The sequence below is a fragment of the Sphaerodactylus townsendi genome, linkage group LG15 (genome assembly GCF_021028975.2).
Source record: "Sphaerodactylus townsendi isolate TG3544 linkage group LG15, MPM_Stown_v2.3, whole genome shotgun sequence".
NCBI lineage: Eukaryota > Metazoa > Chordata > Lepidosauria > Squamata > Sphaerodactylidae > Sphaerodactylus > Sphaerodactylus townsendi.
The window spans coordinates 25,452,176-25,522,833 of NC_059439.1; the positions used below are offsets into that span (position 1 = coordinate 25,452,176).

General features: G+C 47.7%; 3 protein-coding genes across 3 annotated transcripts in view; 2 read left to right on the plus strand and 1 right to left on the minus strand.

Annotated features, from left to right (window-relative positions):
* The window catches only part of LOC125444270 (serine protease 27-like), an 18,536-nt gene extending 4,141 nt beyond the window's left edge, over positions 1–14,395 (plus strand). The window contains exons 3-6 of the mRNA XM_048516698.1: positions 2,924–3,101; positions 6,209–6,471; positions 11,579–11,748; positions 14,072–14,395. Of these exons, the coding sequence (XP_048372655.1) occupies positions 2,924–3,101; positions 6,209–6,471; positions 11,579–11,748; positions 14,072–14,395 (935 nt within the window). The remainder of the gene's footprint in view (positions 1–2,923; positions 3,102–6,208; positions 6,472–11,578; positions 11,749–14,071) is intronic.
* Positions 14,396–18,658: 4,263 nt separating this feature from the next.
* LOC125444885 (serine protease 33-like) lies at positions 18,659–30,243 on the minus strand. Its single transcript, XM_048517635.1, has 6 exons — positions 30,053–30,243; positions 27,158–27,184; positions 23,555–23,720; positions 21,169–21,446; positions 20,337–20,518; positions 18,659–19,262 (listed from the first exon to the last, which is right to left on the minus strand). Exons 1-6 carry the CDS (start codon positions 30,102–30,104, stop codon positions 19,005–19,007), a joined length of 963 nt encoding a protein of 320 aa, XP_048373592.1. The 5' UTR covers positions 30,105–30,243; the 3' UTR covers positions 18,659–19,004.
* An 11,401-nt stretch (positions 30,244–41,644) lies between these two features.
* Positions 41,645–49,819, plus strand: ELOB (elongin B). Its single transcript, XM_048517644.1, has 4 exons — positions 41,645–41,800; positions 45,707–45,841; positions 48,157–48,265; positions 49,480–49,819. The coding sequence occupies exons 1-4, from the start codon at positions 41,798–41,800 to the stop codon at positions 49,590–49,592; spliced, it is 360 nt and encodes a 119-aa protein (XP_048373601.1). The 5' UTR covers positions 41,645–41,797; the 3' UTR covers positions 49,593–49,819.
* Positions 49,820–70,658: the final 20,839 nt, after the last annotated feature.

Genomic DNA, 70,658 nt, shown 5'->3' on the forward strand with positions numbered 1-70,658 from the left:
ACACATTCAAGGGGAGGGTATATGCGACACTCGGGCTTTCCCCACTTACCATTTGCTGCGCGCTACTCCGGGAAAGTAGCGCGGGGTCCAGTGGCGCTCCCCACTTGCAAGGGTGGCAACCACGCAGCCGCCCCGACGCTGCCGCTCTCCCGCCCCTTCAGCGCGCGTCATTTTTGGCGCTGAAGGAACGGCACCTTCTGACTGCCCCGCGCGTGGGAAAAGCAACCCCGCAGCAGAAATCACTCATGCCGGGAGCGCGCTGGGAGTAGCGCGCCGCAAATGGTAAGTGGGGAAAGCCCCCCTGGGCTCATTCTGAACATGACATGAGTTTCTGAGGGCTTTCTTGTTAGGTGTAAATATATTCAAATAGAGATATTTAATACAGAGATGCGGAAGTGGAAAAATTAAGATAGCCAGAGACACTTTTGAGTTGCTTTTCTGTAAAAATAGTTTTACTAGTTGAAAAGAGGGAAGGATTACATGGAATAAAACAACAAATGCTCTACTGCTTTTGTTACATATTTACAGTGGTTAAAATCTAGACCACGTCTTGTAGCTATTTGCTGTCTAGCCTCGTGACTCTGAACATGTGGTCTTCCCTTGTGCGCTAGAACAAAGAAAACAGGTTAACTTTTATAACTTTATTACTTTATACTTTTAGATCTGTGTGCTTGCTGGCACTTATGCAATGGTGGTCAAGCTGACCAATAGCTAATCAACAGGGCAGGTCATAAAACAGCGACCTCAGCATCTTGTTCACATATAGACAGTTAACCCTTTAGGAACTGAATTGTGACAGACACTTGCAAAAATACCAACATCCCTCCTATGCTAGATGTTAAATAAAATCCTAATGGGAATTTCCACAGGGACTGTGGGGAATTTCTGTCATCACTGTGGGAAAGGGGAGGGACTGAGCTTTGCTTTCAAAATGGTGTGGGGTATTCTGCTGCCATTCCCCAGCACTCCCTTTCGTCCTTTAAAGGGTCCCCTTCTTTTCCTTGCTAAGTCCTACTACAGCATTACAACATGGCAATTGAGAGAACTGGAAGGCTAAGCCTGAGAGAGAGGGTTTGGGATCAGAGGGACCTCATCAGGATATAATAAGCAGCCATTTTCTCTCTCTGATCATCAGAACAGTTAGATTTGACTCCAGTAGTACGTCAGAGATAAACTAAATTGTCAAGGTGTAACCTTTCAAGACTCAAAGCTCCCTTCATCAGATACAGAACAGTTGTACTTCTGGGAGGTTTCCAGCCCCCACCTGGAAGCTAATAACCCTTATGGAGACCATTCTTTCCTATGACTGTACATGGTCCAATTTCACATCCTTCTGTGGGTGCAGCTGAAGTGAGGACAGGGCTGGTCTAAACCTGGATGGGAGACATCTGGGGAGTCTGACTTTGCATGCCACAAAAAGGCAGCATGATGCTATTAAAACATTGTGAAGTGAATTCTTGATTGTGGGTCATGAGAAAAAAGCATGGAGCCCAAAGGGAGGGGTTGTCTTCAGGTAAAGAAAGGTGAATTTTGGCATGGGATGTTCTAAATGGATTGGGGGGGGGACTGTTTCGGGTGGTGATTGAGAAATGCCTTTGAAATACGTAAACAGCTTACAGAGAGTAATCTTCTATATATTTTTGCCCTTGTTTGCCAGTCCATCTCTCCTTTTTCTAGGAAGAGCAGTAAGCTATTTCAGAACTGGTTTGGGGATCAGACTTGGGAGATTTCCTCACTGGTGATTAATCCTGGGATAGTCACCCAAAATATCCAGGTTCCCTCAATATTTCCTCACAGTTGAACCGTGGAACACAGATCAGTCCCGATTCTTCACCTCCCCCTCCCCCCTTATCATGGGATTTCCTGGACCTGCTTGTATATGCACCTTTTTGGAAAAAAACACTCCAATGGGAGCTAATAGGAGATGGGGGCTACACATTCGAGGGTCCATGAATCAAACTTCACCAAACCCATGAACCAAACCTGTGTGGTATCATCAGGAGGGTCTCCTAAAGATATTCTGAAATTTTGGTGCTACTAGCTCAGGGGTAGGGAACCTGCGGCTCTCCAGATGTTCAGGAACTAAACTTCCCATCAGCCTCTGTCAGCATGGCCAATTGGCCATGCTGGTAGGGGCTGATGGGAATTGTAGTTCCTGAACATCTGGAGAGCCACAGGTTCCCTACCCCTGTACTAGCTTAACAATTGCACCCCTGACAGCAGGCATCCCCCCAAGGGGCAGGTCTAGATGTCTTCACTAGAAACATGCTGCCGTGAGGAGGTTGGAACCTGGATGAAAAGGTGCCGATTCTTTTGAAACTTGGTTGTATCTAGATTAAATTTTCAGTGGGAATTCAGCCTTGGAGAGTGGGGCAGAGCTGTTCATTTGCTGTCTGATTCCTTTTGTAGTGAAAGGTGCAGGGTTGGAAGTCTCCGTAGGTACTACAGTTGGCTGCTTTACCAAAGAAAGTAATCGTCCCTGTTGAGAATTCATTATTCTGCATGTGCAGAAGGGACCTCAGCCCGACAGCTACCCCAACAGAATTTCCTTCTGCAACCTCCTGGCCTAACCTATTTCCAAAATCGCCACATGCAATGGGAAGTGACACCCATTTCTTTGGGCATGCATCCCACTCGGATGGCTTTAAAAACACTTTCTGTGGCTTCCCTTGAGGAACCTTATTCTTCAAAAAAGATGCTGGGTATCCATCTTCCCTCAAGATTTCTCAGGCAGGGAACCAGAATATAAAGGGAAGTATTAGCAAGTCAGACAGCAAAATTTCTGCTGGAATGAATTATGTTTTTCTCCCAAATGGCACAGGGCTCCAGTTTGATATTACTATTCGGCTGGCAGCCATTTTGCAAGACTTGCTGCCTGCCCTGCTCCATCCTTTTCTCACCCCACCGTCTCTTTGCTTTTCAGTCTGCGGGCAGAAAGGGCACTCCTCAAGTTCGACGCGCATCGTTGGGGGGCAACCAGCCGATAAGGGAGAGTGGCCCTGGCAGGCCAGCATCCAGATCAGAGGCCAGCACATTTGTGGAGGCTCCCTCATCACTGACCAATGGGTGCTGACAGCCGCTCACTGCATGACCATAGGGTGGTATGGCGCTTTTCCTCATTGAACTTTGGTTAACTGGGGGGTTCCTGGCAGCCTTCAATTTGCCTTTTAGGGTGACCAACCTCTAAGTAGTGGCTGGAGATCTCCCACTATTGCAATTAATCTTCAGGTGACCGAGATCAGTTCACACAGAGAAAATGGTTGCTTTGGGTGTGGATCTCCATGGCCTTATACCACACTGAAGTCCTGCCCCTTCCCAAGCCCTGCCCTCCTCAGGTTCCACAAGCAACATCTCCAGGGGTTTCCCAATCTGGAGCTGGCAGCCTGTCAGGTCTTAAGACTGAAGTCAATAAGCAGACTCTAGATGCCGGATCAGAAGTCTTTATGGATCACAGCTAGTACCTGGCTTTCAGAAAACCAGTTCTGCCCGGCTATCAAAATACAGTTGTCTTTATCCCCTCAGAGTTCCTGCCATAAACCCCCCCTCCCTATTTCCCATGGAATGTGAGAATAACACAATGGAAAGAAGGATGTTTGGCAATTGAGCATCTGAAGGCCAGCGCAGTGATAGTTCTCTGCAGTGCTGGGATCCAAAAATTTTAGTAACAGGTTCCCATGGTGATGGGATTCAAACTGTGGCGTAGCGCCAATGGGGCTGGGCGGGGCACGACGGGGGCATGGGCGGGCATTCTGGGGGTGGGCCATTAATAATTTCTCTGTTACTGTAAAAAACTCTTACTGTAAAAAAAAGTTCCTAATTTCCAGCTGGTATCTTTCTGTCCATAATTTAAACTCATTATAGCAAGTCCTATCGTCTACTGCCAACAGAAACAACTACTCCTCCTCTAATTGACTGCCTGTCAAATACTTAATACTTTCAAATCCTTAATTTTGTTTCTAGAAATTAAAAGAAGGATACTTTCCTTAAACATGTTTTTAAAACAGCCCAACAGGGAGAATCATCCCGTTTTCTACCTTCGCTAACCAGCCACATAGGAAACAACAGGACTTTATGATTTTTGGACCTAATGGAATTTCTAACAGAAAATTAGTAACCCCCTCTCGGCACACACAAATAATTAGTAACCCACTCTCGGGAACTGGTGAGAACCTGCTGGATCCCACCTCTGGTTCTCTGCCACCTGCCACCCCCTCCCTCTGGGAAGGCACCATGTTTGTTTCTAGTTAGCTACAGTTACCAGCATCAAAGGAAAGCAAAAGAAAAGGGAAAGATCCATTAACATACCATGTTTCTCCAAAAATAAGACAGTGTCTTATATTAATTTTTGCTTCCAAAGATCCACTATGTCTTATTTTCAGGGGATGTCTTATTTTTCTGCTCCACAGCTGTGTGCTCTGGTGTTCTGTTTGACGGGCATGCTTCCAAACAATAACTTTGCTACGTCTTACTTTCAGGGGATGTTTTATATTTAGCACTTCAGCAAACCTCTACTACGTCTTGTTCTCAGGGGATGTCTTATTTTCGGAGAAACAGGGTATTAGAAGGTGAAGACAGCTTCCCTTCCACAAAGCCAGGTGTGATTCCTTGCACCTATGTCCAGCTCTTTGATGGCAGGTGAGGGCACCTCCTGACACAACCCTAAACTAAACATTATACTGTCCAGGGTTAGACTTCCAGACAGTGTTACCATTTTTGAGATGGCGCTCATTTTCTCTGCTATGCCACTCCAAGTGCCAGAAAAGGACTATATGTGTGGGAGGAAGCAAGACCATCTGGTCCCACTGCACTATGAGACCAGTCACGACCAGGACTTTGCAGAAATTTTAAATGGCCTAAGTTCAGTTCTAAAACGGCAGCAGTGTCCACAGGTTGCACCCATGGATGCAACAATGTCTGGTTTGGCTCTTAGCAATTCTAGGGCTTTGCACAAAAGTCTAGGATGAGACCTAGAATCATGGTCCCACCCCATGAACCTGACAACTAGCAGAAAAATGAAGTTGGCTCTTTCTCTATGTCACTTCTTGGGAAAACCTAGAAATGATATGTTGGAGATTTTCCCAGGAAGGAGCCTCTCTCTCTCTCTCTCTCTCTCTCTCTCTCTCTCTCTCTCTCTCTCTCTCTCTCTCTCTCTCTCTCTCTCTCTCTGTGTGTGTGTGTGTGTGTGTGTGTGTGTGTGTAAGAGAGAGAGAGAGAGAGAGAAGTGCCATCAGTGCTGCTTTAAACAAAAATATCAGTTCTCCTGACACTACACCATGGTGGAAAGCCTGAGGGACTTGGGGATGTTCAGTCTGGAGAAGATGAGGTTGGGCAGGGGGCTGTTCCTGTTGGCAGCAGAGGAGCGGACTCACAATAATGGGTTTCAATTAAATTAAAGATACCAGCTAGGTATTAAGGGGGATTATAATAAGAATAGCTCACCAGTGGAATTGGCTGCCTAGGAAGATAGTGACCTCCCCTTCACAGGAAGACTTGAAGCATGAACACTAGTCAGGGATGTTCTAGGCCAGGGGTGTCAAACTCGCGGCCCTCCAGATGTTCATGAACTGCAATTCCCATCAGTCCCTCCCAACATGAGCATTGGCTATACTGGCAAGGGCTGATGGGAACTGTAGTTCATGAACATCTGGAGGGCCGCAAGTTTGACACCTGTGTTCTAGGCTAATCCTGCATTGAACAGGGGCAGTGGTGGGATCCAAAAATTTTAGTAACAGGTTCCCATGGTGGTGGGATTCGAACTGTGGCGTAGCACCAATGGGGCTGGGCGGGGCACGATGGTGTGGCCAGGCATTCTGGGGGCGGGGCATTCCTGGGCAGGGCTGTGGCAAGGACAAAGCCGCTGCACCGGTCCTTGGGTGGGAAACGAATGCACGCCGGTGCACTTCCTGCTAGACTGATTCAAGTTCTGCACGCTGCTGCTGAGAGGAGGGGTGTAACTAAGGCAAAAATCACGTGGCAAAATCACCAATTAGTAACCCCCTCTCAGCACACACAAATAATTAGTAACCTACTCTCGGGAACCTGTGAGAACCTGCTGGATCCCACCTCTGAACAGGGGGTTGGACTAGATGGCCCTCTGGCCCCTTCCAATTCTATGATCTAAGGTCTCACAGCAACACAACGCACAGTTTGGCAAGCGTACTTCTTCTGTTATGTTTCACTTGTGTTTCCACACCTCCAGGCCCACGAGCGCCTATGAAGTGGAATTGGGGGTCTATCAACTTCAAAATCATTCTGAGGAAGAGCGACAGTTATTCAGCCTAAAGCAGACTATCGTCCACCATGACTACGAATACACTGACGCCTCCCCGGGAGATGTTGCTCTGGTGGAACTGACATCGCCTGTAAATTTCACCAGCAGCATCCTTCCCATCTGCTTGCCCAATTCTTCTGTTTGGTTCCCAAGTGGAAAAAAATGCTGGGTCACTGGATGGGGAGACATTGGCTCAAACAGTAAGAAAACTTTGGCTGACTGCATCATTCGTGGTGTTCCCTCAGACGGTTACGTGCCTGTCTTATTGCCTGTGAATGTGCCGCTGTTTTCTCTACCTTGTAGCTGTACAGCACAAGGCTAGTTTTAATATTTTGCCATTGAACAGGGTTTTCCAAGTGAGAGCTTGTGGGGTATAGAAAACTTTGGCGGACTGCATCATTCGTGGTGTTCGCTCAGACAGTTACATGGCTGTTGTATATCCTGTGGACATGCCACTGTACAGCACAAGGCAAATCATAATATTCAGACGTTGTATAGGGCTTTCGGTTGTTCCAAGTGAGAGCCTGTGTGATATAGCGGTTAAGAGCAGGTAGACTCAGGTAAGAAAACAGTGGCGGACTGCATCATTCGTGGTGTTCCCTCAGACGGTTACGTGCCTGTCTTATTGCCTGTGGACATGCCGCTGTTTTCTCTACCTTCTGGCTGTACAACACAAGGCTAGTTTTAATATTTTGCCATTGAACAGGGTTTTCCAAGTGAGAGCTTGTGGGGTATAGAAAACTTTGGCGGACTGCATCATTCGTGGTGTTCGCTCAGACAGTTACATGGCTGTTGTATATCCTGTGGACATGCCACTGTACAGCACAAGGCAAATCATAATATTCAGACGTTGTATAGGGCTTTCGGTTGTTCCAAGTGAGAGCCTGTGTGATATAGCGGTTAAGAGCAGGTAGACTCAGGTAGAGAAAACAGTGGCGGACTGCATCATTCGTGGTGTTCCCTCAGACGGTTACGTGCCTGTCTTATTGCCTGTGGACATGCCGCTGTTTTCTCTACCTTCTGGCTGTACAACACAAGGCTAGTTTTAATATTTTGCCATTGAACAGGGTTTTCCAAGTGAGAGCTTGTGTGGTATAGAAAACTTTGGTGGACTGCATCATTCGTGGTGTTCGCTCAGACAGTCACCTGGCAGCTGTTGTATATCCTGTGGACATGCCACTGTACAGCACAAGGCAAATCATAATATTCAGCCATTGTATAGGGCTTTCGGTTGTTCCAAGCGAGAGCCTGTGTGATATAGCGGTTAAGAGCAGGTAGACTCAGGTAAGAAAACAGTGGTGGACTGCATCGTTCTTGGTGTTCCCTCAGACGGTTACGTGCCTGTCTTATTGCCTGTGGACATGCCGCTGTTTTCTCTACCTTCTGGCTGTACAACACAAGGCTAGTTTTAATATTTTGCCATTGAACAGGGTTTTCCAAGTGAGAGCTTGTGGGGTATAGAAAACTTTGGCGGACTGCATCATTCGTGGTGTTCGCTCAGACAGTTACATGGCTGTTGTATATCCTGTGGACATGCCACTGTACAGCACAAGGCAAATCATAATATTCAGACGTTGTATAGGGCTTTCGGTTGTTCCAAGTGAGAGCCTGTGTGATATAGCGGTTAAGAGCAGGTAGACTCAGGTAAGAAAACAGTGGCGGACTGCATCATTCGTGGTGTTCCCTCAGACGGTTACGTGCCTGTCTTATTGCCTGTGGACATGCCGCTGTTTTCTCTACCTTCTGGCTGTACAACACAAGGCTAGTTTTAATATTTTGCCATTGAACAGGGTTTTCCAAGTGAGAGCTTGTGGGGTATAGAAAACTTTGGCGGACTGCATCATTCGTGGTGTTCGCTCAGACAGTTACATGGCTGTTGTATATCCTGTGGACATGCCACTGTACAGCACAAGGCAAATCATAATATTCAGACGTTGTATAGGGCTTTCGGTTGTTCCAAGTGAGAGCCTGTGTGATATAGCGGTTAAGAGCAGGTAGACTCAGGTAAGAAAACAGTGGCGGACTGCATCATTCGTGGTGTTCCCTCAGACGGTTACGTGCCTTTTCTTATTGCCTGTGGACATGCCGCTGTTTTCTCTACCTTCTGGCTGTACAACACAAGGCTAGTTTTAATATTTTGCCATTGAACAGGGTTTTCCAAGTGAGAGCTTGTGGGGTATAGAAAACTTTGGCGGACTGCATCATTCGTGGTGTTCGCTCAGACAGTTACATGGCTGTTGTATATCCTGTGGACATGCCACTGTACAGCACAAGGCAAATCATTAAATATCTCCAGACATTGTATAGGGCTTTCAGGTTTGTTCCAAGTGAGAGCCTGTGTGGATATAGTGGTTAAGAGCAGGTAGACTCAGGTAAAGAAAACAGTGGCGGACTGCACTCATCTCGACCATTGGTGTTCCCCTCAGACGGTTACGCCATTGCCTGTCTTATTGCCTGTGGATACATGCCGCTGTTTTCTCACCTTCTGGCTGTACAACACTGGAAGGCTAGTTTAATATTTTGCCATTGAACAGGGTTTTCCAAGTGAGAGCTTGTGGGGTATAGGAAAACTTTGGCATGGACTGCATCAATTCCGTGGTAGTTCTCAAGCATTCAGACAGTTACGTAATGGCTGTTGTATATCCTGTGGACATGCCACTGTACAGCACAAGGCAAATCATAATATTCCAGACGTTGTATAGGGCTTTCGGTTGTTCCAAGCGAGAGCCTGTGTGATATGCAGCCGTTAAAGAGCAGGTAGACTCCATAGGTAAAGAAAACAGTGTAGTGGACTGCATACGTTCTTGAGTGTTCCCTCAGACGGTTACGATGTCTGTCTTATTGCCTGTGGACATGCCGCTGTTTTCTCTACCTTCTGGCTGTAACAAACACAAGGAGCTAGTTTTAATATTTTGCCATTGGAACAGGGTTTTCCAAGTGAGGAGCTTGTGGGGTATAGAAACTTTACGGACTGCATCATTCGTGGTGTTCGCCCCAGAGACAGTTACATGGCTGTTGTATATCCTGGTGGACATGCCACTGTACAAGCACAAGGCAAATCATAATATTCAGACCGCTGTATAGGGCTTTTCCGGTTGTTCCAAGCGAGGAGCCTGTGTGATAATAGCGGTTAAGCAGCAGGTAGACTCAGTGTAAGAAACAGGTGAAATTGGACTGCATCGCTCTTGGTGTTCCCTCAGACGATTACGATGCCTGTCTTATTGCCTGTGGACATGCCAGCTGTTTTCTCTACCTTCTGGCTGTACAATACAACACAAGGCTAGTTTCTTAATATTTTGCCATTGGAACAGGGTTTTCCAAGTGAGGAGCTTGTGTGGGGTATAGGAAAACTTTGGCATGGACTGCATCATCTGCGGTGAGGTGTTCGCTTCAGACAGTTACATGGCTGTTGTATATCCTGTGGACATGCCACTGTACAGCACAAAGGCAAATCATTATAAATATTCCAGTGATCGTTAGTATAGGAGCTTCGGTTTATTTCCAAAGCGAGAGCCTGTTAGCTGATAAGCAAGCGGTTAAGAGCAGGTAGACTCAGGTAAAGAAAACAGTGGTGGACTGCATACGTTCTTGGTGTTCCCACCTCAGACGGTGTTTCACGCTGCGTCATTCGGTCTTATTGCCTGTGGACATGCTGCTGTTTTCTCTACCTTCTGGGCTGTACAACACAAGGCTAGTTTTTAATTATTTTGCCATTGAGACAGTGGTTTTCCAAGTGAGAGCTTGTGGGTATAGAAAACTTTGGCATGGACTGCACTCATTACGTGGTGTTCGCTCAGACAGTTACATGGCTGTTGTATATCCTGTGGACATGCCACTGTACAGCACAAGGCAAATCATAATATTCAGACGTTGTATAGGGCTTTCAGTTGTTCCAAGTGAGAGCCTGTGTGATATAGCGGTTAAGAGCAGGTAGACTCAGGTAAGAAAACAGTGGCGGACTGCATCATTCGTGGTGTTCCCTCAGACGGTTACGTGCCTGTCTTATTGCCTGTGGACATGCCGCTGTTTTCTCTACCTTCTGGCTGTACAACACAAGGCTAATTTTAATATTTTGCAATTGTGTAGAGCTTTCCAAGTGAGAGCCTGTGTGGTATGGTGGTTAAGAGCAGGTAGACTCTAATCGGAAGGACTCAGTTTGATTCCTCACTCTTCCACATGAGCAATGGACTCTAACCTGGGTCGAATCCGCACTACCGTCTTAGCCAGGTTTTAGAACACCAACGACCTCAACCCTGGTTAGTTTGTGTTCTGAAACCTGGCTAAGACGGTAGTGGGGATTCGACCGGGGATGTCGTCCCTCAAACCTGGTTAGTTTGTGTTCTGAAACCTGGCTAAGACGGTAGTGGGGATTTGACCCTGGTGAACCTGCAGGGTGGTCTTGGGCTAGTCACAGAACTCTCTCAGCCCCACCTACCTCACAGGGTATCTGTTGTGAGGAGAGGAAGAGAAGGGGTTTGTCAGCCGCTTGGAGACACCTCCTCTTTGAGAAAAGCAGGGTATAAATCCAAACTCTTCTTCTTCTTCTTCTTCTTCTTCTTCTTCTTCTTCTTCTTCTTCTTCTTCTTCTTCTTCTTCTTCTTCTTCTTCTTCTTCTTCTTCTTCTTCTTCTTCTTTTTCTTTTTCTTCTTCTTCTTCTTCTTCTTCTTCTTCTGAGTTTGATCTTGCTGTCATCTTTATAAGAACCCTGCACAGAGGGCCATATTGTCTTGCAGGTGGGACATGCTAAGTGCCACTGGGTGACTCATGGCCCAGGCAGGAGTTAAACCAGGGACTTTGTGGTTTATAGATCAGTTTTTTAGCTGCTATGCTTGACTAGCTGATGGGTGGGAAGATACGTTGGTGCTCCAAGGAGCTTATAGTCTAAAGTTTGCCGTTAGGGTACAGCAGCACAGCAGGAGAAACAAAGGTTGCTAACGATGAAGGGGAGAAGGTTCAGTTTCAAATGCTTGGGAAGCTGGGTTGGAGCCAACCAAATTTTCTGCTGCTTGAAAAAGGAAGGAGGGTCTCCATCCAAAAAGGCTATACTCACTGATCATCATAGGACCTGCATGAACAAAAGCCACGTGGGATGGGGGCTATAACAAAAGGGAAAGGGAGAGCGGAATGGTTTGGCTGAGACCAACCAACTGTTTTCTATACCAAATCCCAGGTTGAGGCAATTGAAGTGTCCCCTGGTTGTCCATGAGGATGACAGGAACTAGGAAGTCATCGCCCCTTTGAAAACCAGCCAAAGTCTCCATCCCTTTGCTTTTTGAATGCAAGATCTTCTGTGTCTTTTCCCTACAGAGCCCTTGGACTCCCCACAAACTCTTCAGGAAGTGGAGGTGCCAATCGTAGACAGAGACACTTGCAATCAACTCTTCAACACTCATGCACAGAACATTGGTGTGACTAGTCCAGTCAAGGAAGATATGATTTGTGCTGGTTATAAAGAAGGTGGAAAGGATTCCTGCCAGGTAGGACACTCCATAACTTGCTGGGTCCTTGCCTGGGAGGTGGTAAGGTTGCCAGGCAACACCAGCAACTTGCCAGCAGAGTACTGGGGTCAGGGAGAACTCTGGATTAGAAACGATAGAGTTTGGGGTGATGTCCTTTCTAGTTTTTCACCTGTCAAGGAGCCTACTTCATTTTCCCTCTTTTAAGTGGTGGGGAAACAACTAGGAGGTCACCCTGGAGATGGGAGCAGAGTGGGGCTGCTATGTCCCCTTTCCCTCAAATTCTGGGTGCCTCATCTGCTATTTTTTTTGCTAATTATGGCGCTGTTCTTGCTTGCATTGTCTTCCAGCTACTTTGTGTCTGCTTTGTGTCTGCTTCTCGCAATTTTATCCAAGAATTGGAGATAGGGTCTGGAAATGGGAACCGGACATCTCCTGGCATTACAGCTGATCTCCAGACTACAGAGACAAAATGGCTGCTTTGGAGGGTAGACTCAACGACAGTATAGCCCAGGCTCCGGCCGCAAATATCTAGGAATTCCTCAGTGTCTGAAGAAGACAACCCTAGTTGAGAAGTTATAAGAGGAAATGCCTTTTCACCTGACCTTTCCTGCTTTCTCCTCTGCCAATAACAACCTTTGCCTGGCAGATAGGTAGCAAGGCTGTCATCAGTCATCATAGCTGTATCTTCCCTAGATAGAAGTCTCCAGACTACGGTTATCCCTTCCACATTGCTAAGGTTAAGGGCATCCACCAGTGGTGGGATCCAAAAATTTTAGTATCAGCTTCCCATGGTGGTGGGATTCAAGCTGTGCTGTAGCACCAACGGGGCTGGGTGGGGCACGACGGGGGCATGGTCGGGCATTCCGGGGGCGGGGCATTCCTGGGCTGGGCTGTGGCAAGGATGCAGCCGGTGCGCTGGTCATTGGGCAGGAAACGAATGCACGCAGGCGCAGGCTGCCACGCACGCCGGTGCACCTCCTGCTGGACTGCTTCAAGTTCTGCGCGCTACTGCTGAGAGGAGGGGCATAACTAAGGCAAAAATCACGTGGCAAAATCACCAATTAGTAACCCCCTCTCGGCACACACAAATGATTAGTAACCTACTCTCGGGAACCTGTGAGAACCTGCTGGATCCCACCTCTGGCATCCACCCTGTGCCCCTCGCCATCTGGAAATCCACATAAACTTTGTTGACCCCCGCATTGTTCCAGGAAATAAGTCTGATTTTTTTTCCCTTTTTTATTTTTTAAAAAGAAACTGTGTATATTTGTGGTATTAAAAGACAAAATGTCTTGATATTACACAACACTATACATATATTTTATGAATTTCTGAGTTTCTAACCTTCTTCTGTGCCATCGGCTGGCCTTCGCATGTCGTCTGCAGCTTCCACAAAACTCTTCCAAAAATTCCAGTCTAATCTCTTATGCTGACCTGCAGTGTATTGAAACCATGATGGAGAAAGACGGGATGTGGAAGGGATAACTGTATGCGCCCCACCCCCCACCCAATGATCATGGACTCATCAGCCCCTGTCAGCAAGGCCTGCTGGCAGAGCTGATGGGAATTGTAGTCCATGAATACTTGGAGGGCCATAGTTTGGAGACCCCTGGGCTAGAACAATGGAAGGGTGGGAGGAGGTTTGTTTCTCTCTAAACAACTGAGCAGAATGCTTGTGCGTTGCCTCACATCTTTGGGTCAAGAGTTAAAATAAAACAGCTTTCACCCAACAACTAAGAAACATAAAAAGCCAGATGAGCATGTGGGGGTCAGTATACCAGAGGCATATGAGGGGGGGAAATGGGCTCGGGGATAAAATCTCCTCCGTTCCCCCCCCCTCAGGTCACAGAGCCCCGTCCCACCCCACCCATGTCATCATGATGTGGGCGGGCCTGAGGGAGGTCCAAGTCAGACCAGGCATGCCTCATCTGATTTGGGCTTCCCTCAGCCCCGCCCATGTCATCATCATCAACATGGGTGGGGCCAAGGGAGCCGGAAAACGATGAGGCATCTTCACAGCAGAAGGCATCTGGTCACGTGGGGGCCGGTTTTGCACCCCCACGTGACCAGATTAGTTGTGCCTGGGGACATAGGTTACCCCATGATCCCCAGGCAGATACGCCCCTGCAGTATACTCTGCAGTGTTCAAAGCAATTGGTATAAATGCTCCTCACAACTTTGTCAGGTACACCAGGCTTATCATCCCAATATACCAAAATGGAGGTCTGAAGGTAAGAGAATAACTTGGTTGAAGTGAAGTGAACACGTAAAACGCTAATTCCAATAGGTATTCTGTATCTGATTTCAGTGTTTTCCACAAAGTGCTTTCTTTTCTCCACAGGGTGACTCTGGAGGCCCCTTGGTTTGCCAGTGTGATGAAGCCTGGGTCTTGGCTGGGGTTGTAAGTTGGGGATATGGCTGTGCTTTACCCAACTTCCTTGGCGTCTATGCCTCCGTGCCTTACTATGCTGACTGGATCTTGCAACATATACCCAGCATGACTTTTGTGACATGCACAAATGGCCAAGATTCTGGTGATGATGGTGGACCACCAAATAATGGTGAGGATGCCGGGAATGATGGTGGACTACCAAATTACGGTGGACTACCAAAGACCTTCATTCTGCTGCTGTCCCTTGGGCATCTCACATTTGCTCTCCTGTGAGATACTCATATCACTTCCTTCAGCCTGACAGCTCACCCAACAGAATTTCCTTCTGCAACATCCTGGCATAACCCGTTTCCAAAATCACCACATGCAACAGGAAGTGACGCCCATTTCTTTGGGCATGACTCCCATTCCAATTGCTTTAAAAACATTTTTCTGTGACTTACCTTGAATAGTCTAATCCAGGGGTCCCCAAACTACGGCCCGGGGGCCAAATGTGGCCCCCTGAAGGCATTTTTCCGGCCCGCCAGGCATGGCGGCGATGGCTCCATTCATGTGCAGTGGGGGCTCGAGGGAGAGGAGGAACCGGCCCCAACGGCTGTTGATTGCAGTTACATGATGGCACCCCCAAATCTCCATGAATTTTCTGACCCAGAGTTGGAAACCTTACACGTGGCAACTCCTGCTCCGCCCTTCCCTCTCAGCTACTCCATGTGTAGCTCTCATGCTTTCTGTTCCACCTCACTCCCATTGGCATCAGCCAGGCTGGTGAATCGCTCGCTGGCTGCTAGGGAGGAAGAACCCAGGAAGATACCTGATCCTGGGTTAGATGGAATGCTTCATTGGGAAAGTTCTGCTTTTTTTTTTTTACAGGGGAAGGTATTCCACAGCCTCCCAACAATATTTGGACCCTGTACTTGACATACTTTGATCACTGTTCTAAAAATAGACCATGACAGAAAGGCTGAAAGGTGAAATCAAACATTTTACAATCATTTGTGCATAGGAATTTGTTCATAGTTTTTTTTAGTCCGGCCCTCCAACAGTCTGATGGACAGTGAACTGGCCCCCTGTTTAAAAAGTTTGGGGACCCCTGGTCTAATCCTTGAAAAAGGATGAGGGGTGTCCATCTTCCTTCAAGATTTCTCAGGCAGGGAACCAGAAATATTCGCAGGTCGCACAACAAATGATATAACCGGAGCACTGGTCTGAAGCAACATGGCTTTTCTTTTAGGGATGGATTTACAAAATAATATTGATGTACTTTTTCCTATTGGATGTGCAGTAGGGCTTTAAAGAAAACTAACCCTTGCTTATAGTCACTGGGTTCTAAACATGCCAATTACCTGCCTCAGGCAGGCATTTGTCCGCTGCTGTCCCCACACCTCTGCAGCCGGTGGGATAACTGTGGGGGCCAGAAACAACATTGGGCTGTATATCAATTGTCTGTGACATTACTGCTTCCGATGACACTCTAGACACTCTATGGTATCGCCATAGAGTTCCTACAGCATCAACTGCTATCATGCCTAGATTTTCATCCAAATGTGACGTCAATGAATAGCCCAGTGTCTCATCTGACTCTTGCCTCACCCTCCCAAAAAACTCCTGGGGGTGCCAGTGGCAGTCTGATATCCTTGCTGGATTACAGCCTTAAATGTTGAAGAGGACATGTGTGGTGTACACATACATCTTACACACACACCCCCAAAAAAAAAAGATAAAGAGAGGAAGACCATATCTCTCCAGCAGAGGGCGCTGCAGAAAAACGCATAGTTAAACTTTAAGCCTTGGGATCCATCAGCCTAAAACAGTGGTGGCGAACCTATGGCACGGGTGCCAGAGGTGGCACTCAGAGCCCTCTCTGTGGGCATGCGCAGAGTCCCCCACACACACATCTAGGCTAGCCTGGGCTCAATTATTAGCATTAAACCTAAGACCTACTTTTGGGGAAGCAGTGTAGGTAACCCTGTTAAATGCTGTTAAACCCCACTGATTTCATGCAAAGAACTAAAGCGCGATCCTTTACCTGGAAGTAAGCTTGGTTGCTGGCAATGGGGCTTGCTTCTGAGTAAACCCTCCTAAGGTCGTGATTCACCCGTTGGAAGAGTTGCACGGTTGCTTCAAAGCAAAGCCACCGACTACCACCAAGCTTACTCCCAAGTAACGCGCGCCTCAGAGCCAACCGTTTTTTCTAAACTAAAACCTTCGTATTCAGGTTAAATTGCCGTGTTGGCACTTTGCGATAAATAAGCGGGTTTTGGGTTGCCATTTGGGCACTCGGTCTCGAAAAGGTTCGCCATCACTGGCCTGAAAGGTAAACTGGCCACATCAAACTCTTGCAGAAGAGGGATTTAGCCTTTTGCCCTCCGTTCATTTCCACAACTGAATTCCTTAAGCAATCATTAGTATTTCAAAAAGGGAGGAAAGATGGGAGCTTTAAACACCTGTGTGTGCTCTAGGATTTTCAGGGATGGGGAATACATCTGTAGGCTGAAACCGTTCATTGCCTCTGAGAAAAAGCCTAATAAAATTCATGTGACTGTTGTTCAGAGTTCACACAGGGATTCAAGAGTTGTGTTTCATTCCCATCAGTTGTATCTACAAAAATCTGCCATGTTCAAAAGGAGTTTGCCTTTTTTTCCCCTGACACGCTTGCTTTCTACATGCAGGAAAGTATATCTTCATAAGACACCATTCCAAAATGCAATCTTTACACTGTAACTGGACGCATACGGAAAAGCCCATCGCATGATTCTGCCAGAGTCTCTTAACGTACTCCAAGGCGGATTCCGCATGGGCCAAAAACAGCGGCGTGAAAATGGTGTAAAATGGTTTAAAAGGGTGTAAAGGGGTTTACACCATTTTCACACCACTGTTTTTGGCCCATGCAGAATCCGCTCTAGTCTCAACAGCCTGCTAAGAGCTGTGCGTAATAACAAGGATTTAGGCTCCTGGATACAAGTATACTTTCACATAAGTAAATATGCCTATCAATGCATACCTAATACTTTTCAAAAAGATGAATTACAAGATCTATGACCTTTTGTACAATTAACCGATTGCGGTGCAGCTGTTTGCTTTGCACCATGAGTTTCCCACAGTTTTTTGTTTTTCAGGGGAATTCTCTTGCTACAAAGCACCCCCAGCTGCAACAATCACCCATATTGTCTGCCCACCACCTTCCTCTTGTTTTTTTACCTTTTTGTGGGGGGGGGACTATCAATAATGCAATAGACCATGTCAATGTCAGGGATCCATTGTATTATCAATAGACCTGCAGTGCAAAAAATTTTAAAAACAGCCCTTTCGATCCTGGCCAGAAGAGCTCTTATGTGGGTGGGAGAAGGTGGGGAAAAGATGGAAAATCCAAAGAAAGCATAACGCATCCTATTTCCCTTCATAAGAACGAGCCAGCTGAATCAGACCAGAGTCCATCTAGTCCAGCTCTCTGCTACTCGCAGTGGTCCACCAGGTGCCTTTGGGAGCTCACATGCAGGATGTGAAAGCAATGGCCTTCTGCGGCTGTTGCTCCCGAGCACCTGGACTGTTAAGGCATTTGCAATCTCAGATCAAAGAGGATCAAGATTGGTAGCCATAAATCGACTTCTCCTCCATAAATCTGTCCAAGCCCCTTTTAAAGCTATCCAGGTTAGTGGCCATCACCACCTCCTGTGGCAGCATATTCCAAACACCAATCACACCCGTTGTGTGAAGAAGAGTTTCCTTTTATTAGTCCTAATTCTTCCCCCCAGCATTTTCAATGTATGCCCCCTGGTTCTAGTATTGTGAGAAAGAGAGAAAATTTTCTCTCTGTCAACATTTTCTACCCCATGCATAATTTTATAGACTTCAATCATATCCCCCCTCAGACATCTCCTCTCCAAACTAAAGAGTCCCAAACGCTGCAGCCTCTTCCTGCAAAGGGAAGGGAAAGTCACGCTTTCCCTAGCTGTGGAAACATGGAGTTTCTCTGATCTGAGATTGCTGTGACTTCCAAAGAAGCCAAAACGAGGGCATAATCAAGAATCTAACCCAAAGGGAATGCGCTCTTAATGCGAGGCAAACCACAAGTGTATAAAAGGCCTGTGGCTTCGTCAACCAGTTCTCCTAAAATCTTCCTTTGATAGCGCTGGGCACAATCCATGTAGGTGTTTCCCAACATAAGGCTAGTGATATGGCTCTTAGGCACAGAATGTAGTAATGTATATGCTCTACATGAAGTTCCAAAGTTCCACCCCCAGGACCTCCAGTTAAAGGGCTGGAAAGCCATCTGATGATGGCCTCAGAGAACACCATCACCACCAGTTAAAGCTGACAACTGGCACCACAATTGTAACATAGTTGTGTGGTAGAGCATCTAATCTGTACACTGGAGGTCCCATATTCAACCCCGGCACCTCCAGTTGAGGCAGCGAGTGATCGAAAAGACAGGAGAACCAATCAGAGTAGACAATATTGCCCTGAGGACACCCTTGTCCCAACTCAGTAGAAGGTAATTTTCTATATGCACACCACAGCTGATTTACAGAGAATTACTTGTCTTGGTCGGGTTTTTAATTATTATTCTGTATTTTGGCTTTGTCTTATTCCAGATGGTTTCTTCTCCGACGTGTCAATTGTGTTTCATTTTCCACAACCCCAGTTCCTCCTTCTGTTTCTGTTTCCACGCATTCCTTTTCTATTAGAACTCATGGCTGCTGGTCTATTAAGTAAGCAGGCAAGAAACAGCAGGGGACAGATCTTTCCAATGGCGGCAGAGCTCTTATGAACACACTTCAAAGCACAACCCACACAGGGTCCCTCCATTGCAGGCTCTCAGTCTGGTCTCGCCTAATGAAGCACGGCAGCCATTTTGAAGTGTCATGGGCAGACATAAAGCAGTTCATGAAACGCTATTGGTCAAGGCCATGAGAAAGAGGAGGAGAAACAAGAAGAGGACAGAATTGGCTCTTGGGAGATGGGCTCCACTAACAGTCTTTGAGTTCTGGGCCATAGCTTCTTGAATCCAGTCTATGTAGGAGGTGATCCGGGTGTAGACGCCAGGCCGGTTAGCCTCTGAACAGCTAAAGCCAAAGCTCACCACTCCAGCCAGGAACCAAGTGCCATTCAGCTTGCAAGCCAGGGGTCCCCCAGAGTCACCCTGGAAAGAAGGAAACATGGGACACAGTTGCATTTGTGTCAAAAGACAGGAAAGAGCTCACCGCCCATTAAAGGAAATGTTTTCCCCCTAAGGTTAGACATGAGGGCAGGAAATCTGATTGCAGTCTATCAGTTATGGGGGGCACAGTCTTAGCATGCTCAGAGGCACTTCCTTCTTTCACCAGAGAGGATGCTAAACTGCTTATCTCTTTAGAGCTAAACTAGGCATGATTGGGGCTACCATACACATATCCACTTCATGAATACATCACTGTAACTCAACACTGGCAGAATTCAAGAAGGCAAGTCTCTGCCCCATGATGCTTACAGGGAAGGTAACTGTCAGCAGTCATCCCAGTTGTAGAGACAGAGGATGAGTTTCAGTAGAAGGGGGGATCTGCATCAAAAACTTTACAGAAAAAGTAGTTGCTGAGGAGGAATAGGAAGGAAGGAAGGAAGGAAGGAAGGAAGGAAGGAAGGAAGGAAGGAAGGAAGGAAGGAAGGAAGGAAGGAAGGAAGGAAGGAAGGAAGGAAGGAAGGAAGGAAGGAAGGAAGGAAGGAAGGAAGGAAGGAAGGAAGGAAGGAAGGAGGGAGGGAGGGAGGGAGGGAGGGAGGGAGGGAGGGAGGCATTACAGAAGGATTCTGGGAGACAGTTTTCATATACCAGGCAGCGGGGCGGGGGCAAAATCATTTAAGGAAGCAGGAGTCAGGTGGAAGAGGCTGGGGCAGCAGGAAGATCATTGGTTACAAGACGTCATCCACGGCTGAAGCGCACGGACTTGTTGTTCTGTCAAATACTGATGCTGCACCTTAAAGGATTTGCATTTCTAATGTCCTTTCTGTTGAGATGTGCTTTAAGGAATTCGGGGCCTTCTACCTCAGCCACATGCAACACATCAACATTTGTATCAGAGTTGAGAGCCAGGGTGGTGAAGTGGTTAACAGCAGTGGATTATAATCTGGAGAACCGGGTTTGATTCCCCACTCCTCCACATGAGCAGAGGAGCCTTATCTGGTGAGCTGGATTTGTTTCCCCGCTCTTACACCAGAAGCCTGGCTGAGACAGAGATCTTACCTGGCACGAATCCTTCTTTCCTTCTGGGTATCCAGCACAGATCATATCTTTGTGGATCAGCCTGTAGCCTTCCGGCACATCCTCCGAGTCGGAGAAGGTGTTGTTGTGGTACATGCGGTCACAGTCCTCCACGCCCAGGATGGGCACTTTCAATTCCTGCAGGGTCCGAGTAACAAAGGGGGCTGGGAAAGAGGGAGAAGGCTGAGACTGGGCTCAAACTGGAGAGACAGATTCCGTGTTTCTTCTCACGCTAACTGCCAGCAGAACTTTGGCTGTGCGATCCTAAGCAGAGTGATGCTCTTCTAGGTCAACTGAAATCAGTGGTCTTACAAAGATGTAAATCTGCTTAGGACTGCATTATAGAGCTAAGAAAAAGGCACATCTTCACAAGGGGCAGGACTAGACTTACTAACTTAAAATAAAGTTGGCAATTCAGAAAGCTCGCTGCAACTATTTTTACAACGGCATCCAAATATAACTGATGGAGCGAGCAACTCCGCATGCCTGGACACTAGGGGGCGCAACATCTCTCTAAGTATATAAGTATTATATATTATCTCCTTGAATCACGATGTCCCTCTCTTTGGCCTATTATGCATGCTGTGGTTACCCCGCAGCTCTTTTCCCAGCAATGGGCTTTTCCCAGGGTTGTCTGCCGAAATGCCCCTCCAGTAGAACCAGGATATAATGCCAGAATCTACACTCAAAGCAGCCATTTCCTCCAGGGGACCTTATCTCTGTCTGGAGCTGAGCTGTAATTTGGGGGATCTCCAGGCTCCTCACAGAGGCTGGCAACCCAAATCCACTCCCACGAACCCATGTTCCTCCTTACCTTCTGGATAGAGATTGCCCCAGCCAGTGACCCAGCATGACATCCCAGCGGGAAAGGGTTCCGGATCTACAGCACCAGGCAGGCAGATGGGCAAGATGGTCCGGGAGAAATCGACGGGCTTTTCCAGCTGCAGGAGCGCAATATCGGCGCTCAGCCCATCTCCAGCATAATACGGATGCACTATGATTTTGCTGACGCCAGATGAGACCATGCTGGGCAAAGGTTTGGGAAGCTCATACTCTCCCAGGTGTACTCGAAACTCTTCTGGGACCAGTGGTCTGGGGTGGGGGATCCAAAGGAAAATTAGTGTCTTCTGCTAAGTTTAAACCTCTGTTCAGTCAACAACAACCTTTACTTGGCATTTAAAAATAGGTTCTAGAGCATTGCCAGACATTTTTGAAATACAAATCAATAGTACATTCAAAGCACAGACAGGAAGACTGTATATAGCAGTATACATTACTTAGAAAGTTCTGTCACTTGTAAAAGAAATTTTGCTACTTTTTCCAAGAGCATGACATCTGTATTGTTTAACAGAAGCTCCACAACAGAACAGTCAGAGTCACTTTCAGATTTGTCTAGGGCCAGCCTGGGAGAGAAATTCCTAATGCCCACATATCTCGGACAGTCAAGAATAATGTGAGCAAGAGTCTCCACTTGATTTTTACAGTGTGGACAAACCCGATCCTGGAGAGGTATGGATAAGTAACGATCCTTTTTAATGGCCGATGGGAAGGTATTGGATCTGGCCCTTGTAATAATCCATCTCTGTTGGGGTTCAGTTAATAATTCAAGATATTTGGCTATGTGCCCCTGTTCCGGTATTATTCCGACAGAGAGGGGTGAGCATGATTTATTTGCTTGCCCCAACAAGATATGATATTCCTGTTCAGTCTCAAAGTGCAATCCATCTTTATTGCGGTCATAGATCAGCATATGGTGAATAAGATCTTCTTGATTTTTTTAATATTTCAGGGTATAAGCCGCCAGTCCCCTCAGGGCTCAGGGCGGCAAATGACAATAATAACAATATAAAATAGCATAATCATAAAACATTACAAAATAAAACCAACTTTAAAACATGGACAATAGATTAACAGAAGATGGCGCCATCCCATACCCTTATGCATCCCTGGGAGGCCACGTTAACAATGTATTTTTGTAACTTTTGGCATTTATGTATTTTTATAGCTGTCTCAGATAAGTGCACTTATTTTCACTTTTCAATCCACTTAGTAAATCAGTAGTAAGTATCGATGTGCGTGTGTTTGTGTTCTTAAGAAGCAGGACTGGCAGTGTTTTTTGTTTGCCGTTAATTACTATTTAATACACTTCAGTCACATTTGTAGTATGTTAAGCTGGTGTGATTATTCTCGGTATAGCCAGCGAAGCATCTGATGCTCAACAAATTGCTGGCCTGTCCATCAAGTTGACAGTTCAGCCGAGATTTGAACAGGTGACTGCTTAGCTCATGGCATATTTTCCGGCTTGTTAGGATTGCTAATCTCCAGGTGGAGCCAAGAGATTTCCAGATTACGGAGGTGAATTCCCTTGGGGGAAATGACTCCTTCGGTGGGTAGACTCTACCTTCAGATTTCCAGGGATTTCCCAGCCCAGAGTTGGATAATCTACCTGGCTCACCACACTACATCAGAGACAGAGGTGGGATCCAGCAGGTTCTCTCACAGGTTCCCGAGAGTAGGTTACTAATCATTTGTGTGATTAATTGGTGATTTTGCCACGTGATTTTGGCCTTAGTTACGCCCCTCCTCTCAGCAGTAGCGCGCAGAATTTGAAGCAGTCTAGCAGGAGGTGCACCGGCGTGCGTGGCAGCCTGCGCCGACGTGCATTCGTTTCCCGCCCAAGGACCAGCACAGCGGCTTGCCACAGCCCCGCCCAGCAATGCCCCGCCCCCGGAATGCCCGGTCACGCGCCCGTTGTGCCCCGCCCAGCCCCATTGGCACTACGCCACAGTTTGAATCCCACCACCATGGGAACCTGTTACTAAAATTTTTGGATCCCACCACTGATCAGGGACCAAATAAATACCAAAAAGCAAGGAAATGCTAACCGATTAGCCAGCACGGGAGGGTAAAAGCTGCGATCTGATGCCAGTAATATTAACTCACATTAAAAATCTGCGTGTTCAGTACATCTCATACACATTCTCTCAGCACTTAAGATAAATCAACCTGTCCAACGAGCCGCTCCTCACCTGGACACCCACATTTCAGGTTCAAAAATAATAGATTCTAATCACAACTCACAGAGTATCCCGCTTTGCTCCATTGTTGTTTATAGTGATCCTCACACCCCACTGCCATCCCTCTGTCTCCCCCTAGTGGTGCAGAAGAGGTAGCGCCTCTCGACACGCTCTTTTTCTCACCCTTCAAAGCAATGGGCAGCTGTCACCACCCACTGGGATGAAATGAGGCTTCCGCCACAAGTGTGCAGTCTGTTGTTCCGTATGCTGACTTGCCAGGGCCATTCCCCTTCATTGGCTTTCTCCCCACCAACGATCCGAGGGGAAGACACTTTGGGCCGGCCGCAGGCTGTGGGGAGAACCAAGAGAGGCTTAAGACCATGCACAGGGAAAGACAGAGGCCCCTTCCGCAGATGTAGAATAATGCATTTTCAGTCCACTTTCAATGCACTTTGAAGCTGTGCAGAATAGCAAAATCCACTTGCAAACAATTGTGAAAGTGAACTGAAAGTGCATTATTCTGCACGTGCGAAAGGGACAAGAGTTAAAATAAGCGCTCTTCCATAGCAAATACAATGGGAGCCACAGTTATTGAGGCCAAATATTTTTCAGAGGGCAGAAATACATCTTCCAATACAGGATGCAATCAATCAATCAATAACCAAAGGGCTTTTCAGACGTCTCTGTAGGACGACAACAGTTAGGAGCACGGGTGAAAGGGAGAAAATCACAACACATGGAAAGAAACAAACCAAGAATTGATTGAAAGGACAGGAGAAATGGCCAAGGACTGAAGTAAGCGTAGTACAACTTGTATATTTTTTGTCCCTCAAGCCAAAGTACTAAAAGGGGGTGGGGGTGTTAAATCAGGACAGTGACACACACAGGAAGAAAAAGTTAACACCACTTTCCTGCAGCTAGATATAATGTTGGCTCTCCTCTGGCAACTATTATTGATTTTTAAACAAAAAACAGTACATCAGAATCATGGATCTCCTACTGCTTACACAAGGAAGGAAGGAAGGAAGGAAGGAAGGAAGGAAGGAAGGAAGGAAGGAAGGAAGGAAGGAAGGAAGGAAGGAAGGAAGGAAGGAAGGAAGGAAGGAAGGAAGGAAGGAAGGAAGGAAGGAAGGAAGGAAGGAAGGAAGGAAGGAGAACATTTTAACATTCAGCTTCAACATTAGAATAACTTGACTGGATATCTATCCAGAGTTTGGATTTTGACATTTTCTTGTTGAGTGTCATTTTCTTAAACATTACTTTCTGAAATCAAATCAGTTCTATGATGTTCACCAGAGCAGATATTAGACAAACAGAAGTAGGAACAAAGAACCGGATGGACAGTTGGATGGGTGGACGTAAGAGACAAACATAGGGAAATGAATCCATGCAGAAAAGAATGGGCAAATAAACAAAGCAAGCTAGTTGTTTCAATGGGGAAAATGTGGCAGAGGCACATATGTAGTGATGAACAGATGAATGGAAGCTGTACCTGCATGGAAAGTCCACAGGTTGTCCTATTTCAGGAGGTTTAGAGTGACCTGAGTATCTCCAGGATACAGGATTACAATCTCCCATCAGCCCCTGCCAGCATGGCCAATTGTAGGGGCTGATGGGAATTGTAGTCCATAACATCTGGAGTGCCAAAGGTTCGCCACCACTGTCCTATTTGGTGGGCTTCGTGCCCACATTAACTGAACATCAATGTAACATCTTCGAGGGACTTAGGCGAACAGCTAACAGAGAATCACTTGCGATAGCAGTCTCTCTGAGTCAAGCAGAAACCTCAAAGGCGCAGATAGATGCCAGATGTTTCCAGGTGTTGCTCCAGAGTTTCTGCCAGGGCTTGCTCCAGAGCTTAAGCCTCTGTCAGGAATTGTGTAAGGCAGTTTTGGTTTGGGCCAAGTCTTTCATGTTTCCCCATTTCCCCCGCCAATCCCGGTTCATTTCCTGAGTCTAAAGGGCAGGGCAGATCGTAAACGCGAACAATTAACTAATGAAAAATAATCGAGGGTTGTTGTGAGCAGACGGAGCGCGAGACGTGGATGTGGGCAGATAGGCGCGGCTGCCGCAAGTCAGCAGGGAGGAATGTGCACTTCAAAAAAGGAAGGTTTGCCAAGTGATAGACAGGCAAATGAGAGGTTTTCAGGGAAGAACGACTGGCGCAGAAGGATAAAAACAGACCTTTCAGGGACACGGGGAGCGCTCCAGCTCAGAAGTATTTGGGGCATGCTCCCTCTGTGGGTCACCACCCCAGCCAAATTACAGCATCCACAGCACATCCCTGCCTGAACCCACAACACTTGCAGTAGGAAGGCTGGTCAGCCCATGCAGGAGAATCAGTTTTGTGTACACGTGAGGAAACAACACCACACAACAGATGGAGTCTTCTGGTTTCCTTGTTTATGCACTTATATATGCACTTGCATACACACTTTTTCTTATATACGCTCTTTCTTATATAAAGAAGAAGAGTTTGGATTTATATCCCCCCTTTCTCTTCTGTAGGAGACTCAAAGGGGCTGACAATCTCCTTTCCCTTCCCCCCTCACAACAAACGCCCTGTGAGGTAGGTGGGGCTGAGAGAGCTCCGAGAAGCTGTGACTACCCCAAGGTCACAGCTGGCATGTGTGAGAGTGCACAGGCTAATCTGAATTCCCCAGATAAGCCTCCACAGCTCAGGCGGCAGAGCGGGGAATCAAACCCAGTTCCGCCACATTAGAATGCACCTGCTCTTAACCATTATGCCACCGCTGCTCCTTATGTATGCACTTATATATGCCTTTACATACACACTTTTTCTTATATACGCCCTTTCTTATATAAACACTTCCTTACATGTGCACTTCCTTTCCCGTTTCTGTTTCTGCACTCAGACATTAAGCACGTGATCGACAGCCCCCATGATGTAGTGGTCAGAGTTTCAGACTGAGATCTGGAATACCCAGGTTTGAATCCCAGGAGGGGAAAACAATGCCGTATGCAGTTCTGGGCGCCCACTCAGAAGATAAGCAGGATATCGGTCTGTCAGTCAGTCACCTAGGCCTGTCTCCACATTGCTGAAGCTGTTTTGCGCCAAAAGTATCTCAGTAACTTGAAAAACAAATAGGAGTAGGAAAGAGAGAATATGTGGCGTAGTGGCTAAGAGCAGGTGCACTCTGATCTGGAGGAACCGGATTTGATTCCCAGCTCTGCCGCTTGAGTTGTGGAGGCTTATCTGGGGAATTCAGATTAGCCTGTGCACTCCCACACACGCCAGCTGGGTGACCTTGGGCTAGTCACAGCTTTCCGGAGATCTCTCAGCCCCACCTACCTCACAGGGTGTTTGTTGTGAGGGGGGAAGGGCAAGGAGATTGTAAGCCCCTTTGAGTCTACTGCAGGAGAGAAAGGGGGGATATAAATCCAAACTCTTCTTCTTCTTCTTCTTCTTCTACTGCACAAAAAGAGAGAGTAGGGACTTACAGTGTGGTCCTAAGGAGAGTTACTCCGGTCTAAATGGACTTAGACTGGAGTAACTATACCTAGGATTGCACTTTTGGGATCTAGGAATGTTCAGGCGGCTAAAGGAAGCTGGAAGTAATTTTTCTATATACATCACCCCCTGCAGCAGAGTTGGAGTACAGGGACCGTAGAATAGCCACTATTTTACTTTTTCTGATGTCCCCTTTAGCTACAGTCTTTTCCAAGGGCACGATTTGGCTACGATGCATTCAAGAGCACACACACACACCACGTTTCCCTGCAGAAGATGTTATTAGGGTCCCTTCCCCCGTTATCTTTTCTCACCTCTTTGAGACGAACTGTTTTCAATACCTGCAAGAGGAAAGAGAAAAGGGAGTCAGGAAAAGTATACGGGAAGACCAGGAGGGCAGTTAGAAAATTCAGATCTGGTGGCATCTGTTTCGTGCTAACTCTCCAAGCACATTCTGTAAGGAGCCCACCCAAACCCCAACCCCGGCATGCCAGTGAGTCCAAGGTGGGGCAAGCCAGGCCAAAGAGGAATGCCAAAGCCAGATTCCTTGTTCAGTGCTGCAACTGAGCCCTCTCTGGGGTGTTCTAATCAGCATCTCCAGTCTCCCAAGCATAGCATTGCAGAGATGAGAACAAAGAGGTAACTCAACACTCCTGCGGGTTAAACAGAAGGACGGATTGTATTGGTCCGGCTGAGTGTTTGGCAGGGTGCTGGCTTCATACCCCGGCTCACAGACTTCGGCCAAAACAGGGAAGAGAAATATTTATTTATTTATTTATTTATTTATTTATTTATTTATCTATTTATTTATTTATCTATTTATCTATTTATTATATTTGTATACCGCCCTCCCCCGAAGGGCTCAGGGCGGTGAACATAAATATACGGATAGAGCACAAAAGAAATCAGTACATCTCAATAATTAAATAAATCATAATAAAATGGCTCTATATACTTTAAATCATTAAAACCCCATTAAAAGCAGCGTATCAGTATCAGTACAATAAATAATACACAGAAGGCGGCCTACTAACCAATCCCCTAAAAGAGGGGAGGGACGGCAGGATCCCCAGATGTTAACGGGTGGGGGGGCATCAGCGGCCAGCCTCCCCAAAGGCCCGGCGGAACAGCTCAGTCTTGCAGGCCCTGCGGAACTCGTTGGAGATCCCGCAGGGCCCACACAGCTGGGGGGAGAGCGTTCCACCAGGCCGGGCCAGAGCTGTAAAGGCTCTGGCTCGGGTAGAGGCCAGCCGCATCATGGAGGGGCCAGGGATCACCAGCAAATTGGCCTCCGCAGAGTGCAGAGGCCGGTTCGGGACATATGGGGCAAGACGGTCCCGCAGGTACAAATGCATTCTGAAAAGTACAAATGCATTCTGAAATGTTGTGCCTTGCATAGACACAAGCAGAAAAATCCTCCCAGATATAGTAGCCCACACTGACATCCCAGATCACACACCTATAAGAGTTAGAGTTGAGCTGGCATAGCCCAGAGCACGTGAAGACGTGGCATAGCCCAGAGCATCCCTCCTCTGCCACTGACTCCCTAGGTGGACTGGGGCAGTCCACTCTCTTCTATTTTCAGGCCCTCCCATTGGAAATATGGATTAATAATAATGCCCTACTTTGCAAGGCTGCAGAGGTGTATCTAGGGAACATGTAGCCCAGTGCAAAATTTCAGTTCCCACCCCCACCCCGGTATGGGTGGCTGCCCTCCCCCACCACGACCTAACGACCAGAGGTGGGATCCAACCACTTCTCACCACTTCTCTAGAATTGGTTACTAATGTTTTCTGAGTGCCGAGAAGGGGTTACTAAAGCAACCTCCCTGCCCAATAGGGACTGGAGGTGCGTGTGTGCGGCGGTGCCCCTGTTTGAACCCCACCACCATCGGAACCTGTTATTAAAATGTTTGGATCCCACCACTGATAACGACGTTTTTTGCACCAGGTCTTGAAGTCAGTGTATGGACCTGGGGGGAAGGAGGAGGAGTGTGGGGAGTGATTTTCCGCCCCCCACGTGACTAAATGGCCACAGCCCGGGGACATTTGACTCCATATGTTCCCCTTGGGCGGTACGCCCCTGCAAGGCTGTTATAAGGATCAACAGATCATGCGTGTGAAGCGGTTCGAGCACCAAACTAGATGAAATCATTCGTAATCAGGATCTTTTATGGATTTTTTTTTAATTACTTGGTGGCACCAAGCAGCTGTTTTGGGTTGCTGGGGCGGGGTCTTGTTTAAAGCCCTCTCCTCCAATGCCTTTTCCACACTTCAAAGCATTCTTCTAAAGCTGCTGTTAGCTCTGTGGGCAGGGAAGGGCAGCGTCAGGCGTCTGCATGGTTACAATGCCCTCTCACCAAGCAAACCTTCCCCTAACCTCAAAGCAAGAATATGGTCTGGGCTTCTCCTTGAACATGCTATTTAAGTTGCGAAGCATGACGACGATTAATACGAACTGGCAGGGCCCTGAGGGTTTGTCAGCTTCACGGCAGGCAGAAATCACACCAGCAAACTCTTCTGTGTCAGGAGGAGAACGGCACCCGTTGCAACGTACTTGCCGAGCAGCTAGGCATAGTCCCTAGAGCAGGAGCCTAAGATGGTGCCTGTGGTGGAGATATCATTCAGGCACGCTGCATGCTAAATGTCTTCCTCTAATTTGCTGGATTCCAATTTGCAACCACCACCTTCACTCAGAGACCAGGGGTCATGAGGCTTTCTGCTTTACCGAACTAAGGCTGGTTGCCCAGAGCTTCTGAGGAGACCCTTGGCTTCTAGGCCCCTTGATGTGTTCCCAAATTCCCTCCAAGAATCCACCGGCTGTTGCTTCCAGAGCCGCCCCATTACGACAAACTAGCCTTCACTCTTCTCTCAGTAAAAGCCAGGATATGCCCTAAGGCAGTGGTTCTCAACCTGTGGGTCGCGACCCCTTTGGGGGTCGAACGACCCTTTCACAGGGGTCGCTTAAGGCCATCGTAAAAGGGTCTTTTTATATTTTATAAATACCAATGTTATGGTTGGGGGTCACCACAACATGAGGAACTGATTTAAAGGGCTGCGTCATTAGGAAGGTTGAGAACCACTGTCCTAAGGCATATCAGTATTCATCCAATACAAAATACACCGTCCTGATATCTTGTTCTCCCTGGACAAGAGAGCAGGGATTGTTCCCACCTTTCCAGGTGACCTCCCCAGCTCCTGGTCACTCACCTGTCAGCAGCAGGAGCAGCAAAGCAATCTGGGAGCAGCAGGTAATCTGCATGGTCCAGCCAGCCCTGGGTGGTCTAGCTCTGATGCCTCAGGAAGGAGAATGACAGAGGAGGAGGCAGAGAGCACCCGGCTGGGATGCTGGAGTCAAGTACCCCGTGGCAGGGCTGGCGCTTGTCAAAAAGGGAGCAGCCGTGTTGGCGTCACGAGAAATCAGGGAACTGCCAAAAGGCTGAACCTGATCTGTGGGTATTGTCCTCCCCACCCCACCCCCAAGCACCTGGCAAGGCGAGCTGAGCTGCCTCCTCCTCACTGGGAAACCAGCCTTCTCTAATCATCTCAGCCTTCTTCTCTGGGCCAGAAGAAGAAGAAGAAGAAGTCAGTGGCTCGACAGCCCAATGGAAGGAGGTGTGAGTTGAGTTACTAGATGGGTTAAGGGCAACAGATATTGGCTGGTAGGATGAACCCAAGCAGAAGTTTCTGTATGTTTACAGCAGGGCCTTCGCTTGTGGCGGGGGCGGGATGAGCATTTGGTGCCCCACCTCACTGGTAGCACCGTTCCACCACACCTAAGAATTTTGTTTTTAAAAGGCTTTTAAATGCCTGACTGCTTCCATTTAAGTGCCATTTTTTTGGTTTAAAAATTATAAGATCAGTGAGAAGGGATGGTCCCTCCACCCCCCAAAAAAACCTTGGTTGTGGTCCAAACTCCACCCAACTGATTCTGCCCCAGAGTGTTCATGGCAGAGGGTGAACTTTTATTTAGATCGCTATCAGTCCAACAAAGCTAAAGTAATCCGGGGGGAGGGGCTTTTATCTGTTATGACGCTCAGCTTGCATGGCAGAGTGCTTAGTGGGTTGAGTTGGCCAGTCCACAGTGGCATAGAGCCAAGGGGGGAGGGGGCACGCAATGCAGTGGGCACATGCCGGGGCGGGGGCATGGTGGGGGCATTCCGGGCAGAGGTGGGATCCAGCAAGTTCTCACCAGTTCCCGAGAGTGGGTTACTAATCATTTGTGTGTGCCGAGAGGGGGTTACTAGTTGGGTCTGCTTTTCCACCTCCACGCCCTCGCCTCCCCGGGAGGCGTACTGCCTTTGAACGTGAAGGTTCCATATAGCAATTGCGACTAATCATGTAACTCCCTGAACTGGGTTAATCCCTTTCAGGTACTGCAATTCATGGATTCTCAGCCTTTCGTACCTTTTATCTCACCATTGCTGTGTTCAGATTTGTGAGTTGGGGCATTTTCCATAATGTGATGATGATTTAGAAATGACCTGGTGCCAAAAACATTTTGGGGGTTGTGGTGGGGTGGCTGCCCATGGGGCGGGCATCCAACTCAGATTTTGTCCAGGGCTCAGGTTTGCCTAGGTATGCCTCTGCCCCCTTTGCTGAGGGGGGGCTGGCGAGGGAACCTGTTACTAAAATTCTTGGATACCACCACTGATTCCGGGGTGGGGGCATTCCAGGGCGGGTGGGAACATGGCAGGTGTGCAGGGCGCATGCGTGCCCATGGCGCAGTTCCCCCTTGCACCTGTCCTGCCAGTCCATCCTGGAAACCAGCAGGGGATGGGAGTGTAGGGTTGCCAGATGCAGGCTGGGAAACTCCTAATTTGGAGGCGGAGCCTGGGAGAGACAGGGACGTCAGTGGGGTACAATGCCATAGAGTCCACATTCGGAAACATCCATTTTTCCAGGGGAACTATAATCTGGAGATGACCTCGAATTTCAGGGATCTCATTTGGAGGCTGGGATTCCTGTTAGTCAAGTCAAGTCAAGCTTTACTGGCATATCAGCATAAGAGACAGACAGGGGAAAAAATATCCATACATAGCATAATAGATCTTGAGAAATGGCCGCAGTGCTGTAGAAATCTTACTCAACATTTGTAGACACATGTCTATAGCGAGACGTAGAAATCATTATTTAACAGGTAGAAGATTTTTTGTTGGTCTGATAAGATTTTTTTTCTTTGCCAGACCCGGTTGCAAAAGATTTAGTCTCATCTCATATCTCATATAGAGGGCAGTGAAGAAGAAGAAGAAGAAGAAGAAGAAGAAGAAGAAGAAGAAGAAGAAGAAGAAGAAGAAGAAGAAGAAGAAGAAGAAGAAGAAGAAGAAGAAGAAGAAGAAGAAGAAGAAGAAGAAGACGATGCCGACGCCGATGAGGAGGAGGAGGAGGAGGAGGAGGAGGAGGAGGAGGAGGAGGAGAGTAGTTTGGATTTATATCCCCCTTTCTCTCCTATAGGAGGCTCAAAGGGGCTAACAATCTCCTTGCCCTCCTCCTCACCACAACAAACACCCTGTGAGGTAGGTGGGGCTGAGAGAGCTCCGAAGAACTGTGACTAGCCCAAGGTCACCCAGCTGGCGTGTGTGGGAGTGCATAGGCTAATCTGGTTCACCAGATAAGCCTCCACAGCTCAAGCGGCACAGTGGGGAATCAAACCCGTTTTCCCAGATTAGAATGCACCACTCTTAACCACTACGCCACTGCTTCTCTTTGAGCAATTCTACACAGTTCACAGTGACCATGCAAATTCTCTCATGATAGGGAATTTTCAATTGTCTGCCTTGAAACAAAGCTGAAGGTAACACATTACATCTCGCACATGTAAAGGCTCGGCTGATTGGGCTGTTAGCTGGATTAAGTAATTTGCTATACAAGCTACCTTGGGGTAGATTCCAAAGGAGAGCAGAGAACAGAACTTACTGGTTTCTCTGGTGAGATTCTGATACTCTTCATTGATCAGCCTCCTTCTCAAGCTCTGAAGGATTTAATTGGCTGGTAAGGCCCCTTCCGCACACGCAAAATAATGCATTTTCAAACCACTTTCACAACTGTTTCCAAGTGGATTTTGCTATTCCGCACAGCTTCAAAGAGCACTGAAAGCAGTTTGAAAGTGCATTATTCTGCATGTGCGGAATGAGCCTAACATTGCCAAAGCCTTGGGCGACCAACCTGGAGGAAGTATTTTAGCTTCTGTGCATGCCCACCACTCAGATCTTTGGAAGGTGGGCAAAGCTTCAGACATTAAACTCGGGACCTCCAGACTGAAGCATAAATGTGCCCAGAACTTGAAGGTCGCTAGCCGTGCCATGGTTTCGAGAAGATGTTGGCCAGTTTCCAAACACAGAGCAGCATACGGCACCCAATGGGGCACACCTAGAATCTTCTGTAAGAAGCAAGGTTGAATCTGCTCAACCGAGCAATTCCAGGCTCCTATCCATAGTGGTGCCCCATAAAGCAGTTGCTGGGCCACCTCGGCACTGAAACTTTTGATGGCTGCTGGGACAAATTGACGGCCCTTGGTGTAAAAGAAACATATAATAGCCATGGTGCTGTTTTCACTTCCTAAAATCGCTAGATTTCTGTGTGTGTGGCCCAGTTTGCTTTAAAGTGGGAGTTAAGGCCCAAATATCTGAAATGTTCAGTGTTCCTATTAAAGGGGGTTGGGGAAGTGGGAAATTCAAGCCAGGATAGGCAGATTCTTTAAATTTAGGGGCCAGATCCCCCAGCCAAGCTGCTCTGGGGAGCCAACTTTTCCTGGCGATATGGGAGGGTTGTCCATCTCCATTGCCTGCACCCAGGTGACAATTCTGGTATTCCCTGAGGTCTGCCATCCAAATACTTGCCAGGTCGACCCTGCTTCAGCTTCTGAAATCTGATGAGATCAGACTAGTTTGGGCTGTCCAGGTCAGAACAAGTGTGCGCGTAAAGTGCAGTCAAGTCACCCAGTAGGATTTGCAAGGCAAGAGATTAACAGAGGTGGCTTGCGATTGCCTTCCTCTGCATAAAGGCCCTGCTATTTCTTGGTGGTCTCCCATCCAAGTGCTAATGTAACCCCTCTGTTCAGAATGGGTTGACCCAGAAAGGGGGCTGGAGACTCAAAGCAGCAGAAGGCTGCAAAAACTGGTGAAGTTGGAGGAAGCAAGGCTACCAGGCTGGGACCTTGATTTAATTCTGTATAAGCTCTTAACACCTTGTTTAAGGTAACTGCAAAGATTGTTGGGAACTAGTGGGAAGGGAGTTGTTTATTTTTGCTATATTTGTAAATGTTAGAACTTATTGTTTCAGGGCTTGCTATGTATGTGTAATTGATGGGAGATAGTTTGGGGACCTTCATCATCTTGGATCCCATTCACCAAGCCTCTGAAGTCTTCATAAGCCAACCACCAGCAGGAAGAATTGGACTTGGCATTTATCAGTAGATTGTCAAGATAAGGACTTGAAATGCAACCTAGAAGGACTGTAAATTGTTAATGTTAAATGTTAATGTTAAAAGCATTATTTGTTAAGGAAGTAAACCATTTTGTTTTAAAATTTAGTTCTTTGCAACTCCTTCCAAGTTCTTCCCCACAGAACCCACAGTTAGAGGTTAGATTGACCCAGCTTAGCTTCTGAGATCTTGATGAGATAAAGCTGGCCTGGGGCCATCCAGGTCAGACCCTGCTTCATAAATAGAAAATGTCACTGGATACAGTATGCCATTCAGAGAAGCAGCTGCCTCTGCAGTTCTTTTTGTTGATGCTTACATCCAGAGATTGGGGCCATGACCAGATAAGGCAAATGTTCCTGCAAACCTGAGAAGAGCCAAGTTTGTAGAAAAGTCTGAAATCTTTTTTTTTTTACCCTTCTGGGCTTGCCAACAGGAGAAAAATGTTTCCTGTTCCTTTGATGGAGATGTAATGTATGGGAAAGGGCAGCTCATTGCTTGGAGGCAAATAACATCACCTGCTAAAGATGGGCCAGATAAAGGTCTAATAAAGGGATGGGTTATTTTCTTTCCAGACAGCTTTATTTATTTTTATTAATTTACAAAATTTTCATCCTGCCTTTCTGCCCTCACAAGAGTCACCAAGATGGTGAATAAATTAACACATACATAATAAAATCACATTTTAAAACTATTGGGAGGCTAACCAGGTAAACATAAGTACCGACCTCACCACAAGTAACAACCCTACGTTCTTCCTTCCGTTCTTTGAGGGCCCTTCTCAAAACTCACCTTTTCCACCCTTTGGCGCAGTCCCTTATCTCCCCTTCCCTCCTGAAGCTAAGCCTAAGTGCATAAAATTGAGATGGATTTACATCTCTCCTATGGTTATCTCTTAAGTTTTGAATTGGAAGCTCCTCGGGGCCGGGCCTTAGTTTCCTGTCTTGACGTTCTTCTAGTTACTCCTGCAGAGCGGACACAGCCTTCCTTCCCATCTCCTCCTGGCCTCTCGTTCATTTCCCAGCCCTCACGTGTCTCCCACAGGAGCAACTGATAGCTTGAGCACTGGAAAAGCCGGTTTCCCTGGAATCATGCTGGTAAACAACAACCTGACTTGCCAGCATCTTCTAGCTGGTCTGAGTCACGCCAGCCCCATCACCAGTCACTAGTGTGATTCTGGACAATGACAATTGTACATTTTTGGGTAGGCATTAAGCATCGGGATGGATTTCAGTTCTTATGTACAGCACAGGACACAGTACTGTCTAGTGGTACTTTTGGCTGTTACGGTTTCACGCTAAGGTGCTTTGTTTGTATAGCAGCCTGAATTTCCTCTAAGGCCGTGGTAGTGAACCTTTGGCACTCCAGAAGTTATGGACTACAATTCCCATCAGCCCCTTCCAGCATGGTCAATTGGCAAAAAGGGGGAGGGAGGTGGCCATGCTGGCAGGGGCTGATGGGAATTGCAGTCCATAACATCTGGAGTGCCAAAGGTTCGCCACCACTGCTCTAAGGCATATGTGTCAAACTCGTGACCCTCCAGATGTTATGGACTACAGTTCCCATCATCCCCTGCCAGAATCATGCTGGCAGGGGATGATGGGAACTGTAGTCCATAACATCTGGAGGGCCGCAAGTTTGACACCTGTGCTGTAGAGCCAGGAATTATTCAGCTAAGAGAAACCAAAATAATTAAGGGATGGATAACTGTTCTCCAGACTAGAGAAATCAACTCCTCTAAAGAAAAAGACTGCTTTGGAGAATGGACTCTATGGCATTATATCCAGAGGTGGGATCCAGCAGGTTGTCACAGGTTCCCGAGAGTAGGTTACTCATTATTTGTGTGTGCTGAGAGGGGGTTACTAATTGGTGATTTTGCCACGTGATTTTTGCCTTAGTTACGCCCCTCCTCTCAGCAGTAGCGCTCAGAACTTGAAGCAGCCGAGCAGGAGGTGCACCAGCGTGTGTGGCAGCCTGCGCCTGTGTGCATTCGTTTCCCGCCCAAGGACCAGTGCTTAGAGAAGGTCACCTGCCAGGAATACATAGTGGCAAAGGCCCCTTCCGCACATGCAGAATAATGCACTTTCAAACCACTTTCAAAGGACTTCACAGCTGGATTTTTACTGTGCAAAATAGCAAAATGCACTTGCAAACAATTGTGGAAGTGGATTGAAAGTGCATTATTCTGCATGTGCAGAAGAGGCCAAAGATGTGGATTCAGATCAGAGCAAAGGAAGCACGTCACTCAAAGAGCGACGGATTTGTGGAACTAACTGCCTAGGATACAGTACAGATGCTTGGTTTCGTTGGCTTTTAAAGGGGGGGGTTAACAAATTTGTGGGGGATACGTTCACCAGTGGCTATTAGCTATGATAACTACATGGGATGTAATTGATAACTATCAGAATACCAGCAGTAGGGGCAGCAAATGGGGAAGATTTGGGACTCTCTGTGCTTTGCTTGAAGGTCTACAGGTGGCCAGCATGGAAAACAGGATTCTAGACTAGATAGACCACTGGTCTAATCTAAGACAGTGGTTCTTTTGTTCTTATTTAAGGAGTCCCATAAGTGTCCTAATATGCTTCATACCATATGTATATCAAAGGTGTACCTCTCAAAAAGCATACACAAGTTCAAAGGGAAGGCCAAGATATTCCAGAGGTCCTTATTTAGCAGGGAAAATCTCTGCTTTCTCAGATCTGTCCCTGATAAATGTTTTTTTCTTAGTTCCAATTTTTACTTTCTATAAGTGCCTTCTTTTAAAAAAAACAGCACGAGTTGCTAGAGCTGTCATTTGCTTCTGAGCAGGTGGGTGGATGCATCCAGGATTAGATCCAGGCAGTTGTTATGTTGCAGATGATCCATTATCCCTCCTTCCCATGGCCCTTGTTTCCCATGGCTCTGTATATGCACAGATTTCAATTCAATTTCAATTTCAATAAGCCTTTATTGGCATATACATGATAATATACAATACAGTTCCAGTTAAAAAGTGAATAGTAAAAAACTTCGCGTTTGTCATGCATTCAGTTTACAAACTTCTGACAAAAACTTTGCCACTATAAGGCAACAATGAAAATCCTGACGATTTAAAAGCATAACTACATTATCTGATTCAGTATAATCAATCATAGGGTCTATAGCTTGGATAGCAGGCTGGATCGGAGTTCTTGGTATAATACGCAGTTCAGGAGGATGTGTGGGATGGAATCCAGCTGTCCTATGCTACAGGTACAGAACCTCTTATCGCTTGGAAGACCTTTAAGTCTTCCTCTATGTAGCGGAGATGGCATGATGTTAAATCTAGCCAGCATATAGGCTCTCCTGTGTATGGGATTTGTGAGGGCTGTAATATAATAGGCTGGGTATCCCTGCGTGAAAGGAACTGACACATTTGTTGGTGAACAAGATTTATTTGCCAAGCTCTGCAGTTGTAGATAGTCCATTGCTAACAGCCTCTCTTTAATGAGGGCCAAAGTTTCAGTAAAGGTTAGCATATTGAAGGAGCCACTGTCATAGCCCAGTTCCCCGATCTTTGCTGTAACTATTGTGCACCATTTTGAATGGTGGAGTTATATGCACAGATTTATCACGTTGTAGAGGTCAGGTGAGGACCTGGCAGGCCCAGGTTCAAATCCCGCCTCGGCCATGAAACTCATTAGGTTACCTTGGCTTCTCATTCTCTCAGCCTAACCTACCTCCCAGCTTTGTTGTGCGGATAAAAGGAAGGATGGAAGAACAATGCGCACCATCCTGAGCTCCTGGGAAGGGAGAAATAAACGTGTACTTAACAACAAATAATAACAATGAAAACAAATGATATGGCTTGCTGTTAGCATGAAAGGGCAAATCACTATTTGTCTGAACGTGCCACAAACATTTTTCCGATTCCATTCCTCGCATTTATATCCTGCTTTTCACCCACGTGCCTCAGGCCTCACTACATGACCTCCCTCCCATTTTACCTCCACAACAACCCTGTGAGGTAGCTTATGACGGGGAAAAAAGTGACTGGCCCAAGTCACATGTTTATCTTCTCTCCCCACAAAATAAACACAAACAGGTGTGCGGCGTGAAACTAATTAAGCTGGTTAATTATCTTCTCTTCCCTTCAATAAGGGAATGAATAAACACACGCCTGTGGTGCCCAGTCTACCTCTACAGCCCCAGTGACCAAGAACCCCAGAATTATGCCCCTGTCATCTCCTCCCCCCCCCCACTTTTAGCAACCCTATTAAGACAATATTGAACAAATTTTAGAGTGACAGGGTCTAAATTAGCAGCTCTCAACCTGTGGGTCGCGACCCCTTTGGGGGTTAAACGACCCTTTCACGGGGGTTGCCTAAGACTCTCTGCATCAGTGTTCTCCCTCTGTAAAATGGATAAATGTTAGGGTTGGGGGTCACCACAACATGAGGAACTGTATTAAAGGGGTCACGGCATTAGGAAGGTTGAGAACCACTGGTCTAAATCCTCTGAATAGCTGTACTACAGGGTTGCCAGGAGATCTCCTGGGATTACAATTGATCTCCAGGTAACAGAGGCTCATTCCGCACATGCAGAATAATGCACTTTCAAACTGCTTTCAGTGCTCTTTGAAACTGTGCGGAATGGCAAAATCCACCTGCAAACAGTTGTGAAAGTGGTTTGAAAATGCATTATTCTGCGTGTGCGGAAGGGGCCAGAGATAAATTCACCTGGAGAAAATGTCCGGCTGAGGTCTCTCACTTCTCCAAATCCCTCCCTCTCAGACTCCACCTTCAAATTTCCAGGAATTTCCCAACCTTGTGCTGGCAATACTGGAAATCACTGGTCTTTTCATATGTTTTATCGCTTCCATTGTCTTTTCTGGCTTTATGGTAAACTGCTTCAAGAAACCTATGGGCTGAAAGCATGGAAGATAAGCATTTCAAACCAGCAAACTAAACAAATCAATTGTTGTCATCTTTAACCTCGAGAACCAAGACTGTCTAGGCTTTAAACAGTGAAAGATAAACTGTTGAAGAAAAAAAGAAGAATACAGCAGATGGGACTGAGCCTTCAGGCCTGGACAGTAATCTTTGGTACAAGAATGGGGCTGCTGTAAACAGTTGCCTGTAAACTGCTGGAGGGTAGAGCGATCCCGCTGAAGAGTCTTCGAGCTTGTTAAAAGCTATCAAATCAGTGCTACAACTCATAGCTTTGAAAGTAGACACAGGCCGCTTGCAACATTCTTCCATTTATACTCGTAACAAGCACCCCGCAAGGCAGGTTAAACAGAGAGAGTGACTGGTCCAAAGTCAATCACTGGGTTTTTATGTGAGAGTGGAATATTCAAATGGGAATTTCCCATATCCTAATTCCACCCAGACATGCTTGGCACCATGGCAAGTAGTGATTCCACCCAGACTCCACCCAGACATGCTTGGCACCATGGCAAGTAGTGATTCAGCTTTAGAATTGATGTATAAATTTGCATCTATGGATGTAAATATGAGCAAATGTTTGTCTTCTTTCCTCCTTCTTGCATCATTTACAGATTGCCTCCCTTTCATAAGCCCAGAATTCCCCATCTTCACTTGGCATGTTCCTTTTCAGCAAGGAAGATCCTAGTTTCCTGATCAATTGATGTCCCAGTTTCCCCTCATCTTTCTTTACCTAAGCTACTCACAAAACCACTATGGGATGAAACTGAATGAGAATGGGAAAAACAGGTTTGGGGGATACAGCACCAAGAGACAATACAGTGGAGAGCATTTGGACTTAGATCTGGATTTGAATCTCCCTGTAAAGTGCACAGGTAGAGCCATTTCATGAAATTCTGTTGCCTCAGGTAAAGTACACCGTTGGTCTCCTTCCATCCAGCCGATGCCCCGGAGCAAAACTGTGATGTAGTGCCATCCTCTTTAGTAGACTGCTGGGTGGTAGGGTTACCAAGCTCCAGGTGAGACCTGGAGATCCCATTAAATTACAACCAATCTCCAACTATAGAAATCCAGTTCCCCTAAAAATAAATGGCTGCTTGGGATGGATTTCAAACATTATACCCCTTTGGAAGATCAGCATTTATACCCTCTTAACATTGCACCCCTCTCCAAGCCTTTGCAGATTCTACCCCTAAATCTCCAAGAATTTCCAATCCAGGAGTTGGCAATCCTATTAGGTGGCCATAGGCAAATCAGCAAGAACAGCTCCAAACAGGGGGCGGATCAGTTCAAGACATGATGTCACTGCTCTTAGCCATATTGTGGCCAACCATCTCCTTCCATCTCAGCCTGTCAAACAAATACATTGTAAAATATTCTAAGGTGCTGTTTGCAAACTTCAAATGACCTTGTCAGACTGAAAATGGCATTATGCTGCGCTAAGGTCACTTTCCTCTCCAAACCTAATTTTTCCAAGGCTTTAACCTGAAGCTGGCAACCATTAAGGAAGGAGGAAAAGGGAAGGGACTCCCTTTCCTGAAATGAGAAGAGGAAATAGCGGGGCATGGGGTGGGGTGGGGGTAGATGCCTTCTCAATTCCTTGCTGTCCCTGTTTGTTACTATTTTCAGTATGAGTACCAAAGCCACTTGGAGATCCTTTTTTGCACTGAGTGCAGGGTATATAAATGGTTTAAATATTTATCTATAGAGTTGTCTGAATTTTCTTTTTCCATTATACAACACTGCCTACCCATAGCCTGCAGTGCAGTCCCAGAAAAGCATTATCACATGCAGGGGATTGTATGAAGTGGCTTCTGTTTACTTTTGCATTGCAGCATTGCACTGCTCACTAAGAACTCAGAGTGTGAGGCAAGAGTGCATGTAGAGAACTGCCTCTTTAGTTTTTCTTGCCGTTCGGGCGTTCAAAACGCCCCTGCAAAGCGAAAGAACTAATTGTTTCAAACGCAAAGCTACAAAATGGTGGGCCTTCCAAGTGGACCTCCTCAAGATGGCGCCTTGAGTTGGCCCGTAATTTAATACTCCGTAGGTGTTTGACTCTTTCGTCATGGCGGCCGCCAGGTAGCCTCCCTTTCCCTTCAGACATAAAAACAAAAAGATCTTCCTAATATGGTCCTTGTGTTTATGACTCCTTAGTGAAGGAATTATCTCGTTGTCGTGGCGCAAGGTTAAAATATGCCTCAGGATGAAAGGTAATGAAAGCAAACGTAGACCTTCTTCAAATGGCGCCGCCATAGGGCCGAGGGAAGATTGCCGCAGTATTATAATAGGACTTGGCGAAGCGACAAGCAATTGCCATTCTAAACATGGCCGTCATGCAATCCGCCCTTTCCAAGATGGCGGAGGCAGGCGCGGGAGGCGACCGCTCTACCCGTTGAGACCTCCGCCTCTATGCTCCCTTCCGCGTTCCTTTTCGCTGTCTATGGTTCTTTCCCCCAAGCGACTAACCAACAAACGCACCATCCCAAGACGCCTTCCTGTGGCGCATGCGCCGACGCACGATTCCAGTGAAACCGGGTTGGGCAAGCCTGAGGTTGCGGTGCATGTTGGGATATTGGGGGGCGGCTGCTTTTTCCTCTCTGGGGGGTCTGGGCAGAGGCTGCGACTGCAGAGATGGTGAGTAGGGGAGGGGGTAGGCGGGAGTAATGGTTATGGCGCTGGTCCTCCCGGAAAGGCTCTTTCCCTGTTTCTCTATCCTCTAAAGTCAGCCTCCCTGCATTTTCCCTTCTTTTTCGCAGGGACTCCCATGGCTCCCCCATCCATCCATCCACCTACCCACCTATGCAGGGGTTCTTCCTTTCCCTGGTGCCCATCTAACTCTTACACACACCCCTCCTATCGACATCCAGCTAACGTCTTCTTAGGGGCGACCCTCGCCCCTCGTGGGTAGGGGGGGGGGACAGTTTTCCCTGCCTCTTGTTCAAAAGGCCTCTGTCCAATCTTAACCACCCACTGTTTTCTACATCCCTCCCCAAGTATGTGGCTTCCTCTTTCACCCAAACGAGATCATTCTCTCCCCCGCCTTTGCTTTATTTAGCCCAAAATGAACATAAGAACAAGCCTGCTGGATCAGACCAGAGTCCGTCTAGTCCAGCACTCTGCTACTCGCAGTGGCCCACCAGGTGCCTTTGGGAGCTCACCTGCAGGAGGTGAAAGCAATGGGCTGCTGCTGCTGCTGCTCCCGAGCACCTGGTCTGCCAAGGCATTTGCAATCTCAGATCAAGGAGGATCGAGATTGGTAGCCATAGAGCGACTTCTCCTCCATAAATCTGTCCAAGCCCCCTTTAAAGCTATCCAGGTTAGTGGCCATCACCACCTCCTGTGGCAGCATATATGCTAGATGGCAGGCTAAGGTGGGTTCCACACAGCAGATTGTGAAGGAGTTAGAACTGTCATAAATGAATTCGTTGTCTGGTTATAAAAAGGGAAAACAAGTTTGTCTGTAACGATTGCTGTGCGTAATCCACTTAAGCTATGTCATCTGCTGGCAGGCTGGTGGGGTTGAATTCTTGGATGGTTTTTTTGGGTAAACTGTTTGGGCCTTTCTCCAGGCAACACTGGAAGATTTGGGAGCAACAGTAGGGGGTAGTTGTATTCAAGCATTTGGAGTACGGAAGCTATCCTGGAAGATTTTAGTGCTTTTAATTTGGAGCAGGCCTGGGATAACTTTCCAAGACTGCACAGAACAGAACATCAGTTACCGTGGGTTAGAGGAGAGGATGTTATTGTTGGCACTGTTTACATTTTTGTCCACAAGTGCAGACTGTAATCTACTGTTGATTCCTCACTACTGTTTATTGTTCATCAGTTGTTTACTGTTTTTTCATTCAATATTATTGTTATTATTTAACCCCGAGAGCACTTGAAAAACGAATCCCCCCACACTTCCTTGTTTTATTTTATTACATTTTTATCCAACCCTTCCAGCCAAGAAACTAGCATGTCATATATGGTAGTTGTTATCCCACCTCCTTTGGTATTCTCACATTTGCCCTGTGAGGTGGGCTTTGCTAAGAGCAAGTGACTGGCCCGTGGTCACCCAGCAAGATTCCACAGCAGAGATTCCACAGATTTCGAACCCAAGTCTCCCAGCAGAAGTTTGACATTGATTGTGGTCGAGTGCTCTGTCTACATGTGCTTTAATAACATTGGGAGTGAGGTAACAACAAACAAGGAACCTTTATTGGCATAACAACATTATATACACAGATCCACTTAACCAAGTAGAGGGAAGCTAAAATAAATATACAGGTAGGGAAGGCTGATGTTCAGGATTTGCTCCTAAAGCGCTGTTTTATGTACAAATCCAAAAATTTGGTAGTGAGGTAAAAAAGTATTTGGTGGGCCAATTCGCAGACAGATTTTTTTTTAATTAAAAAAAACTGCAATAGCTTTTCTCGGAGCCATCTAAAATATCACAAAACAGTATGCAATTTTTGAGTTCTCTAGAACTCTTTGCAGAGCTGATTGTTCTGTACAAAAAGGGGAAATAAATTGTCGGCAGCAGAAACCCATAACTAAAGTTAAAGACTTAAGCTGGAACACACGACGTGCTGGAAAGTACACTGAATAAGATACTGCTGGGTGCAAAACAGGTTTCCAAGCTGTCCCAGTGATTGGCTGGGACAAAGAGCAGGAAAAAAAATGACATTCTGCCTTTTGTGGATGTAATAAAGCAGTCTGGAGAGGACCCCAGGAAGGATTAGTTTCTGGGGAGAAGATTTCTATGAGCTGGATTATCTCAGCATCAGGAGTAGCATTTTTCATTGTGTGTGTGTGTGTTTCTGGAGGGTGGAGGGAAGCTAGATTCTATCTATACTGAAGCTTTTCAGCATCATTTCTAAGATTTCCATTAGAGTGTAAAAATCTTTGGGTTGCTTTTCAAGACGAATACACTGGCTTGGAAACAATTGTGAGAGTTTGGAAAGCTAAAACTGGGTTGTGCATTTTGTATACGTTTTGCATTGTTGAAGGGATGCTTTATGATGGGGGTCATCTTGTTCTCAGATGGTTAATTGCAGAGGAAAAGGTCATCTTGTTCTCAAATGGTTGATCACAAAAAAAGTCTACCCCTTAAAATAAATAATTTAGAAGAAAAAGAAATGCTCTGGGAACTTTGTTAGCCCAATAGTATGCATGTTTACTCACAGGTAAGACCCACTGAGTTTAATGGGCTAAATCATGCTGTACACAGGAACTCATCCTAGTCACTAATGATACTGTGAAGCTGATTGAATCCCATAGAGGCTTGCAAAAAAAAATGAATGAAGTGGATTCAAAAAAAAAATTTGAATGAAACCTTTCCCATTTTTAATATTTTTTAAAACATCAACCCTGCTTGGAAGTAGAGGATTGAACGAACAGCATTAACTGCAAAAGAAGTGAAATGAGCTTTGTATCCAAATTGTACACTAGATTATTTAGAACAGGCTCTGTTGCTGGATCGTGTTTTGGTTTGGGCGCGGTTCAAGATTGGCTTGTGATGATATGCTTATCAAAGCTTATGTGATATTCATTCACCAAATAGTTCTTATACTTCCTGCAAAGTGACGGTAGCAGGCTTCAGGGTTGGGTCCAGCCAGTTATCTTGCTGAATCTCACCCAATTCATCGCCTTACTACATCGCTTATTCCACATGCGTTTGGTCCACGTATTTGTATTTATTTATTTATTTATTTATTTCTGAGGCTTTTATACCGCCCCATCCCTGAAGGGGTCTTGGCGGTGCACAACAAACAAAAGCAACAGTACAGAATAGTTAAAACATTAAAAGCAGCAGTAATTAGTAATTATCAGGAAAATGAAATAAGAGTGGGTCCAACATCCTAATTTCAAAATTCCCTCCCCCCCCCCAGAGGGAGGCATGGGGGCCTCTATAGGTGACCAGTGACCCAGATGTCAGGTCAAACGAGGACCAAACAAGGAGCCAAACAGGGGGGGCACCACATCAGCGGCTGGTACCTCCAAAGGCCCGGCGGAACGTAGGTCCTGGGGTTCCCACAGACCCTTTTTGGTAGCCCCAAAACTGGTTGGATCCAACCTATAATTATTATTTGTGATTATGGCTATGTGGGAAATGTTGTGTGTGCTACTGCCATTGATTTCCCAAGGCACTGCAGTTTATTCCCCCAATGAAATCCTGTTTGTGCTTGAGAACACAAGGATGTTCAACTCTTTTTTAGGGGGGCAAAGTTTACATAAATATATATACGTGCTCACTCCACCAGCCCCTTTTGTTTTGTGTTGGAAAAAGAGTTCCTCCCATCTTTATCATGATGTTTCAGGATTGCTGATGACAGGGCAGGACAAGGTGTTTTAGGCTTTTGAATAGCTTACTCACCTGGATGCCTTTAGCAACTCAAGAATTTCCTGTAGGTAATGTAGGAAGTTCTTCTCTTCTAGGTCATAAACAGCTGGACCGGGATAAAGTGCTGGTGGAGCGCTGAAAACTTTTTTGGGGATGAGTACCTCTTGGTCACGTTACTTAACTCTCCATCTCTGTTCTTCCCTACCTTCCAATAGGATGTCTTTCTAATGATCCGATGTCACAAGACGACCATTTTCACAGACGCCAAGGAATCCAGCACAGTGTATGAGCTGAAAAGAATTGTGGAGGGGATCCTAAAGAGACCCCCGGAAGAACAGAGGCTATACAAGGTAGGCAGCAGAAGGGTCCAAAATAGAAAGAGCATGTAGAGAATGCTGCCAGTCACCTGTCTCGTTGGGTGTTTTTAATGTTCTTGTTTATGACACATTTAGTGCTACCTTGGATCAGTTTAGACGTTACTTTTTACAAGGGCACGTCCCATAAGACCTGGAACTTCAGGTTCCCATGGATCTCATGCCACACTGTCAGTATTTATGTTTGGACACTGAACGAAATGAACATCTAGCCATTCTTCAGAGGTGAGTGCAAGCTTTCAAGCCTGCATTTATGGAAAATGGTGATAGGTAATTGGCTGATGACTGAAAGACTCCTTTTCGACATGGGACACGACGTGACGTGATCGGCGTGTTTTGGTATTTGAAAGAATGTCCTGTGGGTGAGGGAGCAAGCTTGTTTTCTGCTGCTCCTGAAACTAGGACTAGGAGTCTTGGGTTCAAGGGGAAGGAAAATAAATTCCACCTAAACATCAGAAAAAGCTTCCTGACAGACAGGGCTGTCCCACAGTGGAAGGCACTATGTCTCCTTTGGAGGTTTTTTAACAGGCTGGATAAACATATGTCAGACTATCTGTTTGATTGTGTGTTCCTGCATTTCAGGGGGTTGGACTTGATGGCCCTTGGGGTCTCTTCCAACTCTATGATTCTATGAAGATAGATGGGGCAGATCACCTCTTAGTCCCAGCCAGCCTCCTAGGGTTGTGTCCCTTTCCAGTGTGTTGCTTTCTCCACGGTCAGGCCAAGTAGTGAGCTGATCTGTGCGCATGCCTCTTCCCTTACAGCTGCTTAGCCTCTCATGATTGGCGGGGGGAGATCCTCTTTGATCACCAAAAAAAAGCATGACTACATGACCAAAAAATAATAGTGTGGTGGGTGCTGCTGTAAAGAGCTGTATATAATTTCGTGAAAAAAACTGGATGGAACCATGCCAGAGAATAAACCACGAACATAATCAAAGGTCTTCCAAAATAGATAGCCTTCCTGAGGGAGGTGGGTCCAGCTGAGAAGGCCTTTACATGGATCCTACCAACCAGGTTTCTAAGGAGCCAGTGTGGTATAATCAAGAGCAGGTGGATTCTAATCTGGAGAACCGGGTTTGATCCCCCACTCCTCCACCTGAGTGGCAGAGGCTTATCTGGTGTACCAGATGTTTCCGCACTCCTACATTCCTGCTGGGTGACCTTGGGCTAGTCACGGTTCTTCAGAACTCTCTCAGCCCCACCTACTTCACAAGGTGTCTGTTGTGGAGAGAGGAAGGGAAAGGAGCTTGTAAGCCACCTTGAGTCTCCCTACAGGAGGGAAAAGGTGGGATATAAATCCAAACTCTTCTTCTTCTAAATTGGCAGGTTCCTACCCTAAGCTCCTTTACCCCTCCCTAGATGATCTCAGCACTGCTGAGCAGACAGAACAAGGAAGACAACATTTCAGGGGCCCATGGAATTGGGAAGATTTTATGATAAACCTTCAGATCCATGGGGGAGTGGCATGAAGAGAGCCATCTTTGTCTGTAGTTCAGTATTGGTTCTTGCCATACGTGCATAGGTATCTCTGAGACCGCATCACCCCATATGTCCCTGTACGGCCTCTTCGTTCAGTGGAGGCCAATCTACTAGTGGTCCCCGGCCCCTCGATGATACGGCTGGCCTCCACACGGGCCAGGGCCTTTATGTCTCTGGCTCCGGCCTGGTGGAACGCTCTTCCACCTGCTGTCCGGGCCCTGCGGGATCTTACTGAGTTCCATAGGGCCTGTAAGACGGAGCTGTTCCGCCGGGCCTTTGGTGGAACCAGCCGTTGATGGTGCCCCCGGTCCCTTGGCCCGCTATACTTGGGCCTTTGCCATCTACGGATCTGCCGCTCCTCCTTGGGAGAGGATTTAAAAGGGGATTGCCGGACACCACTTTATTTCTTATTCTTAGTACTTGGTTATTATGTTTAGCCTTTATTTTTATCCCTGCTTTTAATGGTTTTAGCTGTTTTATCTTTACTTGTGATTACCTGATGTACACCGCCCAGAGCCCTTCGGGGATGGGGCGGTATAAAAGTTGAAAGAATAAATAAATAAAATAAATATGCGTAATTCCTTAAGGAACTGTGGACTCAAGCCGCAAAGGACTTTAAAGGGCAAGGCCACCTACCCGTTTTGGGTGGCTTTCTGGCATTCCTCTTCACAGCAAAGCCCACTTGGTGTTCCGTGCATTGCTTGTGCCACTTGGAAGCGCTTTCATTTCAGTACCAACTGAGGCAAGCCTGCCAGGTGCTGTACTTCCTTTTCCCACTTCCTTTTCTGTGATGTCCACCCATCTCCCCAGGATGACCAATTGCTGGATGATAGCAAAACCCTCGGGGACTGCGGCTTCACCAGTCAGACGGCGCGACCCCAAGCTCCAGCTACAGTGGGCTTGGCCTTCAAGATCAGTGGTGAGTGGCACTGAACGGTCATTGTGGACTGGAGGATAGAGACTGTCTGATTTAAGGCTCACTCCGGAATACCTGGCTCCTGAAACCTTTAGATTTCAGGTGAAACCAGCCCCTTATCTGTTTTTTTCCAGCGAATAAAAATCAAAGGAGGCTGTTTTCATTGGCTCGAAGTACCGCCCTGCCATCTGCTATTTTAGAGGGTAGATTTAAGAAAATCCCATATCAACAGAGGCTCTGTGGTTGCTCCTTGGAAGAAATGGATTCACTTGAACACAAGTTGCTTAAGTACCCTCTATGTGAAAAGCTTAGAGAAGAAATCGTGGGGCCTATTTTGACTGAATGGGCTGGAAAAGATAATCAATGGAAACTGAACTATTTGCTGTTGGGTAAGGGCCAAAGCCTCCCCAGTGATGTAGCCCGGTTGGGTGTTTTAGTAAACAAATACAGGAGAGCAGGTGAATAGGAGACCCTTCGTTCTTATAGAGGAATGTTAAAATAAGGTCTGTTTTATATTTTAACTTTTCTATTTCTTTGTTTGTAAATAACCTGGAATTTGGCTTTTTATGAACTATTGTTTTACTGGTTGTGGTGGGCTTTCTAGGCTGTGTGACTGTGGTCTAGTGGACCTTGTTTCTAACATTTCGCCTGCATCTGTGCTTGCATCTTCAGAGGTGTATCATAGAGGGAAGTCTGTTACACACTTTGTCCAGGACAGACTTCTTTCTGTGATACACCTCTGAAGATGCCAGCCACAGATGCAGGTGAAATGTTAGGAACAAGATCCACCAGACCACAGCCCGGAAAACCCACCACAACCAGTTGAATCCGGCCATGAAAGCCTTCGACAATATATAGTTTTACTGGTTGTTAACCATAAATAAACTAACTAAATAAATAAATAAAGTTAGAACTTGGAATCCAGAGGGCGGGAAATAACAGGAGGATGAATTTAGACTATGACCGGGCCTTGAATACCAGGCTGATACTTTTTGACACATCCATTGCACATTGTAGGAGTCTTAAGTTTTTAGTCCACGTTGTGATGACAAATTCTTTTTTTTCCCCAGCTAGTATCTTTTAGGATTTCTGCCTTTCTGCTTCCACTTCACCATTGTGGCACAGTTGGTTTGGGGCTGGCAACACACCACAGAGGTTACTATGAGAAAGGCTGTTAGATGCCAACCACCACTTGCTCCTTTTTCTCTCTCCTGCAGATGACACCTTTGAGCCCCTCCGCATCGAACCCTTCTCCAGCCCTCCAGAGCTCCCTGACGTGATGAAACCCCAGGATTCCAGCAGCAGCGCGAATGAGCAGGCGGTGCAATGAGAGCCCGGGGGGGCGGAGTGAGCTGCACGTCCCACGGCACCCCCCTCCCTTCCTCAAGCCTCCAGGGTGGAGAGAGCCATGGCGCTGCCCCTCCCCTTCCAGTCCAGGCTCCTCCCCTTTAACTCCACTTCCTCTAAGCAAGACTACATGCCCTCCATTCAGAGCATCTCCCCATTCATCCAACAGAGCTGTTTTGGTTTTGGAAACAATAAAAAAGTTCAGCTGGATTCCCGTCCCTCCCTTTCGTCTTGTGTTGTGGGCCCGTGCAGTGAAATGCAAAGAGGGACCCGGCTTCTGGATCGAGCTTTGGAAGCTGCTCAGGGGGTAGTACTTTTTCTCTTGCTGTTCAGGTCTCATTTTCTCGTTTGGTGAAATGCTGCAGAATGAGCTGGTATGCAGAATGCTGCAGAATGAGCTCGGCCCTTGTCACTTCCAACTACATCAAAGGCCTAGAGTTTGGGGAGGGGGGTCCCTCTAGGTCAGTGATGGCGAACCTATGGCACGGGTGCCAGAGGTGGCACTCGGAACCCTCTCTGTGGGCATGCGCACACAGAGTTCGTCAGGTGGGGGGCAGAAAATCACCCCCTCCACACACACATCTAGGCTGGCCTGGGCCACTGAGCTCAACGTGTGCGCACCACGGTGAGCAGGGAGGACTTGGCTGGTGGGCCTGGTGCTTGTGCTGTTGCCCGAGGGGGGGGGGGGCGCAGAGGAGGCAGAGATGCTAGAGCAGGGGTCTGCAACCCACGGCTCCAGAGCCGCATGCGGCTCTTTCAGCCTTATACTGCAGCTCTGCGTGGCCTGGAGGTCAGAGGGTAGCATGGGCATGTCCCTCCAGAGCAGCCGCCATCCCCCCAGCCACCATCCCCCCTCTGCCCAGTGCCACTGCCTCCTGCAATGTGAGAGGCGGCAGCACCGGGCAGGCCGCAGCCACCATCCCCCCTCTGCCCCATGGAGCAGGCGGCTGCCTGCTCTGTTGGGCAGAGGGGGTTTCCCTGCCCAGAGGCCCCCCCCTCCCAGCACTGGAAGGAAAGGTGAGTTGAGGGGCCGGACCGGAGGCGGCTCTGTGTGGAGCCGCCTCTCCGGCTCGGTAGATCTTCGGGGCTGTGGAAAATGGGTTTAAATGGCTCTTTGAATGGTAAAGGTCGCTGACCCCTGTGCTAGAGAGGCACAGAGCGGTACATGTGGAACTTGCTACAGGCTAGAGCAGGCTGGCCCCTGCTCAAGCGGGTGGGATAGGGGAAGAGGGAGCCAACTGGTTTTTTCTAAACTAAAACCTCAGCATTCAGGTTAAATTGCCGTGTTGGCACTTTGCGATAAATAAGTCGGGTTTGGGTTGCAGTTTGGGCACTCGGTCTCAAAAAGGTTCGCCATCGCTGCTCTAGGTCAAAAAGTCCCGCCCCCCCCCCCCCCCCTACTCATTTCAGACCCAAAGCTTGATGATCTCCAGTTAGGGAGAGGCCACATTCACCCCTTAGAAATCAGTTCTGTTATTGAATGCAATGAGCAGTCACAAGTTTCTCAGCTTCCCTCCGTTAATAATTCCGTGAACAGGAAACTAGCACAGCATCCCCTGAAGGGATGGTTTAGAGACCGTGCATGGAATGGGGCTGGCCACCAGAGGGCGCACTTTTTCAAACAAAGGAAAATTGGGAAGCGTGCTTGGTGTCGAGGGTAGTGTTCGCCCCGAGTTCAAATCCCTCAGAAAGCACGTCTAACCATTTGACACTCAGCCTAGCATTCCTCTTACAAGGTTTGTGTGGAAACCAGCCAGGACAGCCCTATATCTGCTGCCCAGAACTCCTCGAAAGGGGGAAATAGAAATGTGGTAAAAATGGATGCAAGATGTGTGTGAGTCACATGCAGTGGAAGGGATCTAGGGCTAGGATGAATCTATGAATCTGCCTCTCATAATAAAGCTGACCACTAGTCCAGCTAAATGCACTGTTGATGGTCTACGACGGGTGGCCAACCTGCGGCTCTCCAGATGTTCATGGACTACAATTCCCATCAGCCCCTGCCAGCATGGCCAATTGCAGTCCATGAACATCTGAAGTGCCATAGGTTGGCCACCCCTGCTCTAGAATCTCAGGCAGAGAATGGTTTTCCCTAAGACCTGATGCTGTCCAATGAGAAAACTCATTCTTTTTACCATTTAAACCATATGTGCTCCTGTCCTCTGGCAGAAAAAATGTTAGGGGTTTATGAAGTGGGGCAAGTGGTTTGTCAGGATGCTGCAGGCTGAACTCAGAAAAGATCTGACTTGGGTCCAGTGAGAATTACCATGGGGGTTGGGCTTCCTCCTCACTCGAAATCCATGCTGTCGATGCACCGCAACAATTTTGAGCCCAGTACAGGCAGCCTGAATGGGTTAACGGCGAGAGGTCAGTGTGAAACCATATGCCTGTTCGGCAATTGTGCACCCTTCCTTCCATATTTTCAGCGTTGGATTTTTTGACTGCAGTATTGAGGCCCGAGTCGAGTCCTTCTGTGGTGGTGGGGGGAGCTGTCGACTCTTTGTGACACTGCCGTCAGTCGTGAAGCGGTGCGGTCGGCTTCGCGCTACAAAGCCATGCGGGGTAGAAGACGTTGGTCTGGTTTCGAATCAACCGTGTCGCGGAAAAGCTGCAGCGGGAGCTGCAGCTCCAGCTAGGGGAGGGAAACGGCTCACAATGTGTACGGGGGAAAGGGTTTGGTTTTCATTAGCTGGGCTTTTTTCTTGCATGCGTCAAAACGCTCACTGCGTGGCTACAGCTTCGTGTGTGCGTGTGTGCGTGTGACTGTTTTTTATTTGAAAACCAGTTGCTGGGCTGTATACGAGAAAACAAGCAGCTGAAACTGCCGTTCGCCCAAAAGGCAAGCCTGCAGCACTGAAACGATATGAAAATGAAAGGCCAATCGCAAACCACGTTATGCAAGCACAGAATTTCACGTCAGGTGCAGCATTTGGGAAGAAGCTCGGCTTTCCTCCCCAGCTCCCAAGGAGCAAGATTATTTGGTCGTGAAATGCCATCAAGTCACAACTGACTTATAATAACCCCCTAAGGTTTTCAAGGCAAGAGGTAGTTGGCCATTGCCTGCCTCTACGTGGGCTGGGAGAATTCTGAGCAAACTGGCCCCAGGTCACCCGCAGGGGAAACAAATCCAGTTCGCCAGATTAGAGTCTGCTGCTCTTTATCACCACACCATGCTGGCTCTAAGATGTTCGGGCTGCAAAAAATAAGCGCCTAGTGCAGTGGTCTGCAACCTGCGGCTCTCCAGATGTTCATGGACTACAATTCCCATCAGCCCCTGCCACCGTGGCCAATTGGCCATGGTGGCAGGGGCTGATGGGATTTGTAGTCCATGAACATCTGGAGAGCCGCAGGTTGCAGACCCCTGGCCTAGTGAAACCTCAGAAACCAAGAGGATTTCTAGAAGTTAAAAGGACTGGAGTTCATGGTCTTCCTTAGCCGTCTGTAACCCTTTTCACAAATGAGGATGAACACACATACAGTCTGTGGACAGTGGACATTTCATTGTTCTTTGTGCGTACGCTGAGTAATTCTGTTTACAGTCAAAGCATATATAGCTGAACATGTCATACAAACCCCACGTTTGTCCTGGTACCGGTCCCCAGTTTCATTTACGAGTCAATGCACACTGGCTCTTTCTTACAGACGTTTCTGCATGCAGGCAGGATAGGCACATGTTCGCTGTAGTACGTGACAGGGTTTGTTTCTCTCCATGACTGGTGGAACATATTGAATCTTTCCGTGTTCATCTTGCTTCATAACTGTAGTCTTTACTACTACCCTGAGGTAAGCTGCTGTTATTACTCCCATATTGAAGATGGGGAGAAGGGACTGAGAACGGCTTGCCTGAGGCCACTCAGAGAGCCTGTGGCGTTTAAACAGGAGGAGAGAGTATTTTCGATCATGGCTCATTTTCTTAACTGCTGGGGCACACCAGCTTCCAAATTAGGGTGAAATATTCCAAGACGAGCACATTTGTGTGTCTGCTTGATATATTAATTCAGGCTCTCTACAGTAGTCAAGGCAGGGCATAAGAGCAAGTCTCTCCTGAGGAAGGATTTGAATTTGTAGCTCGCTGGGAAGTCGAGGGAAAGTTTTGCTCTCTCAGCCTTCCTTGCAGGATCGGCAGCAGTCTGGAATGCCACTCTTGAGCTCCTCAAGACTGTGTATACTTAGAGGCAAGAGCCGTATTGCTACCTCACACCAGAGACCCCGTCCAGCCCAACAAACATCCCCAAGAAGCTCCAAAGAAGAGCACAGTGGAGCTTCCAGTATATTTATTCCCTGTCTTTTCATCCGTTACCTGGAATATTGTGTACAGTTCTGGGCACCACAATTCAAGAAAGATACTGACAAACTGGAACATGTCCAGAGGAGGGCAACCAAAATGGTAGAAGGTCTGGAATCCCTGCCCTACGAGGAGAAACTTGGGGAGCTGGGGATGTTTAGTTTGGTGAAGAGAAGGTTAAGAGCTGACATGACAGCCACGTTTAGATATTTGAAAGAATGTCCTGTGGGTGAGGGAGCAAGCTTGTTTTCTGCTGCCTCAGAGACTAGGACCAGGAGGAATGGGTTCAAGGTGAAGGAAAAGAGATTCCACCCAAACATCAGGAAAAACTTCCTGACAGTAAAGGCTGTTCGACAGTGGAATTCACTGCCTCGGAGAGTGGTCGAATCTCCTTTGGAGGCTGGATGGCCATCTGTCAGGAGTGCTTTGATTGTGTGTTCCTGGACTTGATGGCCCTTTGGGTCTCTTCCAACTCTATGATTTTATGAAGATCGACAGTGCACTTATCAGTACAACACAATAAAAATCACCTTGGTGAGTCTAGAGAAGAGACCAAATGTGAACCTAGGACCTTAACAGCTCAGTTTCTTAGCCAAAATAGCAACGGATGGCCCAAGTCCTGCACAGATTTTTCTGGTGCAGCTGCTGCATTGTTCTGAAGGGGAAAGGGAGAAGAGACCATCAAGTGAAATTTAATGGAAGAAGGGAAGGAATGAGAGTATGAGTAAATTTAAAAAACCCCATCTTCTTAGTGTCTTTGCACAATCTAGATGTGTAAGAACAGTAACACAATGGCTACAGAATGAGCCAGAATTCTGTGATATGAATCTGGGTGGTAACTTGGCATCAAGTCGTCTCCCACATCGGAAATACATGGATAATACTGTGCTACCTTGCAGAGGATGAGAAAAAAGCAATATCCCCATTAGCAGTGAATATACCATCAGAAAAGTGGGTCTCTTATTTCCAATCCCTGTATTATAGCACAGAAGATGGTCATCTGATTTCAAATTTAGAAAGTTTGACAAAATGGCCCCCAGAGAGACGAAGTCTCTTATAAACCAACTAAAAAACAGAAAAGCCCCTGTTCTTGATGGCATTTCTTCGGAACTCCTCAAAGCAAATATGGAGTGGTGGGCGCCATTTCTAGCTTCATTATTTACATATATAGATGAAACAGGCAGGATACCAGCTGGATGGAATACAGCAATTGTAATTCCATTCTACAAAAAAGAGGATAGAATGGATCCCGTAAACTACAGACCAAAGTTTGCAACAAGAGTGTGCCCATGAATCTCTTTAAACAGTAAAAACGCCAGAGATGTTAAGCAGAACGGGTTTGGTGTGTGACCTCATACTTCTCAGAGCAGGAACCTGCTCCTTTTCAAAGTTAAAAGTTCAGAAGGTATAGACAAAACTGTGATTTTGATGAACCCCCTGGTGTAGTTCAGCTGAAAAAACAAAAATGCCAGGCAAGTTTTCAAAACACACAGGTTTCCTGTGGGGCTTGCCTGACAAAGAATTCTGCGTGCTTCAGAAGATCACAGAATATTTTTTTCAGAGTTGGCCCATTGCAAACCCTCACACCCTCATGTCCAGCTCAAGGTATGCTGTCAGCCAGAGAGCCAGCGTGGTGTCATTGTTAAAAGTAGTGGACTCTAATCCGGAGAACCAGGGTTTGATTCCCCCCTCCTCCACATGAGGAGCACATTATCTGGTGAGCTGGATTTGTTTTCCTGCTAGTCAAAGTTCCCTCATGACTCTCTCAGCCCCTCCTACCTCACAAGGTGTTTGTTCAGAGGAGGGGAGGAGTTTGTAAGCTGCTTTGACCACTTTATGGCTGAGAAAAGCAGGGTATAAATCCCAATTCTCTTCTTTAAAGAAATGCGATCCATCACTGCCTCCTGTTCCAGGTCCAAGAATTAATGCCCATTCCCGCTCACATTCCAATGGCTGGGAATGAAGAGCCCCTTCATACCTTGGCTCGCTCTCTGTTGGGCCACACTTCTGTGACTTGGCAAGAGAATTGGTTGAGTCTCAACTCCCCAAAGACCAGGTTGCATGTACCATTTGGTCAAAATTAAATTGTCTTTATGACCTCTGATTACGGAACTGGATGAATCGGTGCACAGAACTGAGTGACTCTCTAAAAAGTTAGGCCAGGACTGAATTTCATACTGAATTTAAGAACAGTTTGTACCGAATTTAAGAACAGGAGTTGTTTTCGTGGTGCTGGATCCTTGAGAAGACCACAGAGGAGCTTATCTTATGATTTTTTTATCTGAAGGAGGCCCTACAGTGAAAACAATTTTTTTTCTGGTGGCTGGATGCACACTGGAAGGAAACACACACACACACACACACCACATTCTCTGAAAAGTTGCGAAGGATGCTTAAACACCCTTTTGCAGCACAGTTACTTTGGTAACTTGGCAGAGGCAGTGTGGTGTAGTGGTTAAGAGCAGGTGAACTCTAATCTGGAGAACTAGGTTTAATTCCCCGCACTGCCACTTGAGCTGTGGAGGCTTATCTGGTGAACTAGATTAGCTTGTGCACGCTAACACATGGCAGCTGGGTGGCCTTGGACAAATCACAGTTCTTTGGAGCTCTCTCAGCCCCACCTACCTCACATGGTGTTTGTTGTGAGGGGGGAGGGAAAGGAGTTTGTAAGACCCTTTGAGTCTCCTTACAGGAAAGGGGGAATATAAATCCAAGTCTTCTTCTTCTTCTAACAGCAAAATGTTTCAGGTTTATCGCCGAAGGTCACTTCTTAGCTTAAGGCAGCAAAAGAACTCAGTGATATCATCATACGCGTGGTCTGATTGGGGCCACACTGGATGAGTGAAAGAACAAAGAAAAATCCAAGGCAATGAGGTTCTCACACAGAAGATGGGCACTGGACCTTGCAGATATCTCTTTCCCCCATCCCAGTAGTGAGAAGTTTCTTCTCCCTTTCCCCTCCACCCTATGCACACCTGTTGCACACCGTGCGTGAACTGCTATCTTTGGCACTGAGTTTTGCAGGTATAACTACAGGTGTGTACCTCAAGGCCCCTGGGAGCTATTATAGGACTCAGAAGGATTCCCTTTGGCTTTCCTTTTGCATTTCATTCTGCCATCTGCCCCCCATTCAGAAAAAACAAACAAACAACAGGCTTAGTTAGAATAGGTTGACCACTGCTACTCCCCAATGGCACCCAGGGTAGCGATCAGGTCCCCAGAATTAGTGCTTTGATTGTGTGTTCCTGCATTGCAGGAGGTTGGACTTATGTCCTTGGGATCTCTTCCAACTCTATGATTCTATCCCAATCCTTTAGTAGCCCTGGAGCAGGTGGGTGTGTGTTATAACCATGTGCTTGTGGCCACTTCAGCACACTTTTGCCAGTCATCGTTTTCTGAGCTCACCAATCTCCAGGTGAGAGTCTGCCTCAATAAAAGGACAGTGTAGGGCAAGTTTGACTTGTGTTTGTGTCCGAAGAGAACCTCTCCGCATGATTGTGATGGACATCTACACATACTTTTAGCTTTAAAAAGGGCTTGGACAAATTTATGGAGAAGTCGATCTATGGCTACCAATCTTGATCCTCCTTGATCTGAGATTGCAAATGCCTTGGCAGACCAGGTGCTCGGGAGCAGCAGCAGCAGAAGGCCATTGCTTTCACATCCTGCATGTGAGCTTCCAAAGGCACCTGGTGGGCCACTGCGAGCAGCAGAGTGCTGGACTAGATGGACTCTGGACTGATCCAGCAGGCTTGTTCTTATGTTCTTATTTTTTGGGGAACCCCCCCCCCCCAAAAAAAAACCCCAGCCACCCGAACGAATCTCCAAACACAACTAAGAACATAAGAACATAAGAACAAGCCAGCTGGATCAGATCAGAGTCCATCTAGTCCAGCTCTCTGCTACTCGCAGTGGCCCACCAGGTGCCTTTGGGAGCTCACATGCAGGATGTGAAAGCAACGGCCTTCTGCGGCTGTTGCTCCCGAGCACCTGGACTGTTAAGGCATTTGCAATCTCAGATCAAAGAGGATCAAGATTGGTAGCCATAGATCGACTTCTCCTCCATAAATCTGTCCAAGCCCCTTTCAAAGCTATCCAGGTTAGTGGCCATCACCACCTCCTGTGGCAGCATATTCCAAACACCAACCACACGTTGCGTGAAGAAGTGTTTCCTTTTATTAGTCCTAATTCTCCCCACCAGCATTTTCAATGAATGCCCCCTGGTTCTAGTATTGTGAGAAAGAGAGGAAAATGTCTCTCTGTCAACATTTTCTACCCCATGCATAATTTTATAGACTTCAATCATATCCCCCCTCAGAAGTCTTCTCTCCAAACTAAAGAGTCCCAAACTGTTGTGGTGCCCAGCAGAAAACTGCAGTCGTAACTCAAACTCAGCGCCCCAGTCTCTGAACTGTGTGTGTAATTCATCCATTGCCCGCTGGCATCGCGTGGACTTTCAAAGAAGGTGCAGCGGACCAACCCCCACTCCCCCCCACCAAAAAAAAAACCCACCAGGAGACTTTCAGAACGGGTCACTGAGTATACGGCGCCTACAGGTGACAACTGCCCCCTCCCTCCCAGCACATAACTAGATGTCTTTTGTATCAGCAGTAAAAGCCACAGCCAACCACATCCTGTCTCGCAAAATGGCGCCAAGGCTTCGCCCTCCCTTCCCCCACCCTGAGTGCGTTTCTGCCCATATAAGGCAATCCATGCAGCGCTGGAACCGGCCTACCCCCCACCCCCACCCCACCCTCCCCCAGCCACATACACTCGACCATGGGAAGTCACAGCTCAGCACCCCAGCAGGAAGACAGATGTGCACACACCAGACTCAGATGGGGGAAAGGGGGAGAATAAGGGTCCTGTAGGTCAAAGAGGGCAAGCGAGATACTTGGGACTGCTAAAAGCAACTGGGGCAAACAGGGGTTCTAGTGGAGGCAATTGAGAGTTGAGGACTCGGCGGGCAGGGATACAGAGAAGGGCGAAGAAGGAAGAAGATGGGAGCCGGAGCTGGCTTGATAAGGCAGCAGGCTACAAACAGAAGGGCTGGGCGGGGTGGCTCCTCGCCCAGAGCTTTCTAAGGCAAGAAAGCTGAGAGGGCTGGAACTGGGCTCAGGCTCACGACACTCGGTTCCCCTTTGTGTTAGAGCCATCCCCGCTATCTTCCCCTTCCGGGCAGCTCTTTATCTTGATCGGTGCTACTGGAGGAGGGTGGGGCCTTCCTGTCCCTTCTGCCCATGAAGTGTTTTTTTTTTTAAAAGCCACCAAGAAAACGATAGCAAATTTGCTTGCAAGTTACCAGAGCGAGCTTTGGAAGAAAAGCTGGCCGCTTGAGTGAAAGAACGACATTTTGTTTGTCCGGTCGCTGCTTTGTTTCAGCAACGTCATGGGGAAAAAAAAGCTACAGGCTTTCTGGATCGAGCCAAAAGCCACCTCGTCCAAAATTGCAGGGCCAACGGTGGTCCTGCCAGCCAGGGAGAGCCAGCATGGCATAGCCGTCAAGAGGGGTGGACTCTAATCTGGGTTTGATTCCCCATTCCTACACATGAAGCCTACTGGGTTACCTAGTCACAGTTTTCTCAGAACTCTGTCAGCCCCACCTACTTCACAAGTGCCTGCTGTGGGGGAGGGAAGGTGATTGCAGGCAACTCCTTAATGGTAGAGGAAAGGGGTGGTGGTATCCAAACCAACTTTTCTTTTGTGTCTAGAAAGTCCACAAAAATGGCATACAAGGAACAGCTCACCCCCGCCCCCCTTCAGAGGCACACCAATTCTGAGCATGGAGGGTGCCCTTCACCATCAACCATACACAGTCCCCTCTCCCATGAAATCTGTCCCGTCTTTCTCAAGCCAACCACACCGATAGCCATCCCCAGACCTTGTGGAAATATCTACATGCAAATATCGCCTTGCTGAGCCAGAACAAACTTCCACCAAGTCAACAGCCTCATTTCTGGCGACCCTTCAATGTCTTTGGGGATCCTTCCATGTCATCCTCTGGGCCTGCACCACCACCATGGTCACACAGGGGTGGTTTGGGCCTGACATAAGCCCAAGAGGTGACACCGGTCACCTCCTGGGCCACAGGCGACCACGAGTGAGCCAATGTATCACCACCCTCCTTATGTGCCATTTGAAGTAAGGTTTAGGGGGGTCTGCAACCTGCGGCTCTCCAGATGTCCAATTGGCCATGCTGGCAGGGGCTGATGGGAATTGTAGTCCATGAACATCTGGAGAGCCACAGGTTGCAGGCCCCTGGTAGCCAGAGAACAGACCCAGTTGTTTCTGGAAAGAGCCAGGAAGATGATTCCGGGAAGATCACAAGAAGCGCAGGGAGAAAAGAGCATGCTCAAAGAAGAAGAGTTGGATTTATATCCCCCCCTTTCCTGTAAAGAGAATCAAATGAGCTTACAAACTCCTTTCCCTTCCCCCCACTCACAACATACACCCTGTGAAGTAGGTGGGGCTGAGAGAGATCCAAAGAACTGTGACTAGCCCAAGGTCACCCATACAGCTGGCGTGCGTTGAAGCGCACAAGCTAATCTGATTCACCAGATAAGCCTCCACAGCTCAAGCGGCAGAGCGGGGAACCAAACATGGATCTCCAGATTAGAGCGGACCTGCTCTTAACCACTACACCATGCCGGCTCTCAAGCTTGTCTTCAAAATATGGCCTTCTTATGGATGCATTACTCTTGACTCCCTCCAGTTTAACTATCACATCCCTTAGCCATGGATGGGACTCCATAAATCTGCCTCACCCTTCTTTCAGGGGCTCCCTTGAAACTGCAGAATGTTCACCTGTCATTTCTGCCACTGGTCTGGAAGGCAGTTTCTTTATCCATCCCATTTTACAGAAAGAGGGCGTGAGACTTGCCCAAGGCCAGATGGAAATTACATGGCAGAAAAGGTGTGGAGGGGCACAGAGAGAGAAAGAATACTTGTGCTCTTGGTCCTGAATAACACCCCTGCCTCTCTCAGCCAATCTCCCCAAATACTGTTTTCTTTCCACGCTCATCCACTTCTCGCAGGATCTGAAACCCAGAACCAGAGAGCAAACCCACCCTGTTTAAGCCCTGAAATGCAGCTGTCTCTAGCATGAAGGAAGAACTGTGCAAGAACAAAGAGTCCTGTTTGCCCTCCAAACACAGGGACTCCTTTTCATGTCTGACTTTCGAGTCCTTTCTTAGCCCCCCATAATGGTGGTACCTCCCCATCCACCCTGCACTGAGAAAATGGGGAAGTGAAGGGCACAGAATAACTACAGAGGAAGCAGGTGGGCTGTCTGGGGCGAGGGGGAGGGGGATAGAGGGCTGAGAAGGGGAAGCTGCTAAGATAGGCCTTTTCTGCCCCATTGACAAAGGCAGATGAAGAGCCAGAGCTTAGGCACGCGTGAGGTCTCCCACCTGGCTTGCGGGTTCCGAGCAGTAATTTTGCAAACTAGGTCTACGCAAATGATGGACGTTGATATAGAGCTACCCATGGCCTTGCTAACCATGGCCTTGCTACCCATGGCCTTGCTAGCCTGAGATGTAATGAGCAAAGGTCTTCCAGGGGTCTGCAACCTGCGGCTCTCCAGATGTTCATGGACTACAATTCCCATCAGCCCCTGCCAGCATGGCCAATTGGCAGTAGCTGATGGGATTTGTAGTCCATGAACATCTGGAGAGCTGCAGGTTGCAGACCTCTATCTTAGATGACCTCCCAGTGGGATAAGACACAAGCATGGATGTCTATTAGCTCGCTCCTTATTGTGCACATCCCACGGTCATCTGCACTGATCTATGTATGCAGCCCGAAACGAAGAGGTCAGTTTTGTACCGCTTTGGACTACAGGGAATGCCATTATTGAATGTGAACCAGCTAGACTAGGCACAGGTTGAAATCTCTGTTCGACCATGAAGCTCCCTGCGTGACCTTAGCCCTCAGTGACCCACAGATACTAACTAATGTACACTATGTCTTTGTCATGAGGATAAAATGGGGGGAGAGGGGAGGGAGCCATTTATCACGTTACAAGCTCGCTGGCAGAAAGGTGGCCTGAACATTTTGTAGATGAGTTTGGATTTATACCCCACCTTTCTCTCCTGTGAGGAGACTCTTTCACCTCCTCTCCCCACAACAGACACCTTGTGAGGTAGGTGGGGCTGAGAGAGTTCCAATGACTAGCCCAAGGTCACCCAGCAGGAACGTAGGAGTACGGAAACGCATCTGGTTCACCAGATAAGCCTCTGCTGCACAGGTGGAGGAGTGGGGAATCGAACCCGGTTCTCCAGATTAGAATCCACCTGCTCTTAACCACTATGCTGTTCTTTCCCAGAAAGCTTCCCACAAGATGCCCTTAAAAAGTGGTGCCGCTTGTTCCACCTTGTTTAGAGTTGGAGTCCATGTCAGATTTCCACCTCTGTGACAGCCCATGCACAAGCAGAACTGCCAATGCTCCGATCTGCTTATCTCTACGAAAGTAGCTGTGTGCCACGGCGTTTTCCACATGCACAAGCACTGTGTTTCCACATGTACTGCTCTTTTCACAGTTTCACATTAAACAAAATCATGTGAGTCCTCTGTTGTGTATTCCGCTGCTGCACATGCATCCTGTCATTTCTTTTAAAATCCTATTAAAGCACCGTCTGTTGCCACAGCCCTTGTGTAAGCAGAACTGTGTCCATCTTCCTTTTTCCTCATGTATCACCAATGGCCTCGCTTCCCCCATTCTGCTGCCAGTACTTAGGACTTTGCCTTTAAAACTGCTATTTGCCTGAGGAAACGTCCCATCCGTGTAACAGAAAAGAGATGCTTAAGTAAACCAGAAGAGGGAGAGGGCTTTTCCTATTTTGTTTCATTTCCCAGTCAATTTGCAGAAGGTAAGGGACATCTGTACAAAAGGGACAAAAGCAGGCTCATTAGATTTCTGTAAACGGATCAGCAAGTCTGAGGCAACATCACTCGGTAACAAGGCCACCGCAGGAATGAGGAGGAGCACCAGAAACTGATGTGGGTTCAATGATGTTAGCCACATTGCTGCACAGGCACTAACCGGCGCCTGGTTCGTGCAAGCAGGAAAAATGACTCCGAAGAGTGTAGTGCACCAGATGGAAGATTCCAGCACTGCATTTAAAAAAAAGAAAGAAAACTCCCTGCAAACAAGAAAACGGTTCAGCAAGAATCATAGAATAATAAGAGTTGGAAGAGACCCCCAAGGGCCATCAAGTCCAACCCCCTGCCATGCAGGAACACACAACCAAAGCACTCCTGTCAGATGGCCATCCAGCCTCTCTTAAAAAACCTCCAAAGGAGGAGACTCCACCACACTCCGAGGTAGTGCATTCCACTGTCGAACAGCCCTGACGGTCAGGAAGTTTTTCCTGATGTTTAGGTGGAATCTCTTGCCATACTTGCATAGGTGGCAACACTCGGATCTGAAGCCCGGAGCTGATTCCTAGTGATGTGGGGAGACCCATGGCGGTTGCTGGTGCCATGCTTTCCATTGAGGCAAGGAACTTGCTGGGCAGGGGAACCAGGTTTGACAGGGCCCCAGTTGGGCAGGGGAAGCTTTCATCGGATCTAGCATCTTAGGAGGGATGTCTGAAGTCTTCGCCAACGGTTGCAGCACAGGTGGCTGAGGGCCCACCTCAAACACTTCATCATTTGACAAAGGGGGCAAACAACTGTGCACGTGATGGTGACAGGGGTCTCGGAACTGGAAGCTTTGGATCTGGGTTCAGACCAAAGGTCAACTCCAGGGTAGCATCTTGATCTCCTGTGTTTTAGAGAAGAATGCCTTGCTTTTTTTCTTGGCCTTCTTTGACACAGTGTGCAACAGACTTCCCTCTGTGACACACCTCTGAAGATGCCAGCCACAGATGCAGGCAAAATGTTAGGAACAAGATCCACCAGACCACGGCCACACAGCCCGGGAAACCCACCAGAACCAGTTCTTTGACAGAGGTTTGGAGGCAGCTCTAAGAGCCATTCCCACTCTCTGGTTGTTCTGATCGGCTGGAGCTAAAGTGATTAAGGCAGAAGCAGAGATCAACATCAGAGGTTTTGATCACTTTTCAGCCTGCCCCTGGTGCTTCTTGGGAAGTTCCAAAATGGCTGCCAGGACACCATCCCAGAGAGCGGCCTTCAACCTGCATGCATTCTTATGCTTTGTCTTGGGGGTAAAGCGGTGTCAGATGTCACAAGCTCCGACACTGCATCCAGATACAGTAAGCAGGACATGTGGTCATTGGGACTGCAACATTCTATTGCTGCTGTCTACCCAATTTTTAAACAGACCCATCTTGTCAATCTGACAGACCTGGGAGAGCTCTGAAGGTGGCTCATAAGAATGCTCATAAGCAGTGGCTCATGGCTCATAAGCAGTGGCGTAGGAGGTTAAGAACTCGTGTATCTAATCTGGAGGAACCGGGTTTGATTTCCCAGCTCTGCCGCCTGAGCTGTGGAGGCTTATCTGGGGAATTCAGATTAGCCTGTGCACTCCCACACACGCCAGATGGGTGACCTTGGGCTAGTCACAGCTTCTCGGAGCTCTCTCAGCCCCACCTACCCCACAGGGTGTTTGTTGTGAGGGGGGAAGGGCAAGGAAATTGTAAGCCCCTTTGAGTCTCCTGCAGGAGAGAAAGGGGGGATATAAATTCAAACTCTTCTTCTTCTTCTTCTTCTTTATGATGGTAAAGAGGAGAAGGAGGGCGGAGCGCTCCCAGCTCCCATCACATGCCCGTTTTAGTGGGAAACGTCAGATCTAGATGGGAAAGGCAGGAGTGTTCCTGTAGTGTGGAACCAGAGTCTAGAATCTTGGAAAGCTGTGCATGCCCAGCCCCATGTGTGACTGCACAGAAGCCGCGAAGATGAACCCTCATTTCTTCCCACCGAAGGAAACACATAACCGGCTCCCTGGCAAAGCTGTGACCTTTTGCATAGAGCTGTTGCAACATGAGTGTGGGTGGCTAAATTTGGGGGGGGGAGGGGAGGGGGGAGAAATAGACTGTGAATACGCAAGGACAGAAGCCACGCCTGCCTGGAAGCAGCAGCAGCAGCACCAAGCACAGGCAGAATGCTGCCTGCACGCCTTTCCTTTCTCGCTCATGCTCTGGGCAGGATGTGGTCGACCCACCTCTTCTAATTTTTGGGTCTCTGCAGTTCCCCCTCCCAGGCTACGGCTGATAACTCTCAGCAAAGGGAACTAGAGGCAAAATAAGAACTGAGACGGGGGAGGGGGGGAGGGAGGGGGAGGGTGACACAGAATTCCCCCAAGTCAGGCTGCTCAGCTTCCCAGCAGGTAGGTGGAAGAGAGGAATTTAACAGAGAAGTTGTCGGCAGTGACACGTGGGCAGATGAGAAGATCGCACCCCACGTAACAAAAGAACGAGGCGTATCCCGCTGACAATCTTTGCAGCTCTGCTAACATACCCATGAGTTTCTGCCTAAGTACTTGCTGCCAGTGTAAGGTTTATTTGGGTATCCACGTTTAGGAGTATTCAACGCAACTGACAAAACTAAGATAAAAATACCCCAATACCAGGAAATGCCTACCGATGAACAATGACTGCAGTGACTGCAGCACACGGTTTAGAACTGCTGAAAAGTGCATGAAAAGTCGCCGGTCCCTCGTTTAAAATTATCACAGCAGACGGAAAGGTCACAAAAAATGGGAAAAGCCTTGTGAAGCCTGACGGCGAAAAGGAAGGAGAGGGGGAGAAAGCTGGAAGCTGCCTGCAAACCGGCAAAAAAAAACGATCCCGTGGCCCAGGAGTTGGCAGGCCCTTGAAATACATGCTTCCCTAGCAGATTATAACATGTGCACATGGTACATGAATTAGCATAGGGCAGGGGTGTCCAACTCTGGCGTCCCAGATGTTCATGGACTACGATTCCCATCAGCCCCTGCCAGAATGGACACTTCTATCTTCCCCTTCCAAATGTAGACTTTCTTCCCCCTTTTGCTCACAGAGCAGCAGTGGCGTAGGAAGTTAAGAGCTCATGTATCTAATCTGGAGGAACCGAGTTTGATTCCCAGCTCTGCCGCCTGAGCTGTGGAGGCTTATCTGGGGAATTCAGATTAGCCTGTACACTCCCACACACGCCAGCTGGGTGACCTTGGGCTAGTCACAGCATCTCGGAGCTCTCTCAGCCCCACCCACCTCACAGGGTGTTTGTTGTGAGGGGGGAAGAGCAAGGAGATTGTAAGCCCCTTTGAGTCTCCTGCAGGAGAGAAAGGGGGGATATAAATCCAAACTCTTCTTCTTCTATGTACTCTGATGCCACTGTTCAAGAGTTTTCTTAAAACTTGAGTTTTACTGGGTGAAGCTGAGAACGTACGCAACTTGGCCAAGGTTAGCTTAGTGGTTGAGGGCCAATTTCAACCCACATCTCCTCACGCTCTGCCCGCTATAGCGCTCAGAGTGCACCTTCTCTGGCCAAGGAGTCCCAAAACTTTAACTAACCGGGCTACAAAGCTGCCGGGGGCTAGAATTTTGGCCGGAAACCCAAAGCAGGCAGCCGCTTTACATATGAAATATGAACTACTATATAAAATTGGTTCAGGGGAGACCTTCACAGGACCACTCAGTCCAGAGTTTTAACATTATCTAACAGTAGAAGAGGAGTTTGGATTTATACCCCACCTTTCTCTCCTGTAAGGAGACTCCAGGTGGCTTACAAGCTCCTCTCCCTTCCTCTTCCCACAACAGACACCTTGTGAGGCAGGTGGGGCTGAGAGAGCTCAGACAGAACTGTGCCTAGCCCAGGGTCACCCAGCAGGAATGTAGGAGTGCGGAAACACATCTGGTTCACCAGATAAGCCTCTGCCACTCAGGGGGAGGAGTGGGGAATCAAACCCAGTTCACCAGATTAGAATCCACCTGCTCTTAACCACTCTTATATTCAATACTACTGCATCCAGAAGATAGACACAACAGAGGACCTCTGTGAACCAGCAATTCCCACACATTGTCATGATCCGTTTCTCTAAGCTGAAATCACCAAAGATTCCGACTCCTGTGGAGAGATCAGCCTCCAGAGCAGAGCTGTGGTTGCCAAGGAACCATCACTTCCCTTTCACCAGGCACAAACTGTGCCTCTGAGGAAAGAGAGCAACTGCTTCGTGAAGAAGGGAACAGACTGAAGGTGCCTCTTTCCCTCCACGGAGGCACAGACCTGCCTCCCCACTCTGAGAACCAACTCAGCAAAGGTCTTTTCTGTGGAGGACCCCATGCCATTTTCATCAAGACCCTCCACCCATCTCTGGTTCGCAGGTCTTATGCTGTCTTATGGAGCCACCCCTGTCTCAGGAGGACCTGGACCTAGCTTTCAAAAAAAACAAACAAACCAGAAAGATCTAAATGCCTCTGCAATAAGCATTTTGAATGGCTGATGCTGTGCTGAACCCAGGAATGGCCCCACAGAAACGGAACACTCCACTTTGTCGCGGGCCTAAATATTTCACCTAGCAGCGAGCATTTTGAACTCGAAGAGATAAACACGCTCTCATCTTATCAGATACTGATGTTCTGGCGAGCTCTGAAAGCCGCAGCTCGTTGCATTGCCTGCGAGACTGGGGAAGGGGGTCAGCGAGGAGGAAGAGCCCAGGAAGGAAACGGCATTGCTGGTTTCTCAGGAAAGGTCACTTCTCAAAAACTACCGATACAGAGTTGCGTGAAATGAGCACCACCCGTTCCATTCCTACACCGGCTGTGGGACTCAGACTCATTAGTACACAGATGAGAAACAAACTTTTTAAAAATGCACAGTGTAAAAATGTAAACCTTTTACACTGTTACCGCCAGGAGCCTCCGGTAGATTTTGTTTAATTTCAGCCCTGTTCTCGACAAGACAATGAATTAAAAGGAGGAGCGGGCCAGAGGCCTGAACTGTATCATGTGAGCATTATCTCATCTCACCCGCCCCGAAATGTCCATGGCCACCACAGAGACGAGGACTTCCTCTCCAGAAAGCAGAACAGGGAAGAACCTTTGAATAGTGCAATACGACTTTGCTGGCTGCGTGGGGGTGGGGGGGGGGAATGGGGGCTGTGACTCAGGCAGCGCAGAACAAAGAGAAACCTTCTAGAATGAGGGATATTCAAGATCAGGACTGTCTGACAGCGGACAAAAGCTGTCGTGGAGAAGTTCTGCAGAGAGTCCTTGTTTGAATAGAATGTGGGGCTGGGCAGGCTGCTAGAGGCACAAAGACAGTCCCTAACAGGGCCAGTCATACACACAGACTTTGAATCTGAGTTAGGTTATATATACATATTCAATGCATTCATCATCAGATTACCACGTGCCTTAAATGGAGGTGGCGAGTAGGGTTGCAGGGATCATTTGCTGGAGAAGTGTGCCTAATTGGGGGAAAAAAGATTTCTCCATTCCCACCCGATTTCCTCAAGTCCATTGCTTTCTACAGGAACACCTGAAGCTGCCTTTTACTGTGTCAGACCCTTGAGGTTTAGTATGTTCCACACAGACTGTCACAGGGTCTCAGGTAGATGTCTTTCATATCACTTGACGCCTGATCCTTTTAACTGGACAGACTTAGGCCCCTTCCGCCCATACAGAATAATACACTTTCAAGTCACTTTCAAGCCGCTTTGCTGCTGGATTTTGCTTTGTGGAAAAGCAAAATCCACTTTCAAACAATTGTGAAACTGGATTGAATGTGCATTACTCTGCGTGTGTGGAAGGGGCCTTTCTGCATGCCAAGCAGGTGCTCTACCACTCGGTCATGTCCCCCACCCCTTTCAATCTGTTTGCTTAGGAGTTTTTGGGGTCCTCAGAGACTCCCCAGTAAAGAGTCTGGCACTCATGGACAAGCTGCCAGAAGGAGAGCTTGTCCGCAGCACGCATCACTCCCCTGTAATCAACTGCCACAGGGGAATGCTGGGACCCATTCCAAATTCAATCTCCCGCCAAAGGGTGTACACCAAGCTTGGCCAATTCACTGCATTGCCCCAACAGTGTACTCAGGCAATTGTACAGCAGATGTACAACTATGCAGTTTCCATGCCAGGCAAATGCATGCAGAAAAGGATCTCTGCGGAGAAGACCTTTGGCCCAACTAAAAGAAGTGGAGGAGGAGGAGGAGGAGAGTTTGGATTTATATCCCCCCTTTTTCTCCTGCAGGAGACTCAAAGGGGCTGACAATCTCCTTGCCCTTCCCCCCTCACAACAAACACCCTGTGAGGTAGGTGGGGCTGAGAGAGCTCCGAGAAACTGTGACTAGCCCAAGGTCACCCAGCTGGCGTGTGTGGGAGTGCACAGGCTAATCTGAATTCCCCAGATAAGCCTCCACAGCTCAGGCGGCAGAGCTGGGAATCAAACCCGGTTCCTCCAGATTAGATACACAAGCTCTTAACCTCCTACGCCACTGCTGCGTAGTTTGGGTTTATACCCAAGTTATCTCTCCTGTAAGGAGACTCAAGGTGGCTTACAAGCTCCTTTCCCTTCCTCACCCCACAGCAGACACCTTGTGAAGTAGGCGGGGCTGAGAGAGTTCCGAAGAACTGTGACTAGCCCAAGGTCACCCAGCAGGAATGTAGGAGTGCAGAAACACTCCAGATAAGCCTCTGACACTCAGGTGGAGGAGTGGGGAATCAAACCCAGATTAGAATCCACCAGTTCTTAACCACTCTGCCAGAGGATAGACAAAAGGAAGCCCTGACAAAGAAAAAAGTTGCACCTGGATAGGAAGGTGACTAGGGAAGGTGACTGAAAGGGAGAGAAAAAAATAACCCCTTCTGGAAACACATAAATATCATCCAAAGTGATCACCAGGCCCTAAACCAAACAGCAGCCTGGGGAGAAAGCTTCAAAAAGGAACAGGACTTGGAAGCTGCAGGTTCTCACCAGCCACAAGTTTGTCATACAGTCTCGCAAGTAACACAACACGGACTGTGAACACACACACACGTCGCACTTACTCTCAGGTCAACCCAACACTCATTTTAACACGGAGCCGACTGAGATGAGTCAGGAGTTACCGCTCTATCAGAGACTTCCGCCCATGCAACAGATCTTGCTCAAGCCCCTAGGGAGAAAAGCGTGAGCAAGTGCAGGCTAGAAACGCAAGGGTGCACGTGTGAATCTATGCTTGAGCGCCTGTATGAACGAGCCACATTGCTAAAGGATTCTATGCACGTCAGCGGCTCGGATCCCAGGGTAAAATGCTGCTAACAGAATTCCCTATTCCTGCTGAGGTTCCTGAGGGTTCTGTGAATTCCCTATTCCTGCTGAGGTTCCTGAGGGTTCTGTGAATTCCCTATTCCTGCTGAGGTTCCTGAGGGTTCCTTTTCTGTGAAACCCAAGCCAGTCTCTGCAAAGACATATGAGAGACATAGAGAGTAGGAGACAATGAGCACTAGTGCAAACTGCTCACAAGTCAATTATAGTTGCACGTCCATGAAAACACCCCAAGAGGGATCCATGTGAACTAATCTACACACAGGTGCACAAAGCAACGAGAAGAGACGGGGACAGAATTATTCCATGACATGCTTCTGCAGCCAGGCCTTTATGACTGACACGTACACACCTGTGCCCTTCACAAGAGGATGCAGGTGGCACCATCACCCCCGGACCCCCTTGCTATGCTCCGTCTGCTGGAACCCGACATAGCTAACAGCCACTACCACCAGCACCCCGCCCCAAATAGATTAACCGCAGCTCATTTCATCGGACTGGGGGAGAAAAGAGGATGCAAAACTCGGAGCTGGGGGGGGGGGGGGTAGCTGCAATTTCCTGCCCCAGTTAAATGAGAGAA

Coding starts and splice junctions, on each gene's coding strand:
- LOC125444885 (XM_048517635.1), bottom strand. CDS start 30,104: ATGCAGATTACCTGCTGCTCCCAGATTGCTTTGCTGCTCCTGCTGCTG. Junction 27,185..30,052: donor GCTGCTCCTGCTGCTGACAG/GTGAGTGACCAG, acceptor TTCCTCTTGCAG/GTATTGAAAACAGTTCGTCT. Junction 20,519..21,168: donor GGGCAATCTCTATCCAGAAG/GTAAGGAGGAAC, acceptor CCTCTTTCCCAG/CCCCCTTTGTTACTCGGACC.
- ELOB (XM_048517644.1), top strand. Junction 45,842..48,156: donor AAGAACAGAGGCTATACAAG/GTAGGCAGCAGA, acceptor CCATCTCCCCAG/GATGACCAATTGCTGGATGA. Junction 48,266..49,479: donor CTTGGCCTTCAAGATCAGTG/GTGAGTGGCACT, acceptor TCTCTCCTGCAG/ATGACACCTTTGAGCCCCTC.